General features: G+C 41.0%; 5 protein-coding genes across 6 annotated transcripts; 2 read left to right on the top strand and 3 right to left on the bottom strand.

Annotated features, from left to right (window-relative positions):
* Positions 1 to 7,138: 7,138 nt before the first annotated feature.
* Positions 7,139 to 11,693, bottom strand: LOC149397672 (ATPase 8, plasma membrane-type). Its single transcript, XM_089616109.1, has 13 exons — positions 11,496 to 11,693; positions 11,277 to 11,414; positions 10,866 to 11,180; positions 10,327 to 10,653; positions 10,127 to 10,246; positions 9,931 to 10,053; positions 9,750 to 9,854; positions 9,350 to 9,659; positions 8,406 to 8,920; positions 8,160 to 8,333; positions 7,883 to 8,065; positions 7,613 to 7,785; positions 7,139 to 7,435 (listed from the first exon to the last, which is right to left on the bottom strand). Exons 1-13 carry the CDS (start codon positions 11,562 to 11,564, stop codon positions 7,339 to 7,341), a joined length of 2,649 nt encoding a protein of 882 aa, XP_089472235.1. The 5' UTR covers positions 11,565 to 11,693; the 3' UTR covers positions 7,139 to 7,338.
* A 2,422-nt stretch (positions 11,694 to 14,115) lies between these two features.
* LOC149397671 (large ribosomal subunit protein eL39) lies at positions 14,116 to 14,810 on the bottom strand. The gene is made up of 3 exons (XM_089615389.1): positions 14,686 to 14,810; positions 14,499 to 14,602; positions 14,116 to 14,371 (listed from the first exon to the last, which is right to left on the bottom strand). Exons 1-3 carry the CDS (start codon positions 14,686 to 14,688, stop codon positions 14,323 to 14,325), a joined length of 156 nt encoding a protein of 51 aa, XP_089471515.1. The 5' UTR covers positions 14,689 to 14,810; the 3' UTR covers positions 14,116 to 14,322.
* An 11,100-nt stretch (positions 14,811 to 25,910) lies between these two features.
* LOC149397670 (chromosome-associated kinesin) lies at positions 25,911 to 29,424 on the top strand. 2 transcript variants are annotated; one of them, XM_089616042.1, is made up of 8 exons: positions 25,911 to 26,035; positions 26,734 to 26,958; positions 27,053 to 27,119; positions 28,089 to 28,166; positions 28,292 to 28,481; positions 28,570 to 28,634; positions 28,787 to 28,845; positions 28,939 to 29,424. In XM_089616042.1, the coding sequence occupies exons 2-8, from the start codon at positions 26,767 to 26,769 to the stop codon at positions 29,026 to 29,028; spliced, it is 741 nt and encodes a 246-aa protein (XP_089472168.1). In that variant the 5' UTR covers positions 25,911 to 26,035; positions 26,734 to 26,766; the 3' UTR covers positions 29,029 to 29,424. The 2 variants fall into 2 exon arrangements, with proteins under 2 accessions (XP_089472168.1, XP_089472167.1); XM_089616041.1 differs by having other exon boundaries at positions 25,914 to 26,074.
* Positions 29,425 to 39,437: 10,013 nt separating this feature from the next.
* Positions 39,438 to 41,215, top strand: LOC149397669 (nod factor hydrolase protein 1-like). Its single transcript, XM_089614822.1, has 2 exons — positions 39,438 to 40,709; positions 41,019 to 41,215. The coding sequence occupies exons 1-2, from the start codon at positions 39,599 to 39,601 to the stop codon at positions 41,045 to 41,047; spliced, it is 1,140 nt and encodes a 379-aa protein (XP_089470948.1). The 5' UTR covers positions 39,438 to 39,598; the 3' UTR covers positions 41,048 to 41,215.
* A 216-nt stretch (positions 41,216 to 41,431) lies between these two features.
* On the bottom strand, positions 41,432 to 44,134 carry HTR12 (Histone superfamily protein). The gene is made up of 6 exons (XM_089614823.1): positions 43,985 to 44,134; positions 43,320 to 43,353; positions 43,089 to 43,216; positions 42,378 to 42,452; positions 42,101 to 42,176; positions 41,432 to 41,873 (listed from the first exon to the last, which is right to left on the bottom strand). The coding sequence occupies exons 1-6, from the start codon at positions 44,078 to 44,080 to the stop codon at positions 41,818 to 41,820; spliced, it is 465 nt and encodes a 154-aa protein (XP_089470949.1). The 5' UTR covers positions 44,081 to 44,134; the 3' UTR covers positions 41,432 to 41,817.
* Between the last annotated feature and the right edge of the window lie 27,171 nt (positions 44,135 to 71,305).

Genomic DNA, 71,305 nt, shown 5'->3' with positions numbered 1-71,305 from the left:
GGATATCTATCTGTTGTAGAAGGTTCACGCCGCGGTGAAGAAGGATTCTCGCCGCGACAAGAAGAGTTCCAGAAAGCCTTTTTTGGAGAAGATATTCGTGCCGCGGCGAAGGCTATCTCTCGCCGCGGCGAGAAAATTCTGGGCTTGCTTTTCAGTAGCCTCGCCGCGGCGAGAAATAGTCTTCGCTGCAGCGAGAGTTCTACAACGCTTACTCTAAGCATTGTAGAAGCGTTTTAAAACGTAAACATTTAAAGTTTTTCAAAAGGCCCGCCCGAATTTCAGACTTAGTCAATATTTCTTCTTCATTCTTCATTATTCTTCTTCTTCTTCATTCTTCTCCTCCACCCTTTCTCTCTCTCTCCACCCTCACTCTTCTTCTCCGCCCTCACCCTCTCTCCGCCTTCACTTCTCTTTCTCTCTCCGCCCTCACTTCTCTCCCTCCACCCTCGCTCTCTTCTTCTCCTCCCTTACTCTCTCTCCGCCCTCACTATTCTTCTCTGTCCCCACAAACCCACAAAACCCAAACCTCAAGCCAACAAAAGCCACAACCACAAACCCATAAACTCCACCACCACGTCAAACTCACACAAGCCTAGGCATCTCCGGCGACAACTCCAACTCTCTCTTTCTTCCATGCCTCCATGCTCCTCATCTATACTCCGGGTTAGTTTTTGGTTGAGAATTATGTATAATTTAGGTTGAAAATAAGTGTTTGTTTGGAATTGAGAGTATGGATTATATAATTTAGGTTAAAACACCATATTTGTTTGATATTTTGTTGGAATTGATTTTGCATTTGATATTTAGTTGGAATTGTGGTTCTTAGATTTCATGTCGTCCACTACTACTAGTTCTACGGTAGCGGTAAAAGAAAAACTAGAAGACGATCTCAAAATATACATCGCCGCGATGAGAATTGGGGTAGAACCCAAATATTTCTCGCCGCGGCGGTGTATATTTTTCGCCGCGGCGAAATATTCTACAACTGATAAGATATCCGTTGTAGAATATCTCGCCGCGGCGAGAAATATACATCGTCGCGGCGAGAAATTTTGGAATTTTTGAAAATTGGACAATGGAACTCTATCGTTGTAGAAGCTTCTACAGCGGATGCGTAAGCGTTGTAGAAACCAAGCTTCTACAACGGATATATAAGCGTTGTAGAAGCTTCTACAACGCTGGATTCTACAACGCTTAATAAGCGTTGTAGAATCATTCTACAACTGTTTTTAAGCGTTGTAGGATCCCAGTTTTGTAGTAGTGTTATAACATCAAATGTACATAAGTAAAGACTACAACTCTTCTTGTGGGCACCATTGACAACATTAACGTCCTAACTCAAGGGTCAAGAAACGAGAGCGTTGCTTGTGCGTTACAAACACTCGAGTCCTAGAATTGTAATGCGCTCCCCCTCCCTGTTATAAAATGGGGGTTCTCGAATTTCTGAGCCGAGCTTGGAGAGGAGGAGAGAGCTCTTGGAATGTCACAAGAGAAGCGATTGAGAGTTGTGAAAATTCTCTCAAAAGAAGGGTAAAGGTCCCTCCCAAGTGAAGAGGGGGGTGGTATTTATAGAGATTTGAGGAGACTATGGGCCAGCCTCTATGGGGGCCCATAGGACGGCCGGGCGCTGGGTGCGGCATGCGCGCGGGCGGTACCTCAGCCAGGGCGCGGGCGCGCATGGGCAAGAGGCCCTGTCGGGCGCGGGACACACGATTGGGTAGGCACCCCGGCAGGGGTGCGCTGGCGCACGTTGAGGGAGGCCCAGCCAGTGCCGGGCGCGCGCGAGGCGCGAGCGGCCAGGAGGCCGGGGGAGCAGGGCGCGCGCGGGCAAGGGAGCAGGGCGCGCGCGACCGGGGGAGCTGGGCGCGCGCGGGCCGGTGGGACGAGGGCGAGAGCGGGCCGCTGGGCCGAGGGCGCAGGGCGCGTGCGGGCCGAAGGGCCGATCGGGGGAGCAAGTCGCGCGCGGCCTGGGAGCCCGGAAAAGCTATGCGCGCCCGGGCCGGCATGCGCATGGGCCGGGGGCCCGACAGGCGATCCGGCCGGCGAAGTCCGACCGGCGCCATATTTTATCGGCCCAACGAGGTCCGACGACGCGATCGACGTTTCGGGCGGCCGGAGGAGCTCACTCGGCCAATGGCCGGCCCAGTTCACTCGGCCGTTGGCCGACCCAAACTATTCACTCGGCCAATGGCCGAGTGAGCCCACAGCCGGCCCATCACACTCACTCGGCCAATGGCCGAGTGAACCCTCAGCCGGCCCACCAAGTTCACTCGGCCAATGGCCGAGTGAGTTCCCTGCCGGCCCAACAGCTCACTCGGCCAATGGCCGAGTGAGTCCTATCTCGGCCCAGGCCCTTCACTCGGCCAATGGCCGAGTGAACCTCATCCAACGTTCACTCGGCCAATGGCCGAGTGAATCTCACTCGGCGGCCCATATTCACTCGACCAATGGCCGAGTGAACCTCATCCAGCGTTCACTCGGCCAATGGCCGAGTGAATCTCACTCGGCGGCCCACATTCACTCGGCCAATGGCCGAGTGAACCTCATCCAGCGTTCACTCGGCCAATGGCCGAGTGAATCTCACTCGGTGGCCCAGCTTCACTCGGCCATCGACCGATCGAGTCTCACCCGGCCGATGGCCAACTCAGCCTCACTCGGCCAAGGGACTTTCAAAACGTCATTTGGTCGCCTATAAATACGAGGGTCCCTCTCTCGGTCCAGGTAATCCGAATTTGAGTACTGAAACGCTGCCGAGCTCGTACCTCACTCGTTTCTCTCAAGTCTCGGCCTCTAAACACTTGAACCCTCTATATCCACCTCAATCCTACTAATGTTGAGCGTTGGAGAGGTAAACAGAGGCAACCCCTCTGTTTCTCCTTTGTAGTTCACACCTCTCTGCTTGCTTTTCAGGTGCTTGGACGAGATAGACACTACCGACAGCTAAGGGACGACTTGGGATACCATGTCCGACACGCTCAAGCCCGAACGCGACCACTTGGTCCGGCCTTGGGTCGAACCGTTTGGGGCTTCTAAATAGTTGTCCGAAAAACTGCGACAACACCATATATTTTTGTTTTTCCGATTTTCCGAAAACGACGGATACGTACTCAAATGTAGTTACATGTCTATAGATTGATCCGAACAGTTAGTCTATGATAAGACTAATGAACTGAAAAAAATTTATGTCGATATCTTGGACATATATGGGTCGTTTGGTAGTTAACTCAAAAAGTTTTTGTTTTCTATTTTCTAATTTTTGTAGTTGTACTGAAAAATTATTTTGCAGTTGTTTTTAAAAAGCTGTTTGGTACAGTTTTCATTTTTGTTTTTGAGAAATTGAAAAAACTTAAAAAAAAGTGTTTGGTACAGTTTTCATTTTTGTTTTTGAAAAATGTAAAGAGAAGATGAGGAGAAGGAGGAGAGAAGAGAAGAATATTTTTTTCCAAAAACACTTTTTTATTTGTTTTCAGTTTTCTTTACTCTTTTACAAAACAACTTCAAAAATTTTAAAAAAAAATTTCCAAAAATTTTACCAAACACAATTTTCATTTTTTGTTTCCTATTTTTTTAACTCAAAAACACTTTTTTAGTTGATTACCAAACCAAAAACACTTTTTGAGTTGATTACCAAACATAGCCTAAGTCACCAAAACTTAAAAATTTGTTAAATAATTAATTTTTTATAAATTTCAAATAAATAACAATTATGAGGGTTTTGACGCATTCCATTTATTCCCTTTAGACAAATATTTATAATTACCAATGGTTTTTTAGTTTATTAATAAAATCTCATGACTATTTAATTAAAATTTATCAAAAATTGATTATACAGTAAAACTTGAATTTCATATGGTTCTATATCTAAATAACCCAAAAAAAAATTATATAAATCATTGACCTCACTTTCCTTAAAAAAAATTAAATAAAAAAATTCACCCTCCCTCATTATTTTATAACAAAAAGAAATACTTTCATGTAGGAAATCTAAACGGTTGTCCATTGTAATCCCATAATCTTATACCCGCCTTTCATATATAATCTTTCAATCTTTCAGCGAAGCTTTGACATGCTATTTTCATTATAAGTAATTGTGTGGTAAATATAGTTTTAGTGAAAACTCAATTAATTTGTTAGCATATAGCCGGTTTATAAATGGGAGTTTAAAATACTTGTCAGACTATTATTTTATTTAGAGGAATAGCCCACGTTAGTTAGAATTCCCAAAATATCTCTACTCCAAGGTCAACTCTGACGCACTATTTCTCGTCTCGCTCTCCGCAGAGCTATTCCTCGGATTCCTTGCCGAGAAATCCGCCGCCATAGCCGTCGCGAAGAAGCGCCGGACCGTGAAGCTCGAAAATATCATCTCCGCCGTGAAGAATCACACTCCGACCAGCGATTTCCTTTTGGACTCTCTCCCCGCCGTCGAGCCTCCGGCGATCAAAGATCCGACGGCGAGTCGACGGGATCGCCCACGCGCCGCCGCTTCGGAGAAGCCTGTACCCGCCGGAACGCGTCGGATCGATGATTTCTTCAAGAAACTAGCGGTAATTGAGGCCGACGAATCTTAGATCATAGATTTACATGTTTCAGTACGTTCAAGTAATTTTTTTCTATGTGCTCCGCCGTATAATGGAGATCTAATATATTGCTGTGATTAGGTTTTATACTTTTATTGGATGCGTCTCTTAATGGTCATTATCAATGCGATGATTAGGTGGTATTGCGATTGATTATCGATACATTATTGTCAAATTCCCTCCTATCATCACAGTATAGCAATCAAGATAATAGTAGTGTATTTGTATGTGACACTATTCAATTGATAATTGGAGCTCATAGATTTTATGCATTATTCAAGAAAGCTCACAGATCCATGTTTATTTGTTTGTTCTCTGATATGTGATGGTGTAAGAAATCAAGTTTAGCGTTAAGGCTAAACTATGAGATCTGTAAATCAGATCGTGTTTAGCTCATTTTATTAACACCCAAAACCGAAACTCTCACTACTAGCTTGTTTAATTAGTAAATCGTATTTACTGTTAGATTAACTAATCCTCATCTCTGATACTTTTACTGTTATATTTATTGTCCTCGATTGTTCACGGAAATAATTAGTAAATCGTATTTACAGTTAGATTAACTAATTCTCATCTTTGATACTTTCCTTGTTACGGTAAATAAGATTTACTTTTGTTCTTGTTGCGGTAAATAAGATTTACTTTTGTTCTTGTTACGGTAAATAAGATTTACTATTGTTCTTGTTACGGTAAATAAGATTTACTGTCGTTCTTGTTACGGCAAATAAGATTTACTGTAGTTTTTGTTATTGTTAATTAGATTTACTAATTTTTTTGTTATTGTTAATTAGATTTACTAATTTTTTTGTTATGGACGATATTATTTACTATGATAGTTAATAATATTAACCTAAGGGTAGTATTGGAATATTGGAATGTTGTCATGATAAATTGGCTATTTTCCTAAATATGTTAATAATTGGGCTATAATTTTAAAGTAGGGGTGTTGTTTTGGCTAGTTGTTTAGCCGGTCCTTAATATATTTGACCCGTCTAAATAAAAAAAATAGATTTCTTGGTGAAAAGGAGTCTCATTAAAGAAAATGATATAATATTTTTAAAATAAATAATAAAATCAGACATTTTTCAACTTATGAGAAAAGACATTACCAGTCTATTCAAAGAATATATTTTTTTAACTTAAAGTCTGTTGGAAAAGTTGAATTTAACAATTTAATCAATACTTTTGCATCACAAAAGACAAGAAAAGTACAATTTTAAATTTGTGGTTTTTGTTTATCTTTGAAAGTTTCTCATTCTTTTTCGTGATCTGAATAAAAAAAATATTGGTGAAAAAATTGAAGATGAAGGTCGTGGTTGGGTATAGTTTGTTGACTAACATAATTTTGGTAAGAATTTTTATTGTTTTATGACATTATTATTAGGGTTCAGTAGATATATAGCCATATTTACATGTATGGTTTGCTATTTAGCTAACCTTTAGTAAATATTTGGTAAATAGCCATAAAGACAATATTTACCAAATATTTACTAAAAGTTATTTACGAAATCAAAAAGGCAAATCTGGAAACCGTAAATCATCCACGTGTTGTCATGAAATCATTGTGGATACTTACCAAATATTTATTAAAGGTTGGCTATATAGCAATCTAAAAAGTGTAAACATGGCTAGTTTGCTAATTATTATTTGTTATTATTATGATTATCGCATATGAAATCTATTTTGTGTGTTTGAAAAAAAAAAGCACTATTTTGTACTTTCATTTTAAGCCTTCAATTTTGTTAAGGCCTTCAATTTCGTTAAGCCAGTCTCCACAATTTATTTTGCATGTTTGAAAAAAAAAGGCACTATTTTGTACTTTATTTTAAGCCTTCAATTTCGTTAAGACGACCCTGGAGACGTGTGACCTCCAATGCAATGAGCAAATTAAATTGTTGATCTAACAAGTCACCTAAGCAATAAGCACCTTGCATTTCAGTGGTTTGATTAAAAGCCACAAAAATTGTAAGAGCATCTTTAATGATTATTTGGAAGGACTTGCTAGCAATTTATGAAAAGTTGAAGAAACTAGCTTCACCATTGTTTCACATTTAAAACATTTGCTTTGTAGAGCAAATTGGCTCTATAGAGCTAATTAACTCTAGAAAAATTGTGGATTCAATAAAAATTTGTTAGGTTATTTTTGGTTGATGTTGATATGTAAGACCCACTTAAGCAACAAAGCGTATTAGCTTACCATTAGAAGAGGTCCTTGCTTAAGTAGATGTAGCTTGAGAATCATATTAGGTAAGTGAAGCGAAATTGATATTAATTTCACCATTAAAGACGCTCTGCTTGCGGTAAATTTTATTATACTTGAGAGTAAAGAAATATTATTTATTAATTGTAATGTCTTGTATAATTTAATTGAGGTATACTAATTCACGTACACATTATGAAATCAAATTATAATTATAAAATAAAGACATTACTGATAATGTGCGCTTATTAACATCGAGGGAATGAGAAATCTATATCGTTTTCTCAACATTACCACTAGATTTCCATGTCAGAAAAAAAAAATGCTGGTTTCAAATTGAAATCACAACTAGGAAAAAAAAATCTTATTACACTCGTCTACTCATGAAAAAAGAAAAAAGGAATCAAATATAATGAAACGTCAGAGAAGAAAAGAGAACAAAGAAAAACATTTTAGCTTCTCTTCCATTCTCTTTTATCTCTTACAAGTCAACATGAAATCTGTGAAATGGTTGAGGAGTATATAATTATTTTAAATATATAATTGTTAAAATTGTTCTCAAAGCGTGTAGTGTTGTTGGATGGTGTCAATGTCCAAACCCTTGAGCTTCACAACTGACTCAACATGTCCCTTCAAGGTGTGAAGCTCTCTTAGCCTGCACCGCAAATATTAATAAATCACTTATTCAAAAACTAACAACTCTCTGATTAAACATGTAAATGGGTTTCCAGTGCTAAAGAAGAAGAAAAAAATATCATTTTTTAAAGCTAATTTTAAAAAAGGTTTCAGGTGTTACTTGAGATCCAAGCAAAGAAACTAAAAGAAATGTTACCTGGCCACTTCAGCGCGCCTCTTGGCCTGCTCAGCGATATCAGAGAGCTCGTGGTGGTTGTTTTCATCGAAAAGGACGTCCGGTCGTTGAAGGCCATGGATAGTCCGCTGAGCCAACGCCCATTGCGCTTCCCTCTCACCTCTCCCGTAATCCTTCTTCGTCGTGAACGCCGTCTGAAAACACAATTACCGCCCCGAAATGTTTTAGGCTTAGAACGAATGAACCATGAAAAAATTTCAAAGCGAGCAAACAAAATAATTGCGAAAAGACCTTATTTTGGAGCAATGTGTCCCATGCCTTTCCGCTCAAGGCGTATCTGATAGCGAACTTGAGGACGTCAAGCGGGAAATAGGTGATGAGGGTGAAGATCCATATTACCCCGGCCCAACCCCAACCAATACCTTCAATCCGAGCAAAGCCCCATCTTGCGTACACCGCGATCGCCGTGGCAACCTGTTTTTCGACGGAGAAAGAAGGGTAAACCAAAAGGAGGATTTTTTTAATTTTTTTCGTTTTCTTTTTAATTTTGGTTAGAAAGAGTCCGAACCAATTGAGCTGCAATAAAGGCGGCCATGAGCAAGAATCCGGGGCGCTCAAGGAAGGACCAGCTTCTCGACCGCGTCACAAAGATTAGGGCTTGGCTGATGATGCTGACCTGGAGGTACAAAGCTGAGTTGAGCTCAGCCATGTTGTCACCGATTGGCTTCACCCCGAATTGTTTCTGCCAAAAACCGAAACGATGTTATCAGGTCACGAGATACTCATCTCATTGTCAATCAGTTAGTTCACTCACGGTGAAGAAGTCGGTATCGTGGGCGAGCCAGAAAAAGACGACGGTCATGAGGGCTAAGTAGGCTCCGAGGACAATCCCGGTGGCAAAGATCTCCTTGAGCTTCCACGAGTCGGGAAGCGGGGAGGGCTTGACTCGGTCCTTGGAGATGGTCATGATGGTCCCGTCATTGAGGACGGCGATGATGAGGACGAGGAAGGGCGAGAAGTCGAACTTCCAGATGAGGGAGACGAGCATGAACCCGAGGACGATACGGATCGTGATGGAGACCGCGTAGATTGTGTAGTTCTTCATCCTCTGGAAGATCGCCCGGCTGGTCAGGACCGCGCTGATGATGACGCTCAGGCCCGGCTCCGTCAGGACTATGTCCGAAGCGCCCCGAGCCGCGTCCGTCGCGTCCGCCACCGCGATCCCAATGTCCGCCTTCTTCAGCGCCGGCGCGTCGTTCACTCCGTCCCCGGTCATCCCACATATGTGATTCCTCTCTTGGAGCTTCTTCACAATCTCGTACTTGTGCTCTACGATAAATTGTCTCGTGTATTAAAAATACGATAATAGAATATTTTCGCATAATTGGGGAACCGGAAACACTATATTTGCTAGATGAGTACTTTCAGATAGGCTAGAAAAAGGATTTCTCGGAAATAAACCAAGGGGCTGAATACTAGACTAACAACTCTTGGGTATAAATTTGCAATTATTAGATAACTAACCAAATTTTACAGCTACGAAATGTACAACTAACACACTAAAATGACTAGTTCAGATATCTTACTTATTTTCCTACAATGTTTTGTCCAAAGCACCTCATTTGTTTTGAAACTGTTTATTGGAGTTTCATTCATTTCATCTCCTTTGCTCTTATTAGGAGATTGGTAGATACTACAAGTCAAAAAATGGCGTGACTTCCTTCAAGAAAGTGAGTGATAGTGTTCTTTCGTTCTTACCAGGGAAGACTCCGGCGAAGCCGTCGGCCTTTTCGATGAGCTCGTCGACGGCGAGGCCGGCGGTGGAAGGGTCTTTGTTGTTCCCGAGGAGCGAAGAAGAAGGATACATGTTTGTTCCCATACCAAGCCGACGCCCAGTTTCTTTCCCGATGGCGAGCTGGTCGCCGGTGATCATCTTGACGTTGACGCCGAGCTCGAGAGCCCGTCGGATCGTCTCCGCGCTGTCGTGCCTCGGCGGGTCGAACAGCGGTAAGAGACCCACGAACTGCCACGGCGTCCCAGCACTGTCCTTGCTCTTCTCGGGAATGGACTAGAAAAATAAAATAAAAAGTTTGAGCCACATAAACACTTGAATTTTATTTTATTTTTATGATAGTAACTTGTTGTTAAAGTTATTTACTTGCTGAGCAACAGCCAGGGAACGGAGACCACGTTCGGCGTAGTTGTCGATCACGGAGTGAGCCTTGGTCCTGATCTCTCCCTTGAGATCGCAGAGATCGATGATCTGATACGCAAAATAAATAAATAAATAAATAAAGGAGCGGAATTCGAGTATCGAGCCAAATAATAAGGGTTTGTACTTGCTCTGGCGCACCCTTGCTGCAGCGGTGCCAGTTTCCATTAGTGTCGATGTAGGTGATCGCAGTGCGCTTGTCAACGGGGTTGAAAGGCAAGAAGTGAACTTCGGTGATCCCTGCTCTTGCCTGCAACACAAGTAAGCTCGCTCGTTAAGTTGCTTCGTGGCTAAAAAAATAAAAATAAAATTCAACCCCTTACCTCTTTCGGGTCTCCCAACATCCCAACGATCGAAGTGTCAATGGCATCCTGATTCTCAGTCCTCGAAGCCCTCGCGGCAAGCAACACGACGGTGTCCTTATCCGTGTCCTTGGAGAACACCTAGAGGGTTCCGACAAAGAGGATCAGAAAACAATGCCAGTTTGAACGAAGAAAAAGATGAATTAAATTCGACTATGAACCTCGATGAGGGACTTGTCGACTGTGAGCTTGTTGAGGGTGAGAGTCCCAGTCTTGTCGCTGCAGAGCACATCCATCCCGGCCATCTCCTCGATGGCCGTCATCCTCTTTGTGATGGCGCCCTGCTGGGATAGGCGGTGGGACCCGATGGCCATCGTCACCGACAAGACAGTTGGCATCGCAATCGGGATTCCTCCGATAAGGAGCACCAACAGGTTGTCTATCCCTTCCCTGTACGGCCTGCGCTGGATCGGGAACATCACGATGATCTCGATCACCATTCCCACCGCGATCGAGCAGATGCAGAAGTTCCCAATCGCCGTCAAGACCTGCCCGAAACAAATCCGTTAGGAACTCTGGATATTGATGCTAGTGTAAGATCAGATCTTTTACGTTGTCATTGAAAGTCTGGCTGATATTTCACTATGGAATTCACCTTTTTTCTAACCCAAACCCTTTTATGTGGTATGAAAAAAGCTCGGACCTCTAGAATTTCTGATATCATCGGTCCTTGTAATTCTTACGTTTAAATAATCCTTACCTTTTGGAAGTGACCGACTTGGTTGGTGCTATCGACGAGGTGGGCGGCCTTGCCGAAGAAGGTGTGGACCCCGGTGGCAATGACGACGGCCTCGATCTCGCCTTGCTTGCAAGTGGAGCCCGAGAAGACCTCGCTCCCGGGGTTCTTGGTGACTGGGAGAGACTCGCCGGTGAGAGCGGACTGGTCGATCTTCAGAGGGTCGCCTTCCAAGAGGCGAGCGTCGGCTGGGACAATGTCGCCGAGCTTGATGCTTATCACGTCCCCGGGGACAAGGATCGCCGCCTCTTGCTCGCTCCACTTCCCGTCCCTCAACACCTTTTATACATAAATTTCACGAAGAAGAAAAAAAAAATCATCGGATCTCCGTATAAACAACGGCACAGAGCAAATGATGTGATGACGTGTAAATACCTTGGTCTTTGGGGCGAGGCCGGCCATCAGAGCGGCCGCGGCGTTGCCTGCGTTGTTTTCCTCGATGAAACTAATCGTCGAGTTGATAATGAGGAGAACGACGATACCCACAAAGTCCTGCCAATCCGGCGGCTTTCCCTGAATTGTTGATAAAAGCGCGTTAGGTCAACGAGAGAGTCGGATAAAAACATAGTTTGAGATTATTTTTCTTTTTGTTACCCCTCCATTGGCCAAGACAATGGCCATTATGGCGGCGCATTCCATGACCCAAGAGAGAGGGTTCCACATGAAGCCCAAAAACTTGAGCAACTTGCTCTCTTTCTTCTCCTCGAGCTTGTTTTGGCCGAAGATTTGGAGCCGCTTCTCTCCCTCGGACGCCGTCAATCCTTCTCTCGTGCATTTCAAATGCTCAAAAACTTCATCGATGGGAATTCGTTCCTGTCACACGGCATCACACGCGATCCAAAATCCACGTAACACGTTAGAATACTCTCATAGACGTTTAAGTGTCCATGAAAACAGCTCAGGTGTGAAGGATTTTTGAAACGCAAGACATGTATGTATCGAAAATGGAACAAAAGACACGAGGGAGATATTGAACCAAATAAAAAAAACAGTCTTTCTTACGAGATCAACGTTCTCATTCTTGACATCTTCCAAGGAAATATCTGCCATGATGACAAAAACAAATACACAGAACGTGTGTATATTTCTATATATATGCTTGTGAGAGAAGTTTCTCCTCCTCTAGGCCTCTCAGTCTCGAGCGACAGAGGAAGAGAGCAGAGGTTGGCTTTTCATATACTTGAGATATATAAGAAATCTTGGACGTATAGAAATATGGAGGGAAAGAAAAGAAATAAATTAAAAATGTAATGATAGCCCGTTGATTGCTGTCTTATACGGTTGACCTGTAAATAAGCTTTATATTTGCTGTACTTCTTGTTGGGGTTTGTTAATTTGGAAGAATTGGTTCTAGTGGCCAAAACTCCAGGCCTATTATTGGCCTTTCCTATATTTGGGTCCTTAGAAGTTCATTCATATTCACAATCACAATCACAATCACAATCTTCCGAGGGTCATTGTTTTCTTTCTTAGATTAGATAATAATTAAACTATAAAATAAAATAAATATAAAACTAGCCATTAAGAGCTTCAGTGTCATAAGAGCACTCGGAACTCGAATTAATGGCAATTATCAAGTATTTCATTTCCTCATTTCTGTGACTCATGATTTGAATCCTCGCGTTTTAGTTTTTTTTTTTTTAGCATTGATGTTGAAGAGTTTTGAGGTGATTTACCCAACAGTACTAAAAATTCATCATTATATAAATTGGAAAAATGGCAGTTATTCATAGTTCTGATTCAGAACGACCTGAAATTCTCTTCCCAGAATGATCCGAAAGTGCAGAAGCAATAAAGACCTGATATTCTCGGTGGTGTTGAGATCTAAAAATAATAAAAACATTTTTGCCGATCAGTCAGTTTTTCCTACTCTAATGTCAAGTGATGTCATACAACATAAACCCAAATTGAGCATAACTCTATTTAACATACATCATTGATTATAAAGTTAATAAGATCGTTTAAAGTTCGAACCTAATTAACTTGATTTTGAAAAACAAAAAAAACAATTAACTTGATTCGATTCAACCGGAGACAGCTGGAAAAGCACAATTACCACGATTGGGAAATTGCAAGTTACAACTGATAATCATTCTAGCAATGTGGACATTTGCTTCACATAAATCAAAGCACCAACAGACCTCAAATAAATAACTAAATAGCAAATACCCTCTAAAAAGTTACTTCCCCATGAACAAAACTCTTCAGAAACTCAAGGCTATACAAACAAAAAGAAAGTAAAAGCTGCTTTTAGCAGGCATTCTCTTCCTCCATATTTGTTTCAAAAAATTAATAATCTTTCAACATTTTATAGGAACTAATACAACACATAAAAAATGGGAATTTTGAGTTAGCTCTTGGCATCAAGGTAGATTTCAACTACCCAGATTATCAAAAAAACACATGCCAGATACTAAGAACCACAAGGAATCTAACCTGTCAAAATTCAATTAAAAAAAACACTGTTAACTTAGAAAGGTTGTTGCTTTAACACTGCTTTACAGATAAAACTCACCTAGGATTACACTAAACAAGAAAATTCGCAACTCTATAGCCCTATCATAATTCTATTAATTCCCTACAAACATTAATCAATACCATTCCAAACTTCATGCTTAATACTAAAAGAAAATATTTATTTTAGCAGCCTTTTCTTCCCAACTTGTAGGGTTCAACCGAACAATCTTTCAACATATTTTCATGACGAGGAACAGGTACTCAAATCACAGATTGAAAAGGGATTCTTTAGTTACTAATAATCGGGTAGACTTCAATAAACTAACCCAGATTATCAATAATCAACACACGACTAATATTAAAAATCACTGTTACGGGTGAGGTTTTTTTTAATGTAGCTTTACAATTAAACTAACTCTATAATCGAAAAGAGAACTCCAATAAACTTCGCAAGTTTATTCATGTTAACAGAGAGCTAACCAAGAAATCACCACTTCTACAATTTCTTTAGAACAACAATTAACTATTCTCTTTCTACAAACACCAGTTCTTTGGATACTCAGCTTAAAGGTGCTTTCTACAACAGATTATCCTACATATTTCTGAACCTTAATCCACTGTTCAACTACTAGTTCTTGGGAAACTACACAAAATAGACGAATCATTAAACATTTCGCTATCATTACCTCACACTACTAACAGGATATATCACAGGACAGACAATGATATATCATAGGAAATGCAGGGATATGAATAATTCAGAAAACAGATTTTTTTTCATTAAATAAAGAGGTCCGAGACCATTAATTCATAATATCAAACGCATTGTGAACACAACATAATCATCGTCATATAACTCTTTCCAAAACTGAAAATTTAAGACATTACGAGTGTGTTTCGATGAGAACTACTCAGACAAAGCTAAAAATCCATAAAAAGCTAAAATTCGAAGGTCCAATCCACCTCAGAATCCGAGCTTGGTGCGGCGCCAGTGCCTGCGCTTCGCATTGTACCTATAGACAACAACAAAAAATAGAAAATAAAAATTAGGAGGAAAAAAACACTTCTGAAACATTTCCATAGAGAATCAGAGAACAAATATCGAATCTAAAGAACTGTAAGATTAAAACAAAATCAAACCTAATGGTGTTGTCGGTCCTCATGCGAATCCAGTGGGGAATCGGCCTGTTTTGCCTCATCTTCTTCGCGAGCTTCTTCTTGATCCGGAACGTCTTGTGCGAAGGCTAATTATGAAACGAAAAATCGATTATCAAACTCAATATTCTTAATATATTATTTCAGCGAAGAGACTAGTCGAGTAAAGTACCATCTTGGCTCCTCCGAGGTCGACGAAGATGTGAAAATGGCGCTTCTCCGATTAAAACCCTAATTCCACAGTCGAAGAAGAGTATTTATAGCAGGGCTATTTTGTTCGGTTTTGGGCTAAAAAAGTCGGCCCATTTACTTGTCGAGTAAACTACTACCCGATTTTATTCACTAAAATAAGAGTATTATCTTAAGATAAATAGCTAATTTAAATTATTAGATTTGTAAAATAGTCAAAGTTTGCATAAAATTAGTGAAATTGTCAAAATGTGCAAATAATTATGTTTCATAAAAATATTTATTCTAAGATTAATTTTTTTAAAAGTAAAATTCAATTTGAAAATCAATTAGTTTCAAATGGCTATTTTGTATAATTTTTTCTTTAAAATATAGTTATTAGTGTTGAATTAAATTGTAAATAGCAAAAAAAAATAAATAAATAGTTAGTAGTTCTTTTAACGTATATTTATTCATAGAATGAATATATATATATATGCATGGGCATCTTTTTATTTTAAAAATTAATGATTATTTTTTAAACTTAAATTTGAAAATTTATAAGTAATTAAGCAACCTCAAATTTGTCAAATTGTTGAATAACTACCATTTCAACATTTTAAGGAAAATAGTCAATCAACTGACACCGCATTCATTGCGCTTCAATATTCTAGTCTTACTCTTTAGATATTTTAAACGGTTTTTCAATTCTTTATTAGTGTGAAATTCAAGATTTAAACGCAAATTTTTATTTGTTTTGATTAATAGTGTTTAGCTTATTATATTTCAATTTTGTAGGGAGGCATTTTATTTATCATTAATATCGGCTCATTTCTTTTTTATTTCATTTTAAAAAAAAATTTAATTTTCCTTACTCTTCATGTTTGAAACTTTACGAGTCTCCACGATTACAAGTTAGTTTCATCATTCTCTTTAGCCGAATTAAATATTAATCTTTTTTTTCTTCGTATCAAATAACTTTGATTTTTTCTACGTAGATATTTTTTTGTGTTTTTGCGTTTACAAATCAAATTAACCACTATTTACAAGTTATAATCGGCGTAATCTGAGAAATAAATAGACATGTTCAATATTGCGATTTACAAGCCCTACTAACAGTTATCAACAATTTTTTTTTTACAATTTACAAGCCATATTAACCACAATTAATCATTAATAATTTGGTTTTGTTGTCTGTTTTATTCTCTCAACTATGTTTTGAGTCTTTTGACTACTTGCGTTTGATATTAATCAATATTCAATTTTTTTTAATTTGGTTTTTTGTTTGTCTATCTTTGCAGTTAAGTTGTTTGTTGTGTAATTTTATCTCTCGGTTGTTTTTTTTTTTTTTTTTTGCGTTGTAGATTTGTAGCCAAAACTAAACTATAAAATTGGAATGTAGCCAACATTTGTAAACTTTTAGGAAAATAGCCAATGACAATTATATTTGACTTAAATATTTTTATATTAAACATGTTATAATTAACAAAAAATGTAAATAATTTAAAATTTTGACAATTAATTACAATTAATGTACCAATAGTGAACTCCGACGGAATTCTACAGTGGAAGACAAGCTTTTTCATCCAACACAATAGGTCTATTTTTGAAGCTCTTCTCGCTACGAATCCGTAGGATTTGAAATCACTCAATTTCGAGTTCATATGAGGAAGATATAGATTTTTGAAGTTTTGATGAAAAAAAAAATGCATGAGAGAGAAAGTGACGAATTTCTGTAGCAAAAACAAAAAACGGCTGGAATGACAAAATAGGAAATTTGGCTGGCTTATTCAACTGTCACCTCATCTGTTTGGCTATTTTTTTAAAAGTTTCCAAACGTTGACTATATCCCAAACGTGGTATTTGGAATGAGCTAATGAGTTACAAATTTCTTTTTTTTTCCTTGTAGTGATATTTATGATGCTCGAGTAAATATTGCGTCTTTAGAGGCCATTTCCTCAATTCTCACGATTTGAATTGAATAAATTGTTTTTATAAAAAAAAATTGTGTGAGCGTCGCTAGTTTTAAACTAGGCGAGAAACATTTTAGGGTAGAAAAGTCGTTTTTTTAACTATTTTTATGATGGATATATACAAGGCCGGCCCAATGATTGTCGAGGTCTTAAGCGAATCATTAAAATGAGGTCTTACAAAAATAAATAAATATAAAATTCAAAAGTAATAGTATAAATTTTTAACAACAATTTTTAACATTGTCTTCTTAAATTAAAAGAAAAAAAAAGGAGAAAATGCATATTGAGATCTTTGTGAGCACGCGTATTCAACTTGTCCATTTTTCTATTCAAATACCTAACAAATAGATAAACATACAAAAAAAGATTTAGTAAATAAATATTTATAAAAATTGAACTTTTCTAACCTTTTGTGATGCAAAAATATTAATTAGATCTTTGAATTCAAGCTCAGATAACATATTTTTTTCCAATTGACAACATAGCTAACCCGTTCAACCGCTCTTGCAACATAGTTGATCTCAAATAAGATTTTATTAATTCCAATTTTGAAAAAGTCATTTCGGCGAAAACCACCGTTACAGGAATAGTTAGTAGTATCCTATAAGCAATGCATGCATTTGGAAAACAATCCACATCTTTAATATAATCAAGTGTTCCAGGACTACTATTTTCTCTCACCAAAATTTATCTTATCACTTTTAATTCACAAAACAAATCTAACCCATCAATGTCAGAAACTCCATTGCATTTTAACACGTCTTCAAGATTCAATGAAAAAAATTTCAAAGTGCATTCATCCAATGATTTTAGCCTTTTGAAATTGAAAAGAAATCCAAAAATATTTTCATATGTTTCAAATTGCTCAAATCTATTGGTAAGTGAAGATATAACTTGATCAACGATGAAGAGAAAATATTCAATTCGAAATGACTCTTTGGGAGTTAGTTTTTCACCACAATCAACACTTTCCCCAAATTATTTTTTCCTATGAATCACACGTTTTTCTCGAAATTTGGGTTCGATTTCCATCTCATTTGCAATCTCTTTTGCCGAAATAATGGCATTTTAAACCCATTTTCTCTATAATTTTGAAAATATGTGATCATACCTCTCAATTGATCTATAGCAATCTCAATATGCATACTCTCACTTTGTAAGCTTTCACTTGTAACATTGATAGCAAACAATATATCATACCAAATAGTCATGCCTAGCAAAAATTCAAAATTTTCTAATTCATAGTCCGCTAGACTTTGGCTTCACTCTTTATTTTAGGATCGTCACAAGTTTCTCCTAACTCAAGCAATGCATCTCTAATTTTTGGAGCTTGGTATCTAATTGCCTTAACACTATCAATACGACTTTTCCAACGAGTTTGCGACAATGATTTAACGGTAAAATCGGATATGTTATCTTTTAACACTTGGTAGAAGAAGAAAACAATGAATATATGCGTTGAAGAATCCCAAAAAATGAAATAGCCCTAATACAAGAATTTGCAACATCGGAAAGTACTAAATTAAGACTATGATAACCACAAGATGTATAAAATGTTCTAGGATTTATATCTAGTCATCTTTTTTGAACATCTTGATGTTTTCCTTTCATATTAGATTCGTTATCATAACCTTGTACCCATATATCATGTATGTCAAATCCTAGATTTTCAATTTCTTTTACAAGTGTACCAAATAGACCTTCACCGGAAGTATCATCAACTTGTAAAAATCCCAAAAATATTCCTCTATGGCTATTCAATTTTTTTTTCATACATACGCGCCTTAAAACGATAGATATTTGTTCTATGTGATTTGAATACGGAGTACAATCGAGTATGACCGAGAAATATGTATGCGTCTTTTATAGTTTTCAAAATTTGGCTTTTAACTTCAAGTGCTAACATATGTATAAGCTCATTTTGAATCATATGTCCTAAATAATGATTATGAATATTACCACTTTGAATACTTCGAACATGTTCTTGCATTATAGGATCAAATCCCGCTATCATTTCAACAAGACTCAAAAAGTTCTCATTATTTTCTTAATAAATCTTTTCATTCATTCCACGAAATGCTAAATTATTCTTAGCTAAATTTTTCACGATTGCAATTATTCTTTAAACGTTCCTCCAATGTTCTTTCTCCTTATTTATTCTTTCTTGAGCATGTTTATCAGTTGACTTGTTTTTTTGCTAATCTTTGTTCTAACTCAAACCAAGAACTCATACTTTTTATGTGATCATTGCTTATCTCATGACTTTTCATTTTTTTATTAAGATTTCTCGAATCATTTGTCCCTTCATCATCAAATTGATTCTTGTTATTAATGTTAAACAATTTGCAACAAAAACAATATACTTGATAAGATCTTTTGAATAAATCAACCATCTTCTATCATGCTTTTCCCCATTTGGTAGTTTTCTACGATAGTAAGAGTGAGCAAAATGCCAATAATTTTCATCTTTCGGAAAACTAACATCACTTTCTCTAATTGAACATTTTTCCACAAGCATGTCTTTGAAATTATTATTTATATTATTTCATCTTCCCGGATCATAAATATTTATAGACTCGTCATTCGTATAATTGTTAACTTCTTCTTCAATTTCAATTGCATTACAATCATCGATGTTTTCTTCATTACCCATTGTATCTCTAGATTTTTCTACCACCGTTTCACCATTTTCATTTCCATGCACTTCTTCATTCATTACCTGATCATTTTTCTTTAGAAATTTTTCAACAGCTCCTTTTTGAGAGTTAACCAACTCTTCATCTCTTTTTTTTTTTTTTAAGTTTAAACCAGAAACATATTTTCGACAAGACATGATTTTTATATGTTCTAAATCACACAATTAAAAAAAAAACAACTATGCAAATGCACTAAACTAAATCATCAACACTTAAATAATCAAGTTAGAGAGATAAAACATTTGCTTGATGTCAATGGATGATTGTTTTTTCTCTTTTTTCTTTCCCCAGCTTGGATTCAATGTAGGTGTCTCTAAACTTCTCCAATGATCACTAATTTTGAGAGAAAAACAATTTGGTTATTATGAAAATAAAATATAAATAAATAAAACTCTATGAATCAAAATTTACCTTAAATTTTAAGTCTTTGATGAAGCTCATGTGAATGAGAAGGTGTCAGCAAGAAAAAAAGAAGCTAACTTTGATCGTCTGTGTGTGTGTAACGGCAAAAGAAGAGGAAAAGACTATGGTCAAGCGTCAAGCACATGGCTTTGGTTTGTTTCAGTGTTTAAGTTATTTACTTGGCTTTTATTTCATTATTTTAAAAATTCAATTTTGTGTGCTTGTTGAATATTCAATTATGTGGGCTTTATCATATCAAAATTATGCATATTAAATACAAAATTTGGGGGTCTTATTTTTCCTAATTTTCTTGGGCCTTAAGCCTAGGCTTATTTGGTTTATCACATGGGCCGGCCTGGATATATATGATAACTTATTAAGTATAAATAACTAAACATCGTCCATGTTCTAATTTCATAGTTTCATATTAGCCATTTAGTGTTACAGATTAATTTGCTGCCACAAATTAATTAGCAAAATTATTTTGCATTTCCATTAATTTTAAGTAATTTAGAATATTCTAAGAATTGCATATATAAAGGCAAATGTAATAAGAAAATAAGGGAATAAATATCAAAACAAACTTATTTTCTTTAGTTTTCTTTGTATTTTTTATACCATGCCTTTAGGCACGTATCAATTGGTATTAGAGCCAAAAATGGCTTATGACGACCAACTATCTCAATGCCTTGAACGACAGCTCACAAGCATCAAACAACGCCTCATTGCCAACCAAGAGAGGATGATGAACCTGATGGCTTATTTTCTCCTGAAGATGAGTCGTTCGAACATTACTGTGGAGCCGTCCGAGCTTGACAATGTGGATTCGGATTTTACTGAGGTCGGCATCGACCTCTTCGACGTCGGATTGGAACTCGGTGAAGTCAAATCAGAGCCGTCTAACACCAGATCGAAGTTCCTTGACGTCGGATTAGAGCTCAACGACGTCCAATCGGAGTTGTCTAACTCATACATATAATATTAGTTTTTGTATTTTCAATATATAACTTCCCTCATAATACTAGTTTAAAAACTAATATTTGATAAGTTTATCTTTCTTTTCCGTGGTATGTTTGATAAGTTTATCTTTCTTTTCTGTGGTATGATACTCTATATATTTGTTTATGTGATCACATATATCAGTAATAGAAATTCGAAATAAATTCCACATCGATCATCTAAGTTATTGAAAAATTTAAGTTACAAAACCTAAAATATAATTATGATAAATTAAATTGTACTTTTAGGAAGCATAAATTCTTTAAATTTTTTATTTCTTCAAAGTCATAAATTACGAAATATTACACGTTTACATAGGAGTGTATGACGCTTTGGGTGCTGGTGATTATTGCACCTCAAACAACCATTTAAATGCGAAAAAAAATTAATTACGCTATCATAAGCTGATTAAAACATGGTAATTAATTAAACAAGATCTAGATTTACGTTATTTAATTAGAGCAAATGCAATATGTCAAGCAACCGATAAATTTAATGACAAGTTTAGAAGACTTACAAATTTGGGCTCACAAACCGAACCTTCAAGCTTTCACAATCCGTCTTTTGTCTATAAAAGACTCCTCACGATCATGATTCCTTCTCGTCGTGTTGATGACACCGTAGTCTTTCGAAACGTAATCTTCGAGGAAGATAAGACTAATGAGTGGGCAACGATTCTTGATCTCACTTAGATTTGAAACGAGGTGTTTCAGATCTTTCTCTCTTATTTTTAAGAATGGAATTGAAGCAATTCCGAGGGGAAGAGGAAGGAAGAGGATCGGCCACAACAAGATGGGAGGGTTGTCCGGTTCTTTCTGTAGCAAAATTAGGTAAAAAAAACTCATTCTTTTTTTCTTCTCATGAACCCCCTATTTATAGCAGTTAAAATGAGATATTCTAGAATATATTATTTCCTTTATTGTGTTCACACTAGTGGATTTAATCCCAACCCTTGGATCTCATCTCATGAATCTTACTTTTTCTCTCATCCATCAGATCAGTATCCAAGATTTTATTTTATATGATAATATAAAATATTTTATTTGTTGAGAGAATATAGGAAAATATTTCTCCTAAATATTCTCCTAAATACTAAGAGAGAATATATGACAATAACTAATTTCCTATATTTTCTCTCTTTTATTTTAGGAACAAATAAAGAGAATAAACTGGTATAAAACCAGTATAAAAAATCGCCCACCTCCTGATAGGGAGGTGGCGAATTTTTTCTTCAGCGCAAGGCTCGGCCCAAAAATCCAAAATTATTTATTTATTTGATCCAACAATAAATAAATAACTTATTAAATGATTATTTACTTGATCCAACAATAAACAATTCTACTATAAATAGTTATTTAATTCCGCAAATACCCATTTTTCATATTTAATGTTGTCAATCACAATTACAGCAAGTGAAACTATAACAATGAAACCATTATTATATGAACGTTCTTATCCAACTTTCTCGAAGCCGAATCATGGACTATGGACCTAGTATTTGAAGCTTAACAAACTCGATCAAAAGACTAAACAATCATTTCTCTTTTACGTATCATTTCGTTTAATCTTGGTCAGTGCTCTACCGTGAAGCCAATACTGAACTCTCCCATAATACTAGAATTATATTTACTCATCGTGACGAGTGTCCATTGATTTAGTCAGTACGTGATCATGAGATTCAACCAGTATCGAGATATGTCAATTTGTTTCGTTATACGTTTTTCGTTACATATATACCCTAAGCACACTTGCTTCCCCAGCGAAAGATTCTTCCGAACGTAAGCCAACTTCGGAAGTGCTAGCAATCTATCGGTTATGGAATCAACCCTTAGGTGAGAGAACATTTACCTTGTTTCAGGAAGGTTGGATTCCAAATTTGTAAATCACTTTCTTCTATGATCATGTCCCGACTTCCCAAAACATCTATCTAGTCAGCGTTTCATTAGCCTTTAACATAGTGAATCAAAGAACCCGGTAACATGACCTAGAAGTCCATGATTACTTCAGAATTTAGATCAAGCGTCACTGTGATCATCGTAAGCGATCTCGGCTAGTGCGTCGTAACGGTCCTTAAACGACACATCTATTCAAACCAAAGTCTATCCGGATCGTACATTTACCAAAAGTGTAGAATGCTCCCACTGAGTGATCAACCTTCTCTCATTTTCTGGATATATGACTTTAGATAAGACTTTCCAGGCGCATATCAGTCATCGACCTTATTTTAGTTCACCGCCCGAACTCGGATGCCCAACATGCGACTCAGTTTGATACGGAGACTACGGATGATAGTTTTATTGATTCTGAATTTTATCAGACCTCAACCAACTAATCATATTATACTAATAAAGTAACTTCTTATTTTATTTAGTAATCATCTTCTAGTGGGCAATATTTCTAACATCGGGAATGGTTGTTGTTCGCAAAGACCCATGACTTACGGATATTGTCTTCTCGCGTTCAAGGCGACGACTTGCACAACCTCGCCAATAGCAATTCACTTGGTTATCCTAGACATTCAATGGTTGTTTGAGGAGCTCGGTGGTAGATCTTGTTGTTTTTTTTTTCATGATGAAAACAACGTATCCTATCCACTGGCTAGTGAACCTTTTAATTATCAAAATAATTGTTGGCTTTTCGAGTATCCATCTTTTATTGAGCTTGTTTTAGCAACTGATAAAATTACAATTTAGTTAATGGTATATTGCTCTTTATTAAAAAAAATATTTGAGTGATATTTTAGCTAAAAATTTAATTAGTTTGAAGAAAATTATATTCGAATCTTCATACAAATATTGTAGAAAAATATCTATAGCTTCTTTTTTTAACTTCAAATAGTCGCTAGCTTATATATATATATATATATATATATATATATATATATATATATATATATATATAAAATCCAAAACAAATTGGGAGAGTTAGCCCAATAATCTTGCTTACTTTAAACAATTAGCCTACATTTCATTTTATTACAAAAATAGTCAGCCAGAGATAACATAATATTACAAATCTTAAAATACCCTTCTTTATATACTTAAAGAATATCCCACCGATCAGCATTCAAATTATCTCCCAAATCATACCCTAACCTAACAATTTGTTATGATAAATTCAAGCCCGATTATGCTCCGACGAGACCTTGCCGATACCGATGATACCTCGTTTTGTCGTGTCATCTCTGCCATCCCGCTCATCGCCGTCTCCTCCATTAGGGATTCTTCTTATATACATAGTTTAATTGATCAAATACGTTTGCATACTCATTCTATAATTAATTCGAATTGTTCTGCCTAGGATTTTTGTTATGTTTCTTGTAGTTAACTCTTAAAATTTATGTTTTTTTTTCAATTAATTAATTTACCAAAAAAATAAATTCAATTTACTATTCGTATTTTTGCTGTTTGGAATCAGAGATGGTTGTTTGGAATGAGTGATGGTGATATATACGTAGTTTAATTGATAAAATTCGTTTGAAGGCTCATTAAATCCATTCGAATTGTTCCGCCTATTATTTTGTAATGATTCTCATAATCAACTCTTAAAATTTTTCTGATTTTTGTCAGTTAATAAATTTACCAGAAAAGTAAATTCAATTTACTGTTCGTATTTTGCTGTTTGGAATCGGCAATGACTGTTTGAAATCGAAGATTGTGATATTTAGATAGTTTAATTGATAACATTCGTTTGCAAGCTCATTATATAATCAATTCGAATTGTTCTGCTTAGGATATTTGTTAGGATTATCGCAGATAACTCTGAATTTTTTTTTGGTTTTTTAGTAAATAATTTATCGTTAGTATTTTTTTGGTTTGGAATAGACGGAGGCTGTTTGGAATTGGTGATGGTGAAGACTCGGACCTGCAGTAGATTAAATTCATTAGATACAAAATTAATACTAACTTTGTGGTAAATAAATTAATAGGAAGAGTAAAATTTAATTAATTACATATTAAATTAACTTAACTCTTCTCCGCATGGTATAATTGTACGGCGAAAATATGTGAGTTATTTACCTAATAAAATGAAACTAATGCTATATTCTTAAAGGATGTAGATGATTGATTAGTTATCACAAGTTATATTTTTTTAAGGGCGATGCGGCTATCTAGCAATTTTAAAGTTTGTGTTTATCAAAATAGCCCAACTTTTACATGTTGAGGCAAAATAGCCAAAATTTTATAAATCTCAAAAATACCGCTATTGTTAAACTCCCCAAATCTCTCTTCCTTCTCAGCTCTTTTCACTCTGTTCGTCTCTGATCCAAACCCTAGAAATCGCCATGGATGTACCTTCGAAGCTCCGAGTAATGTGCAACTATGGCGGGCACATCGTACCACGTCCGCGAATGAAGTCCCTCTGCCAAGCCGGCGGCGAGACCAAAATCGTTTCCCTGAACCCGACCTCCATTACGAACCTCTCGTCGCTAGTCTCTCACCTCAACTCAAGCCTTAAGATTGCTTCTTCGTTCGCGCTCAAATACCAGCTTCCGAATCATGATCTCGACTCTCTCATCTCCGTTTATCGATGAAGATCTCATGATCTTGCTGGAAGAGCTTCAGCGCCTCGATTCGAGCTCAGATCTCGTTCCGTCTCGTTGTCATCATCATTATTATCGATTTCTTCGTATCAGTTGCGAAACAGGCTGTTCGTGTTGGATCGCCGTCAGAGATCGTCGTCGAGTTTTTTTACATCTTATTCTTCTTCTTCCTTTTCTTCTTCTGATTTATCGCAGAGTAGATTAAATTTTTTTAAAGCAGAATTAAACTTTTTGACATCTTATTCTTCTTTTTGTTATTCAGGTTTATCGAAGAGTGGATTAAATTTTTTGACTTCTTCTTCTTCTTTTTCTACTTTTGATTTATCGAAGAATGGATTAAATTTTTTGAAAGCAAGAATAAATTTTTTGGCATTTTTTTTTTTTCTAGTTTATTGAACAGTGAATTAATGCAGAAAGTACAGTGGATTAAAATTTTGAAAACTTAGATTAATTATTTTGAAAATAATTAAAGATATATTAATACTTAACATTATGTAAGTGATTAAAATTCACTAACTTATAAAACCTTAATTATTTTACTAAATACTAAATTTGAAATTCCTGGTTTATAAAAAAAAATTCCTTTTTTTTAAAGCATCATATGGCTCAAAAATTTATTTTTTTAAGACCGGTATGACATTTTCCATATCAGAGTGCAATAAAGAAAAGAGTGAGAACAAGTTAGGGCTTCACGGCGAGGAGTCACGGCGAGGAGAGACCCTTCCGAGGAGATAACATTAGGTATTCGTCCTTGTCTCGGAATCAGGCCATTTTTGCACGGTATTTTCACTATTTTTTTTTTCCAATTATTATTACTCGCGACTCGGGTCGAATTTGTGATTTTTGATCGGTTTCTGACAACTTTGCGCGATTTTGAGGGTTTGCGCAAATAATTTGTTTTGTCTCGTGTTTCCGGATATGTAATTTATTTTAGGGTTTTGTAGCGATTACTAGTTTGAGTTCTCAAAACTCTCGAGTCTCGCTTGTAAGTGTGGTGATGTTTAGTTGATGCGACTTGATTGTGTTGATAGATCGTGAAGTTTTGTGCATACTCTAAAAACTCCTAAAACATTCTTGCGAATCTCATTGCTTAATCTTGACTTCTTATTAGGTTTATTGGGTCTAATTGTATGTTTTTGGTTATTTGGGCGATCAAATTTTAGCAGTGTTTAAAGAATGAGTGATAAGTTGGCCTCTTTAACCACCCATATTCATTTTATTTCTATGAGATTGAGTTGTTTGGATGTCAAAAAATAACTACGTTGAAGACTGATTTTAGGATCAATACACTTTTACAAGTATATATGTTCATGTATTGCGTCTTTACATTATTGATCTATTTATAATAAAATAAAATGGTTTGGTTTGTCTTTACTGGAAGTTGTCATTACCCAGTATACTCTTTGATACGTTTTTCTTGCTGCTAATTTGAACTTTAGGGCTACGAACCTTTGCGCTTTCAGACTCAACATATGGAATCCACGGACGAAGGCTCATCTCCGCCGCTGCCATCCGAGAAAAACGAATCGTCGTCGTTTTCACCATCATCGATAGCATCAATGGCATCAGATTTGCAGCGCTCTGTGCGCAGCTCCACTGACTCTGCCATTCTCTCGGCTCGCTCTCTCCAACACAACTCTTCTGCCCATCTCCACTCTCTCCAGGTTTCTTTCTTTCAAAATAGCTGTTCGAAGCTCGACCTTCTTATTTATGTCTTCCCATATTCTTGATCGATCACATGTTTCATACAATCGGCAGGAAGTGGCTAGCGACGCCAAATCCCAGTTTAAGATTTATGAAGATACTTTTTTCAATACGCTGAAAGGTATTTTAATATAAATTGGATATGTTATCGCATTTCTTTTTTAAATCTCCCTTTAACCTGAGCAAAAATGGACATTTGTTTCGAGCTTCTTCTGGATTTGGAGTACTCCCCTCAAATCTGATAGAGGAGTCAGGGGTGACAATGGTTTAGAAGAGGTTTGGCCAGGGAATTGAAATTTCTTTCAGAAAACTAAATTTGTTCACACTCATTCAAGCTGTTTACTTTAGTCATATGTGCCTGCTTACCTCTCGGTTCTAGAAAAAATACGGGTCACTAATGATGATGATCAGTGATAGGCAACCTTTTTTTTTCTTTTTCTTTTTTCAGATCAAACTTCAGAGTCCAAATTTTTTCCCTTTTCTTTTAGCTCGGAAAAACTTTCCCGTCACTTTTTTGTTTCTTCCTCTTCTAAACATGAATTTTGGTCGTTATTTGTGTCGATGATCATTTGTGGCCATTTCCCTGGTTGGTGTTGTTTGTGGTAAGAGTAATGTCAAGCCTAATCTGTTTAGTCACTGATCTTTTATCAGCAATCTTTCGATCAGTTAGTTATAAGAATTCAGAATATCTTGTGCCTCTTCTTGAAGCGATTAATATTTTGCTATTCCTCTATCTAGAAGAAGGAACAAGAGATGATGTTCATTTGTTGTACAGTCATAATTTTTTTGAGCTGTTTGGACAGACATAATAAACACGATAATATTTCAAGTTTGAAGGACACTCAGTTACAGCCAATGATACAAAGTTTTGGGTCTCATCTGGTTATCAAATACCCAATTGACGCATTTCAGATTTTTGGACTTACGTAGGACTGGGTTACTCTATATCTACGTTGTTTTTTGGTTTCTTCCACATCAATGAAAAAATTAAAAATAATAATAATTGGTTCTTAAACCTTTACTTTATTGTCTGTGTATACTTGGAACGTCTGTTACATAATACATTAATTTAAGTTTATTTTTCCTGCAGAGGAGTTGAAGAAATCAAGGGAAAACCCAGCTGCGACAATCGGGGTCGGTCTAGCTGCTGCCCTTTTTCTTCTCCCTGGTACCATCACCATCACTAATTTAGTACTTTTTTCATTAGTATTTTCATGGCTGATGTTAAGTTTCGGGAGCCAAGGAACATCATTCATTCATAGTCGAACATTACATTTTTATTTTTTTCCACAGGACCAAGGCGGTTCATGTTTCGTCACACACTGGGCAGATTTCGCAGTGAAGAGGCACGGTTTAATAGAGCTGAGAATAACATGAAAGAGCTAAGCCTCTCAGTTGATGTGATGAAGAACGAGAGCAAAAAGCTTCTTGAAAGGAGTGCTCTGGCGGAACGGGACATGAAATACGGCCATACAGAGCTCAAGTAAGGAAATGCCACTTAGATTACTGCTAAAACATATCTGATTCTGATGCACTCGTAGTTGTGTCTGATTGTACTAATTTACTCGCAGGAAAGCTGGAAATCAAATTCGACATCTTAACAAATCTGTTTACAAAGCTGAATCTCAAGCTGCTGGTATTGATATTGATATTATTTTTATTATTATTTGCACCGCTTTATTTTGCTTCAATTTACAGTGGGATATATAGTTACTTTGCACCCAAAAAATAAAAGAACTGTTAATAATTGCATTTATTTATGTACTCTCTGTCGAACTTTTTGCGTAGACCTAATGGATGGCTTGCGAGAAACTCCGGGCAGGGAGGCACTGAAACTTCGAGCCGAGGCAAGTCTTGAGCATTGCATCGTATTTTATGTCCAAACATACCTATGAATTACTGATTTTCTTACCTCCCTTTCTGTGTCTTCTTTATACCAGGTCGCCTCGATGTTATCTCAGATTAAAAAGAATAAGGCCGAGCTCGACAAACGGATAATGAAGATTTCCGAGTTAGGAGTTCCTGTGTGATAAAAGATTTTTGCCTTTGCTCGGGATTGTGCTTATTCAAATTCCATTTCTTTCAGACATTGTTTTAACACATATATTCGCAATAAAAGGAAAGCAAGTGTACAATAAAAGAATGAGCATGATGAATGTTCTTTCAGTCTGACGTGTATTTTTGTTGAATTTTGGATCGGAGGCCAGTGTCCTTTTAGTTGCACGTGCTGTCCTATGAGCGAGTGGAATGGCAAATTTCATGCTCGTAAAACTGGTTGTACAATTGAGAAGCTACAAATTATTACCCTACATGATTAGGCTGAACCAAATGACACTTTGTCCTGTGGCAATTGTATTTGTATCACTTTGTTCTTTAAAATCGTTGTCTTTGTCATTTAATTATTATTATTTTCGTTTGTTTGTAAATTTGGTTTTTCCATCAAGTTTTTTTATTTTTTTAATTTTTTTTATCATAAAATGTTAGTTAAATGTGCACGTGTAACTCACGTGATATACAAAAAAAGGGACATCCCTTTATTATAGCAAGAAACTGAATTAAGATACAAAATGATTTCAAAAGAGACAAAACTAGAATATGTCAAAATTAATTTAAAACCCTAGAATAAAATTAAAACATAAAAAATGAAGAAATCGTGATTTAATTCAAAATGAAAATAAAAACTTCAAAACATAAATAATTGGTCCTTAAAACCTAAAATTGAAATGACAGAATCGAAGGGAAAAGCCCTAACAAATAACAGTCTATCGGGACGCGGGAAGAAACCCCATACTCTTTCGAGGGCTGGTGGATCGCCAACACCTCGTCAAAAAATGAAACCTCATTCAAAGACAAAATCTTATGGGAATAAGAAATATACGACAAAGGAACATTTTACAAGTACGTCTATTGGACGAAATAAAACCCCGTGTCAAAGTAGTTGTTAGTACAAAGTAAAACTTTTTTTTATTTGTGTTTTTTTTTTCTCGAAGACAATTTAAGTGATATATGGGGATCATACATTAAAGTTTATGTTTTATTTATTTATTTTTGTTTGGTTCCTGGTATGGGTACCTTCCTTTTCATAGTATCCCTTCCTTTGCTTGTCATAAAAAGAAACCTCATTCGAAGACAAATCTTATGGGAATAAGAAATATCAGACAAAGAAACATTTTACAAGTACGTCTATAGGACGAAATAAAACCCTGCGTCAAAGTGATTGTTAATACAAATTAAAGCATTTTTATTCATGTTTTTTATTTGTCGAATATAATTTAAGTGATATCTGAGGACCACACATTAAAGTTTTTTTTTTTTTTAATTTCTGGTATGGGTCTCTTCTTTTTCATAGTGCCGCATGTTGAGAAACTGTGGGGGTCTTATTTCTTCGTGTTTAATATTGTATTTATTATATAAGTTCATTAGTCTTCACTCACCCAATATCACACCAACAAATAATGCTTTACATTACAAAAAAAAAAAAAAAATCCAATAACTTGTAAAAATGCAAAAGATATAGGTGGATTCGATTCCTAACTTTTTAGATTTTAAAAATAACAAGACGATGAAATAAATTCAATACTGGCTTATATGATGGTTCAGCGGTGAGGTGGGGTAATCAACGATAATGCCTGAGGTGTTGCAACAATGCTTTCATCGGCGATAAGGGGGAATGAGTGATGATTTACATGGATTATGTTTCCAATTAGCTCTTAATACTTCTACGATTAATTGAATAACTAAGCCACCAAAATTTGGAGATTTGCTATGTTGAGGTCTGGAGCCTAATTGATCAGGCTTGTCTGTTAGCCCTAGCGTTTTCTCTCTAAATATATTGTGCGCCGACTGTCTACAGAGTGCAAGAGAGTTGTGAACACTTTTTCTCCCGAATTTCGGTTTAGTGATAATCTGCAGTGGCAAAGTGGATGTAGCTTTTGCATTGAAAGTGAACAACTATAAATCTGTGTGTGCTATTGTTCTTCGTAATCGTGTATCTTGTTTTATGATTTTAGGTCAGATTTGGGAATAAATCCTAACAACTTGTGTAAGAGCTCTAAGTTGGTGCGATTCAGAAAACGATGGGAGGCGAAGAAGGTGGAGCACACGGAATCAAAAAATTTGATGGGACCGATTACGCGTTTGGGAGGATGCAGATCGAGGACTACCTGTATGAAAAAAACTTCACCAACCCCTGACCATGAAACCAGAGAAGATGAACGAAGTAGAATGGAACCTTCTCGACATACAGGTTTTGAGAGTCATTCAATATTGTTACTCGAAGCTGTTAGATAATTCTTCGAAATTGAAGACTTCGATGCTTGAATCACGCATAGGAACGCTTTCCTTATAGTATTTCGAGTACCCCAAAATTTTCTTAAGGTTTCTGTACAAGAATACCGCAGGATACGACAAGCCTAGTTCGGACTGCACCAAGACAGAGTGAAAATCCGAAAATAAGCAAGAACTGTGTTTCTGGATAAGTGTTTCTGGTAGAGAGAAAGTTGGTTCGAAAACCTGTATTGATTACTGAATCCGAAGTCGGATTATATAAGCAATCGTACCTGTTCGCAAAGAGGTTCGACGAACAGACGCACTGTTTCGGTCGAACTAACGGTTATAGTCGCAAACGACACGACAGTTGGCCAAACGATCGTTCATTTCGAAGCGACGTGACCGTTGGTTCGAACGGTAACCACAAATAACTGCTAAATGAAGAGGCGCGACCGTTGGCGAGAATCGCCGCGAGAAGCCCGCGGACTGTGCCGTTTCGCTTGGAGGTCGAGCTCACCAGGAGGTCGAGCTCACCAGGAGGTCGTCCAGTCGACCTCGCCCCCAGTCGAGCTGAAATGATTTCGTCATTTCATCCAGTCGACCTCGCCCTAGTCGAGCTGAAATGACTTCGTCATTTCGTTCAGTCGACCTCGCCCTAGTCGAGCTCGTCACTTCCTCATTCACCTTAGTATTTGTTCCATGTGGGACTCTTTCCCACACACAAACTCACTTTCTCAATCAACAACACACTATTTTGTCTTTTAGTGAACAAATTAAATTGAGCTAATTAAAGCACCTATTTAATGTTACTCAATTTCCAACAATCCCCCACTTGTTCAGAAAAGACAAAATAGAATCCAGAAAAGAAACAAAGAGCGTTAGTACAGATAAGTATCTTTCGATTTGAACTTATCCTTAGTATAAGCAACACAAGACTTTATTGGAAATTAGGTAGCCAGGCTTTGAACCTATTTTCCTTGTGATAAAATCGGTATTACTCAACACACACCCTTTAGTGTTCTTCGCCTATATCACACGCTTAGCACCGTTAATGGCCATGTGCTCATCCCGTCTCGTGAATTTTTCATGAGAGAAACTCCAACTCTCACTTTTGGGACGGCACCATCCCGAAATTCACATAGGTGAAGTTCTTACAGTATCTCTGTTACGTATAGATACTTGTCATCAAGACTGAACTTCATTAAGAGTTAAGAAACTCAACCTCCCGATTGTAACAGTCAACATTATTATATAATGTTATGAATATCCAATTCAATGACTTGTTCGTACCCATTGAACCTATTGTTAGTCATTTCCTAACCTTAGGTTGGGTTGCCATCATTGTCAGATCGCTACTCAAGGAGTTTAAGACCCATACCTCTCGAGGTCGATTTCACCAAATCTCTTGCAAGAGGTTTAGTGAACGGATCAGCAATATTAAAGCTTGATCTCACATATGTGAGCGAAATGATTCCATCTTTGATCAATTTCCTCACATAGTCATGTCTAAGCCTAATATGTCTAGACTTTCCATTATACACTTCACTGTATGCTCTAGCTAAAGTTGATTGACTATCACAATGTATCGACACGGTTGATATATTGTCTTTAGCCAATGGAACTTCTAAAAGAATATCCCTCAACCATTCAGCCTCTTGACCTGCGGAAGCAAGAGCCACGAACTCTGATTCCATGGTCGAATGAGTGATACAAGTTTGTTTCTTTGATTTCCAAGAAACTGCCCCGCCGGCAAGTGTAAACACCCATCCCGTCGTAGATTTGTTATCTCCGACACTCGATATCCAACTTGCGTCAGTATATCCTTCTAGTACGGCAGGAAACTGACCGTATTGAAGTCCAAGATTTTTGGTTTTCAAAAGAAATCCAAAAATTCTCCCAATGGCCTTCCAATGCTCGGTACTTGGATTGCTAGTAAATCTACTCATTTTACTAACGGCGAATGCTATGTCTGGTCGAGTACATTGCATCAAGTACATAAGACAAGCAACATCACTAGCATATTCCAATTGAGCCACAGCCCTTCCATCATTCTTTTCTAGTTTTACACTTGGATCAAATGGGGTGTTCACCTCTTTGAACTTTAAATGTTTGAACTTATCAAGCACTTTTTCAACATAGTGTGATTGACTAAGTTCATAACACCCACTGGTTCTACGAACCTTGATACCCAAAATAGTATCAACGTGTCCAAGATCTTTCATTTTGAAAGTGGAAGATAAAAACCTCTTCGTTTCTAATATTCCTTTCATCTCATTGCTAATGATCAACATATCATCAACATAGAGACATAGGAAGATCATAAGGTTACCACGCACCTTTGTGTACAAACACTTGTCACAAATGTTAGGAACAAATCCATTCGAAAGTATGACTAAGTCAAACTTTTGATGCCATTGTTTGGGTGCTTGTTTTAATCCATATAAGGATTTAACAAGTTTGCAAACCTTTTGTTCATTACCCGGAAGCACATAACCTTCTGGCTGCTCCATGTAAATCTCCTCATCGATATCTCCATTTAAGAATGCCGTCTTGACATCCATTTGATGAACATTGAGGTTATACAAAGAAGCCAAGGCAAACAACACTCTAATTGTTGTTGTCCTTGCTACCGGTGCATATGTGTCAAAGTAATCAATTCCTTCCCGTTGTCGAAATCCTTTGGCTACTAATCTAGCCTTGTAAGTGTTAAGAGTACCATCACTATAGTACTTCTTTCGGAACACCCACTTACACCCTATAGGTCTCGACCCTTTGGGTAGATCGACAATCTCCCAAGTGTGGTTTGACATAATAGAATCCATTTCATCTTGGATAGCATCCTTCCAAAAGGCGGAGTCTCGAGAAGCCACAGCTTCATTATAAGTCTTAGGATCATCTTCAATAAGAAGAATAATAGGAATTTTCCGAGCAAAACTCTCTCTATTTCCTTCTACTAGGTAAAAAGAAATGAGGCGAGAATCTAAATCCTTAGTCTTACGGACTCTTTTGCTTCTCCGAAGTTTGGGTTGTTCTACAACTTCCCTAGAAGACTTTCCTCTCGAGGCGTCGAGCCTGCCTGGAGGTCGAGCTCACCTGGGGTCGAGCTCGCCTAGAGGTCGAACCTGCCTGGAGGTCGAGCTCACCTGGGGTCGAGCTCACCAGGGGTCGAGCTCGCTTTGGGGTCGAGCCTGCCTGGAGGTCGAGCTCGCCTAGTCGAGGTTCTTCATTAGTGGAATTTTGAGATTCTTTTCCTTTCGAGTTAAGATTCTCAAAGAATTCCACATCTCGGGATTCTACTATGACATTAGACTCTAAGTTTAGAAGTCTATATGCCTTGCTATTCGTAGCATAGCCAATAAAAGCACTTCGTATCCCTCGAGGACCCAACTTGGTCCTTTTAGGATCCATGTTTTTGTAGTAGGCTAGACACCCCCACACTTTGAAATACCCAATATTCGGCTTTCGCCATTTTCATACCTCGTACGGAGATATTTGAGTTTTCTTTAAAGGAATACGGTTTAAAATATGACATGCGGAAAGTAAAGCTTCACCCCACAAACTAAAATGTAATTCAGAATGCATTAACATGGCATTTATCATTTCTTGAAGTGTCCTATTTTTACGTTCGGCTAAACCGTTTTGTTGTGGTGTTCTAGGTGCGGAACATTCATGAACAATACCATTTTCTTCACAAAATGCATTAAAATCACTAGGAAAATATTCACCGCCCCTATCACTTCTAATGACTTTAATATTAATTCCTAATTGATTTTCTACTTCAGCCTTATACACCTTAAAAGCATTGAAAGCATCATCTTTATGTTTCAAAAGATACACATATGTAAATCTAGAGCAATCATCAATAAAGGTAATAAAATACCTATTTCCCCCACGGGTTAACATGCCATTAAATTCACATATATCAGAGTGTATAAGATCTAACAACTTAGAATTTCTCTCTACACTATAAAACGGTTTCTTTATCATTTTAGATTTCACACATATTTCACATTTATCTAATTTATCAGATTTACATGAAATTAAACCACATTTAATTAATCTTTTCATAGTGCTAAAACCAATATGTGCTAATCTACTATGCCATAAAGAAACAGAATCAACCATATAAGCAGAAGGAGAAATTTCATTAATAACATTGTCAATAATACAAAGTTTGACCATCCCTTCACTGGAATAGCCTTTGCCAACAAATACACCATTACGGGTCAAGATAAGCTTGCCCGACTCATACACAGATTTGATCCCCGGTTTGCCTAGGAGATCGCCACTAACTAGGTTCCTACACATATCCGGAACATGGAGAACATTGGTCAAAGTGACCGTCTTCCCGGAGGTGAAGTTGAGATCCACGTTTCCGATGCCGACAACTTGAGAGCGATGCTCGTTTCCCATCTGAACTGCTTGTCCATCGTTGACTTCAGAATAGGTTTTGAAGGCAGCCCTATCATAGGCGACGTGAACGGTAGCACAAGTATCGTACCACCACCCTTGAACCTTGCCTTTGACCGCCATGAGTTCGCTCAACGTAGCGACTATGTTAGTGTCGGTCATAGTGGCGTCGACTTCTTTCTCTTCCGTCTTGCGGTGTCGACAATCTCGAGCATAGTGACCGGGTTTGCCACACACATAGCAGCCCCCTTTGGACCCCTTGGACCCGGGCTTGTCACCGGACTTGGATTTGCCGAAATGCTTGAATTTCTTCGAGTCCTTTTTGGAACCCGAAAAACCTTCCTTGTCATTCCACTTCCTTTTGCCCTTAGCGCTCACCGCATTGGCCTTGGAAGTACCGGCATCCGTCGTCTTCTCTCTCATCTTCGATTCCTCCTCGATTCGAAGATGTTTCTGGATTTGCTCCAAAGAGAAGTCCTCAGTGTTGTGAAGAAGTTTCTTCCGATAGCCTTTCCAAGAATTGGGCAACTTCGCAATAATCGCACCAACTTGGAAAGACTCCGGAATATCTATCTTCACTGTCCTCAATTTGTTGACGATAACTTGCAATTCATGAACTTGAGCAGGTATAGGCTTGTCATCAAACATCTTGAAATCAAAGTAACTCGAGACAAGGAACTTTTTGGTACCTTCTTCTTCGGCCTTGAACTTGTACTCGAGAGCCTTCCATATCTCGACCGCCGATGGATTGTCGGTGTAGAGATCGTAGAGTCGGTCTGACAATGTGTTCAGAATGTGACCCCGGCACAGCAGCTCGTCCTCTTGACGCTTCTTTCGGTCTGCCTTGAGTTCGTCATCATCATTGTCCGTCGGCTCCGGGATGGGCACCAACGTCGGATCGAGCACGTAGAAGATCTTCATGGTGGTGAGGAAGAAACGCATCTTGTCCTGCCAGCGAGTGAAGTTAGTGCCGACGAAGCGATCTAACTTGACGAAGTCATGGCTCATCACTTTCAGACTTGAAACAGACGCCTCGGTAGCCATAGCACAAGATACTATAAGATTGTTAGATAATTCTTCGAAATTGAAGATTTCGAGGCTTGAATCACGCATAGGAACGCTTTCCTTATAGTATTTCGAGTACCCCAAAATTTTCTCAAGGTTTCTGTACAAGAATACCGCATGATACGACAAGCCTAGTTCGGACTGCACCAAGACAGAGTGAAAATCCGAAAATAAGCAAGAACTGTGTTTCTGGATAAGTGTTTCTGGTAGAGAGAAAGTTGGTTCGAAAACCTGTATTGATTACTGAATCCGAAGTCGGATTATATAAGCAATCGTACCTGTTCGCGAAGAGGTTCGACGAACAGACGCACTGTTTCGGTCGAACTAACGGTTATAGTCGCAAACGACACGACAGTTGGCCAAACGATCGTTCATTTCGAAGCGACGTGACCGTTGGTTCGAACGGTAACCACAAATAACTGCTAAATGAAGAGGCGCGACCGTTGGCGAGAATCGCCGCGAGAAGCCCGCGGACTGTGCCGTTTCGCTTGGAGGTCGAGCTCACCAGGAGGTCGAGCTCACCAGGAGGTCGTCCAGTCGACCTCGCCCCCAGTCGAGCTGAAATGACTTCGTCATTTCATCCAGTCGACCTCGCCCTAGTCGAGCTGAAATGACTTCGTCATTTCGTTCAGTCGACCTCGCCCCAGTCGAGCTCGTCACTTCCTCATTCACCTTAGTATTTGTTCCATGTGGGACTCTTTCCCACGCACAAACTCACTTTCTCAATCAACAACACACTATTTTGTCTTTTAGTGAATAAATTAAATTGAGCTAATTAAAGCACCTATTTAATGTTACTCAATTTCCAACAGAAGCAACATACATGGGAGCTGCATACGTAGGAGCTGTATATCAGCTAACTTATCATTTGTATCAGCATCACCCTGAGGATAATCACCATGACCTCGGCCAAACCCCATAGCATCACCTTGGATTCCAAATCTGAGACCATTAGCTAGGCCCCCTGGATCACCACCTCCCCGAACATATCCACCCCCATAATCACTACAATATCCATATCCACCACCACTGCCACGTGAACTACAATCATAAGTACTACCCCCGTGAGTACTACTACCACAAGTACTACCACCATCGTGGCCAACACCGTCTCGCATAACTCGGTCGACGTCAACACCTAAATTTTGAACCTCGGTTGCAACTTCTGGATTAGAGTTACCGAAATCAACATCGAAGTGGATTGGTCGAATCAAATCAAGGATTTCATTCTCTAAGTTTTTTGACCCACCGTCGCCATCAATCTTTCGAGGATACCATATGGATTTTGCCCATTCACACCATCGGTTGCAGCTTCCATATCTCTGAGTTGCAACTTTTGATTGTAATTACAAAATACAAGCTGCTCTAAGCGTTTGTAAACCAATCAGTTCTTTTGTTTGGTCTGGATCAATGCAAATGTACTCCAATTCATCTCGCACGTGGAGGATGATGCACTTTGGAATAGGATGCGCAAGACCAACTTTCGCAATTTCTAATTTTCTATTTCAAGATTACAATTAAAAATTTCCAATTTCAAAATCACAATTTCAAATCCACAATCATAAATTCTAATTCACTATTTCAAAATCAGAGCCCAAATCACAATGTTCTATACTAACCTCACTAAAACAATAATACTGGGATTTTGAATACGCCGTAAAATGGAAGGTCCGCCGTGAAAAGTGGTGGGTCACCGGAAAATTGAAAACCTCGTCGGAACTTTACAAAAAGTTGGGGATTTGAAAACTAACCAAGTACTTATCTCAAATATATATATAAAAAAATATATCAACAAAATCAAATTAAATCATTGTAAAAAAAATTAAAAAATTAAAAAGCATTTAAACTTTAAATTTGGAGTTTATTGTACGTTGAAGCTTGAGATATTAATGGTTACGTTTTCGAATAAGTTCTCTTCCATGGCTGTCGATTTCACACCTTGAAGAAGCCGAGTTCATGCATAGCGCCGAAATCGTATAAGTTTTTGAACTGGTAAGATACATTCGGCATTGAAAAAAATTGGGCGATACATTGCATTTGATAACTTCTCAAAATATTGCGAGATTTTAAAATATCACGGATATATCATATGTTGTGAAAATGATATATCATAAAATGATATATACACGAATTTTTACGATATATGCACGAATTTTTACTGAGACTTTTCAGAATTTCATATATCATCCATATATATTACCGACCATATTTTTGAACCTTAATTCGAACCATAGACAGCTATGATTTATATAGAAATTTGTATTCATTCATGCCCAAAAGCAATAAAGAGTGGAAACTATTCGGAAAAATCGACAGTTGATGTCGTAAATAAAATAATTGTGGCCAAACGAGTAATTTGCATAAAACGTGTATGTTGACTAGCATAATCCTACTGAATATTAACTTTTAATACGTGACTGTACTCTACTTTTTCATTTAATTCTAGAAAAACACTACTTCAACAAACGCCTCACAATATGGGCGGCTTCCTAAAAAATTCTGAACTTTTCAACCACTCAAACATAATGCATATTTACATTGTCAAATAAAAACATTTTCTGATTCAGAAACTAACAAGACACAAAACAGCCACTAGATTCAAGACACCAATCAAACATCGACACACATAGGCTTCAATGAAGACACTACTCTTTTTATTTATTTATTTTTTATTTATTTTTTATTTTTTTATTGGAATAATAATGAATCCACTACTTGGTTTGCTCTTTTGATACTTTAACGGTTAATTACACATACAAATACAATAAGACAGCAAGAAACTCCAAAAGACCAAATACTTTTCCTAAATAATCTATCAACCATTTTAGCAATAGACCAAATATTTTTATCATCACCATGGTCAGCCTAAAACACCATAATATTCCCCTTTTCCTCATAATTTTGTCCCCTTTCTTGGCCACCTCCTCCGCGGTGGCCGGAGGTTATCCATCACCGGTAATCAAGGCCGCTTATTACCCCTCATGGACGAAAAATTTACCACCTTCTTCCATAAACACATCTCTATTCACTCACATCTTCTACGCTTTCCTAACTCCAAGCAAAGTAACACACAAATTCGAGGTATCGAACTCCACGGCGACTTCGCTCCGTAGCTTCACCACCGCGATGCGCCACGTGGACCCGCCGGCGAAGACGCTCTTCTCCGTCGGCGGCTCGGGAAGCGGAAAGGGCTTCTCTCTCATGGCATCGAAACCCTCCTCGCGCAGAGCTTTCATTGACTCGTGCCTGGAAGTGGCACGTGAGTTCGGGTTCGACGGAGTGGACTTAGACTGGGAGTTTCCTGAGAGCCCATTTGAAATGGGCCTATTGGGCCTTCTCGTGAGGGAATTCAGATCCAGAGTGAAAAACGAGGCCCGATTCACTTCCGGGCCTCGTTTGCTCATCACCGCCGCAGTCTACTACTCAGTCGGGCCGTTCCTCTCGGGGCGTAAACGGGTCTATCCGGCCCAATCCATGGCGAAGAGCTTGGACTGGGTCAACGTCATGTCTTACGATTACAACGGGGCTTGGAGCAACCTAACCGGGCCCAATTCGGCGTTGTTCGACCCGAGAAGCAAAGTCAACACGGTCAACGGGATCAAATCTTGGATCCGGGCCGGGATGCCGTCGGAGAAGATGGTTATGGGCCTACCGTTGTACGGGCGGACTTGGCGGCTCCAAGACCCGTCGGGGATTAATGGGTTCGGTTCGATCGCTGTTGGGCCGGGCCTTGGAGATGGCGCGTCAAGCTTTGCTGAGGTGGACAGACGGGTGGAGGAGAGTGGTGCCACGGTGGTGTATGACGTGGACACTATCTCTCTGTACGCTACTGTGGGCTCGTCGTGGATTAGCTTTGACAATGCGTTCACAATAACTACAAAGATTGGGTTTGCTCAAGCTCTTGGGCTGCGGGGATATTTCTTTTGGGCCTTAAGTTATGACAAAGGATGGGAAATCTCTACACAAGGTAAATTTTTTTTTTTTTTTTAATTTTTCTTTTTTGAGAAGAGAATTGAACATGATTAACACTAAGAAAAAAAAAAGGATGAAAATATGTCTAAAAATATATCTAAATTTTGTTTCCGAAATGTCTAGTGGACGTAGTCTCTTAACTATTGTAGGGGTGAAATTTCGATACGCTAAACTAATTTTGGGGTAAAAAAAAGTTCTAAAATTATTGATTTGCAACATTTTTATCATTTTTCTAAATCAAGTTTTTTAAAAGCCGCGCTTGTCACTAAATGCTTTTGGATCCAAACTTTATTCTCCTTTTCAGCTTCAAGGTCGTGGATTGTAGACACGTGAAGAGTATTGTGTTTCTCAGACTGTGGTCAACCAATATTATGTATGCAATCTCGTGTCAGACTAGATGTTGTTCTCTTGACTTTAACTTTGACACCTAAGTATATTATATGAAGATTAATGTATGTAAGCTGTAAGCATCATATAATAAATTTCAGTTTGTTTCGAGTTTCTTTATATAAATCTGACTCCCTTATTTATCTGTAAAGCTTTTAGTTACCAAAAAACCAAGAGCTTTCATTGGAGAAATTCTGCAGATACCCATTTTTTATGCTTGTTCCATAAATACCTCTTGTTCTAAATGAAACTGCTTGCAGTTACAAGAGTAAATACTAAATGAAGTTGTAAACAGTTCAAGAAAAAGGGAAAAACAGTGAACTTGGGAAATTTGAAGAAAATAACTTGTATAGCTTACTCAGTATGCCGAGTAGTTTATTCACTTTGCATATTCCCTAAGCCTCGTAAACCAGAAATGAAGTAACTAGCATGAAGAGAATAATAAGCAATTTTAAAACAGCTCTACAAAAGCAAACACCTAGGCATGAAAACGAAGCTAAACATCCTAGTCAATTACATGAGAAACTGAAAAGACCAATGTCAGGTGGTAGTTTTCAACTAGCAAAAGCTCAATTAATAATCCTTGGCCACGTTGCCTCACGACTATTGACAATAACAATGACTTAAATAGAAGGTACTAAACTACTGACGCGAGCCAAAGCCACATCAATCGGTCAGAATTGGTGTTAGTTACAGGGTTAGCTTGTACTGGGCTCTCACCAAAGCCTCGCTTTCGCTCCAATTCGCCGTGCCAACTCAAAATCCTTTTTCACTGAAAGCAACCGATAAATAAATTACTCAATTAATAAGTGAGAACCGCAAGAATCTAATTGAAAGTTCAGATCAAGGAATGCTGGCTATTTCAAGATTTTGAAGTGTGATTAGAAGAAAAATGATTTATGATCCCGTTTATGACTGGAAAAATTGCCATAAAGTAAACGTCGAACAAAACAAGGAATTTACAAAAAAAAAAATAAAAATAAAATAAAATCAACTTACTGAGAGTAACACGCTTGGCATGGATTGCACACAACATGGAGTCCTCAAAGATATGAACCAAAAAATCTTCGGCCGCCTACAAGAAATACAGAGCATCCAAAGAATTATTATTGAACAAAAAGAGAACAGCCCGTTAAATACACATTAAAGTTGTATATTGAAAGATAAATGGTAAATCGTATGATTTGAGAAGAACAAAAAAAAAAAAAAATTTAAAAACAAACAAACTCGTGATATGCAGAAGATATTTGGCACAAGAAAGGATTCGATTCATCACCTCCTGGAGAGCTATCAAAGCTTCAGCTTGCCATCTTCCTACACTTGGACTAATTTTGTAGCTGATCTCTCTAACCTTAAATTTAAATTTGAAAAAAAAGAAACTGTTAGCATCACAAATCGAGTCCTCTTCCTCACTCGAAGGTAACCCCTGGCATATATTCAACATAAATATATTGTAGCTAATATATTAATAGACAGTATGTTTTTCATTTTAGGACTAATTTAAGAATATACACATGACGTATATATTCAGCACTCAGACTAATTTTGTAGCTGATCTTTAAATCTTAGTTCACTTTTTCCTCTCCCATGTAAGATGTTTATGTTTCTAAGAAAAAATATAACATATATATAATCTTTTCATATAAATATATACACGCGCAGCAAAAATAAAATAAAAATACATATAAACATTGCCGTTAAATTGCTCTAAACTTATTCCCCGTAGCTAGTAAACAAGTACCAAAACCGATCTGTGCATAGTTCACTTTCCCATGTAAGATATTTTGTATCTTACAAAAATAAAATGTATATCGATAAAAGGGTAACAAAATATGCTAGTTTAACAGCATCGCCATGGAATTGCTCTTTTTCACTCATTCCCAATCACTAATAAAGAAGTACCAAAACCCATTTGTGCTTGGATATACATTTGAGGTTCGAATACGTGAAAATAGCTTCAAATGCAGTTTTGAGTCAAGAAACTTACTGTTCTGACGAACGGAGCCGCGGGAATAAGCAATTGCGTGCTTTTCTGGAATTTTCGAATCTCGCGAAGAGCCACAGTCCCAGGCTTGTGGCGATACTTCTTCTTTTGAGTCCCAGCCGCTCTTGAAGCTATAGACAAACAACCAAATAAAAGATTAAACTAATCATGGCTTTGAAGCACCTACACTAAAATATACAATAAATAAAAGAAAGCAATGGAAACAAAACTTACTTCCTGGAGTATCGTTCGTCCTTCCACCGCGTGTCTTTGCTCATGTTTGCAAAAGCGTAAATGGAACCGAATCAGAAGATTTAAACAACTGAGTGACGTGATAAAACTTCCATTCAAAGACTAATGAAACAACAAGCTTAACTTCACAACCATGCACATGTACGCATTCTATATATAGCAAAGTAAAAATTATAAATATTATAAATTAACAAAAAAAATAAAGCACTTGTCATAGAAGAACAACTACTGTGAAATTTTTACTAATCCAGGTTGATTTTGCCCTCACACAAACAAAATTCGCACATTTCTTACGACCCAGACGAGATACTCTAGCCCAAAATAATTATAATAACTCAATACTCTAAATTGGTTAGTGGTAGTGTTTCATAACCATATTAGTGACAAACAATAAAAGAGAACCGCTCGCACTGAAATAACTACTCAAAAACCCTAAAACCAAACACCTCATAAACTCAAATCGAAGGAAAAAGAAGGAAAAAAAAAAGCATGAAGGAATGCTTGTGACACGAAAAAATGCTCAACCCGGTCCGTATTAAAACCCTATTTCGCTGCATTTCCCTAGTTATCACGCCAAAAACTACCATTTCATACTGAAATGAAAACTGATTAGAGAGAGAGAGAGAGCAGAAGAGAGAGAAATATACCGGAGTCTGAGGACCAGAGCTCGACGCGTCAGCCTCGCGACCAGGAGATTTTGCTGCACTTTTCTTTCTGCGTGCAGGATGTTTCACTCTGGCCATGGTGCTTCGTTAAGAGACAGAGAGAGAGTGAGGAACGAAAGGGAATTTTTTATTTAAAATAAATATAGAAAATAAGTCCCACTTTAACTTTAATGGAGTTTTTTTTTTTATTATTATTTATTTTTATTTTTTATACCGTTACAAAATGACCACTTTTAACAAAATAATAACTTACAACAAAAATAAAAAAATAAAATTGTAGAGGTTCTACTTCTACCAAATTCTCGTTTCGTTTTGGTTATTGCTTTTACCCCCGTAAAATTAAACGAGAGATGTGAGAAATTGAATATTAACTTTGAAATTATCTAATTTTGTACGGTACCAACAAATATAATCTTTATTTAAAAAAAAAAGATTTTAAGTAAAGAAATTAAGTTCTTATTCTATGCCTTTACTATCAACTTCTCAAGTTTTTATAAAAACAACTTTAAAATTTAGTTCAACTTGGAGACTAAATTCCACACTAGGGATGATTTACCAATAATTTTTTTTTTTAAAATCATACTACTCATTTTTTTTTTTTTTTTTTTTTATAAATATAGGTAACCTCTAAAAAGTACAGAGGTATCCATGGACATTTTTTTTACCCATTTAATATTAAATATATTAATAAATATAAAAAAATACTTAAATTAATAAATACGTACACTAAAATTTTCTTAGAATTCATAAATATAGTAATAATTTCAAATAGATTGGGTATCAGTGATGTTGTCGGTCATTCTCGAAAAACCAAAAACATTAAATTCCACGCGACTTGCGTGAAATTCCAAACTCTAAAAGCCCAACGGGCCGGGTTACTGAAAAACCCACCAAGGCCCACAACAGCTGAGGCCCATTCGAAACGACCCAAAAATCTGAGCCCAAGCTCACACACGAAGCAGAGCTCACCATCGTGCGCTCATCAAAAAAGTGCGCGCGGGGCGCGCCAATGCTTAATATTAATTAAAATAAAACTAGATCTTATTAAATAACCTTAATTAATTAGCTAAGTAGCGTAATTAATTTTTTTCTGCATGGTATATGGGTGCATAGTCATCAACAAGTGGTATCAGAGCTAGTTAATTTATTTAATTAATCGATTCGTTCTTGTGATTAAATTTAATATGGTTTGAATGAAATTAAATGTGATTATGTTTTTCATGCAATTCGATATATGATTATGTAAATTGTGATTCGGGGTGATCGTAGAATATTTTATTCTCGCTTTTCTAGATTTTTTGTAAAGGGTTTAGGATTTTTGTATATATTATTTTTATTATTGTTGTAATCCGACGAGCGACGTTCTTGATCAAAACGATCGGCGAGAGACGGACCTACAATGAGGAGACTTGACGGACTGGAGGTCTACGGCCGAAGAACCACCTCGCCGTGGTGGCGGGGCCAATAACCAAAAGAAGCGGACTTGTTGTCCGCCTCTCCTCTTGCTGCCGTGCCTCATGGGTCGTGTTGCCCTTCTGGCACATGATCCATGGAATCATGTCGAGTCCCACGTGGCGAGTGGGCTCGAGGATTCGTCCGGCTTAATAAAAAAATATATTTTTTTTAAAATTAATTAATTAAATGGGCTGTGCCTTATTAATTATTTAAAACACATGGAAAAATAAATAATTTGATATTGATTTATTTTTCAATGGGACATAGTTATGGGCTCATATAGAATCCATTGGCCAATGGGATTTGGCTCATATTGATTTATTTATTAAGAATCAAATAGGACATGATCAAACCGAATAAAACCATAATTGCTTGTTATGCTTGTTTATTTAATTGCTTTTTCATGTTTGAATTCTATAACTTAGATATTGTATCATGGGTTAATGGTTATCATGGGCTTTCATTTATTTTAAATTATCTAATCGGATTAAGATAGTTTTAATGAATGAGTTGAACGGATCAGAGAGCTTTGTCACCAAGCCGATAAGAGGCTAAGCTGAGAGGTTGTTAAAAGGCCTAGTGCCTTTCCTACCCTACTTGGAGCTTTTCCGTGATGGAATACTATTAGGATAATCGACACTACATGTCACGAAATTCCTAATAACTAAGCTATATCGAAACCCATGTTATTAATGGTAGCTTAGAATCACTTGGATTTTTAATATGATTTAGTAAACCCGAGTGTATCACCTAGGTTAATGTTTAATGCTAGGAAAATTAAAATACTAAAAGTATATTGAGTCATAGGCCTCCAACATTGATGGCAACATTGTGAGGATGAAAGATCCACTTGTGACCGGCGGGTCTTCTTAATTGAACGCCATGGTGGTCTATTCCGAACGGAAGGGCTTTTTTTATTCCAATACCAAGGTTGTGTCTTTGGCGATAGGTGGGAGGAGTGGATCTCTGCGTGGCCTATAACTTTTCTAAGGCGTTATGGGCTAAGCTTTCTTCTGCTAAAATGTTGGGTCGACTCATGCATGAAACAATCGGTGGTTGTTCATGTGGCCAAAGATTCCTATAAAACTGGTAGTTAGTGATCATAGTTATGAATGTACATGTACTGTGATTGCTCACTAATCTGAGATGGTTCTCATTTTCACTAAGTGCACTCTGTTATGTCACTCGAGTGAGACAGACTACGACTATTAGTCGAATTAACGTGGAATATAAACAATGGGGTCTTTTTATATATTAGTATTTTTTTCTCGTGCTTGAAAAAGTATCAAGTTTTTATTTCCTAAAACTTTAATGATGATTTTTTTTCAATAGTAGTTTATGTACTTGTATTTTATTAATTTCAGCATGACTACGAACTATAATCTTCTGAAAAATATAATATATGCTAGAATGAAATCTGGAGGGTGTGCCGTTCTCTATATGAGAGACATGGCTGATTTGATGAATGCAGCCGCCTTTAATAACACAAAGATTGACGAGGTCACTCGGATTGAAATCATTCTGAATTCACTCACCAAGGAATGCGCCGACTTTGTCACTTATTTTCGAGGCTTCGACCCAGATTACAAGATGGCATTGTTGCAAAGCGAACTTTTCGCTTGGCGTGATGGTTTGATAGAATAAGCTTACCATCAGTTGCACCTGAGAGTGGAAACACCACCCTATCAACTCTCACCAGATGATTTACCATTGGAGAATGTTCTCACAGTGGGAGAGCCATCAGTGATTGTGATTCCTGATGACGATGACATAAATCCTGAGTCTTGTGGAGATAATGTACCGTTCACTAATTTACATGTATTAGAGGCATTTTATGCTGGAGATTTACTCTCGTCTTGGATAATTGATTCGGGGACTACTAATCATGTTTGTACAACCTTACATGTGTTTGACTCGTGGCTGAGGGGAGACGAGCTCATGCTTAGAATGGGGAACGGAGAGTCCGTCACGGCTAAAGAGATATGAGTAGTTCGTCTCCGATTTGAAAATAAATATTTGATATTAGATTCAGTTTATTTTATTCCTGAATTCTGTAGAAACCTTATTTCAGTTTTTGAGTTATTTAAATATAAATATTCTTTGTCTTTGAATGAGAATGCTATGAATGTTTTTTTTTATGGAAGAATTATATGTGATGCTCTCTTATGCAATGGTTTATATGTGTTAACCCACGAATATAAAAGTTCTTTTAATGTTGAAATGTTTAAGGTAGCTAAACCCACATCTAATAAAAAATAAAAGTATCTAGTGATGAATGAACCTATTTATGGCACTTAAGACTTGGTCATATAATGTTGTCAATGGTGCCCACAAGAAGAGTTGTAGTCTCTATTTATGTACATTTGATGTAATATAGTCTTACGAAGACTCTTGCTTGTAACTGCTTATTTATTAATAAAAGTTGAAACGTTCATTTATTCTTCCTTGCCTGTTTGAAGCTTTATGATAATCTATAGTCTATAGTCCTTAAACAAACCTAACAACACATGAAGAGACAAATGTAGATTTGCATGAACAAACTCTCCATGGTTTGCTTAAAACTGCATATTCACAATCTAAGGATCAAAGGACTATTGATCTCAGTACGATTGTTAGGAGAATCTATGTCTGGTTATGGGACATTGAGAGTTGGAGACTCTATAGTTCTTCTAGGTATCTTCTGAAGGTACTGAATTAACTAGTGCACTTCTAGAGACAAAATAAGAACAAACCATTTAACCTCTTATGTCTCGAAGTCACTACGTATGAATTGCATCATGCTTACCTCAATCCTGAAATGAGACATGTCATTTCATAGCTTACGTATTCTCATTTGAGAAAGTCAGAGTTTAGATTCACTATGTGATTCTGAACATGACCTATAGGTGAAGTACTAAGTTATGAAGATGTCATGAGTAACTTTGTGAAGATCTCATAGATATGGAATTCATGTACAAGATTGCTGAAATGCAATGTATATCACCTCATGCTTTGTTCATTGGAATGTGAATAAATGAAGTGGCCAGTGTCCAAATTGAGTCATGACTCTTTTGGATGAATCAATGTGACTTGTTAGCTCCTTGTCAATACATTGTTTCTAACTTATTCACAAGCGACAAAGGAGTTGAGGAAATAATAGCTAGAAGGGTAAAATGTTAATTTTGTAAATCCCAATAGCTGATGATATTCATGAAGGGTAAACATAGATAATATTTAGTGGATCCACTTATCACAATTAAGTTGAATTCTTGAGTAGAAAATAAATTCATTTGAACCGAGAGATTCTCAGTATCAACTCTTTAGTGAAGTCAGTTGACATTAAGCTAAACTTGGAAAAAGGTTTGTGAACTTTTGAGTCCAAGTATGTTAGCTCAAGCTTTGTTCATTTGGATCCATGAGGTCACTGTCACAAATCATATCGAGTAGGATTAGTTAAACTATAAGCTAAGTCAAAACAAAAACGAGACAAGTTTTACGAAAATTGTCTAAAGGGTAATTTTGTCTTTTTGGACATAGGATGAAATGAATGTCAATAAATTTTTTGACATTGTCATATGATGACATATAAACACTCGACCATGACAAGATTTTGGGCCTTGAGGATTAATTTCATTTCATGGAATTTTACTTGATAATTCTTAATGGGCCTTTCTTATGTTGTCATGAACAAATGAAGAAAAATCTAGAAACACCTTAGAGAAGGTGTCTTGGCCATCCAACCCAAAGAGAAAGAGAGACCAATTTTGTGCATTAATGTATGAAGATACTTGCCAAAAGAAAAAGAGGAAACAAATTTCCCCTATGAGGAAAGAGTCACACGGCCAACCAAGGAGGGAGAAGCAAAAGAGGAAACAAATTTGCTTCTAGAAGCAATAGGTTGCACGTCCAAGGCAAGAGAAAGAAAGAGGAAATATTTGCTCATGAATATGTGATATTCTATAGAAGAGGAAACTACCTTGTTGAAGGTAATCCCTCTCATATAAATAGAGCCATCATTCCTCTCATTTTATTCATTCCAAAGTTTTAGAGATTGAGAGCTTCTCTCTCTAGAACCTCTTGGCCGCCCCTCCCTCTCTCTCTATCTCTAAGTTCTTTTCGTTTTTGTTTTGGCACCTAGGTCCAAATTTGACCTAGTGTTTTAGCTCTTCGACTCTTAGACATGTTCTTGAGTCGTTATGTTTAAAAGTGCCCACACACTAATTCCTTTCTTTCTCAAGTGATACATGTGATAGAAACTTTCGTAGTTACTCGAGTTTCCCGAAGAACGAAGAAAGACGAGCTGCGTGGGGAGACGAACGTTTCAACCTTCCTAAGGCTTCTCAACGTTCAAGCTTCACAAAGGTTAGTAAATGAGTTTTGCGTTTAGATAGTTTTAAATATAAACATGTGCTTACACTTTGTCTAGGTTAGTAAAATCATTTTACTTGTTTAAAAGAAAATTTTTAAATTCCGCCGCTTGCTCGAAGCGTTAAATCTTTTCTTAACCCTAGATCAATTCCAACATATAAATATAAAGAGGTTTGAGAGGCTTTCAAGGCTTGGGCCGTTGAAACACCTTCAAGTGGAAACTCTGCTTGTTTGTGAATCATGTATTGAAGGAAAAATGACCAAGAGATCTTTTACTAGAAAAGGATTAAAAGCCACCGAACCACTGCACCTAGTTCACTTTGATTTCTGCAGACCTATGAGTGAAGGTGCGAGAAGAGATTATGAAGATTTCGTCACGTTCACTAACGATTATTCTATATATGGTTTCATTTACATAATGCAACGAAAATATGAAACTTTTGATAAGTTTAGGTATTCTTCTCTTTCTATAACATTCTGGGGTTATGCATTAAAGACTGCTGTGTATATTCTGAACAATGTTCCTTCAAAATCAGTATCCAAGACACCCAAGGAATTGTGGGACGGAGCTAGTGCTAGCTTGCGTCATTTCCATATTTGGGGTTGTCCCGCTCATATCTTGAAAAAGAAATCGAGTAAACTGGAACCAAGAACAATCGTATGTTTCTTCGTTGGTTATCCAGAATGGACAAAATGAGGTATATTTATGATCCTGTTGATAGGAAAACTTTCGTTTATACTCATGCTACTTTTCTTGAAGATGATTATGTTAAAGCTTTTAAACCTCGTAGTAAGATATTACTTGAGGAAACGATTAGACCAACCCCGACGACTATCGTCCGAAGGGATCCATCTCCACCTACAATAGTTGTAAGAGTGGGAGATGAAGGAGAAAACACAAACGTTGGTCCAAGTGTTTCATAGCCTCATTGTAGTAAGAGGGTCTCTAGAGAGCCTGACCGATATCTTATCTTTGAAGCAAACGTCGATGCATTGGATGCAAACGACGAGGACCCCGTGTGCCTAAAATTCGATTTTTAAAATATTGGTATTTACCAATATTTTCTCTTTAGTTGTTTAAATAAAAGAGAGAGAATAATATAAGATATTGTCCTATATTTTCTCCTTATTTAAAGGAAAGTATTTAGGAGAATATATGAGAATATATTTAAAGGGAAATAATATATTCCCCTTTATTCTCTCACTAAATAAAATATTCTCTATTTAAATAGAGAATAATATCCCATAGATATTGATCTGATGGATGAGAGAAAAAGTAAGATTCACTTGTTGAGATCCAATGGCCTAGATTTAATCCACCAGTGTGAACACAATAAAAGGAAATAAAATATTCTGGAAGATTCCATGAATATCTCATTTTACTACTATAAATAGGGGTTCGTGAGAAGGCAAAAATTAAGGATTTTGACCTAATAATTTCGTGGCTCTCCCTTGGCCGTGCGAAACTTTTGCCTCTCCCTCCCCTCGGAAATTCGTTTCCATTCTTATTAAAATAAGAGAGAGATCTCGAAACACATAGTTTCGTGATCTAGTGCGATAAAGACTGTGCCCACTCATCTTTCTTATTCGTCTCGGAGATTACGTTTCGGAAGACTAAGGTGTCATCCTAGAGTCCTTCATCAAGACGACGCAAGGAGTACGCGATTGGTTTAGGAGCGTTCTGTAGCTGAACCGAAAATCAATGTAAGTATTCGTTTTTCGTTCAAATCGGTTGCTTGATAAATATGCTCTCGTGAATTAAATTAATTAAACATAACTAGATCTTGTTAATTATAACCATAATATAATTAGCTTATGATCAGCGTAATTAATTATTTTTCCGCATTAATATGGTTATATGGTGGAATCATCTCAAACGAGTAGCATCAGAACGATTGTTCGTGTCTGATACGCGCTCGATTCACCAACACGACTTTGACAAAGTAAAATGGCTAGACGCAATGAATCAGGAGATAAAGTCTATGCACTCGAACTCAGTGTGGACCCTTGTAGAGGCACCTGAACAAATTAGACCGATTGGGTGCAAATGGATCTACAAGAGGAAGAAATGAGCTGATGGACAAGTCGAAACCTATAAGGCTAGACTTGTGGTTAAGAGTTTCACCCAGAGAGAAGGAATCGACTACGACAAAACTTTCTCTCTTGTAGCCATGTTTAAATCTGTTGTCGCTCGTTTTTGGACAACTATTTAGGAGCCCCAAACGGTTCGACCCAAGGCCGGACCAAGTGGTCGCATTCGGGCTCGAGCGTCCTGAACTCGGTATCCTGAGTTCTTCCTGGCTGTGAGTGGTGTTTGCCTCGTCCGTCGTTGGTCTTGCAAGAGAAGGAAACGATGAACTACAAAGGGAAAACAGAGGGGGTGCCTCTGTTTACCTCTCCGACGCTCAACATTAGGAGGATTGAGCTGGGATATAGAGGGTTTAGTGTTTAGAGGGTCGAAGCTTGAGAGAAACGAGTGAAGTACGAGTCCAGAAGCGATTCAGTACTCAATTTTGGATTACCTGACTCGAGGGGTCGAGCCTCGTATTTATAGGTGACCAAGGAGTGTTTTATGGCCGACCATTGGCTGAGTGACGGCCCTGGGTAGGCCATTGGCCGAGTGACGGCCCAGGGCCGGCCGAGTGACGACCCAGGGGCAGGTGAGTGATGATCCAGGGCCGGCCATTGGCCGAGTGACAGCACTGGGCCGGCCATTGGCCGAGTGACGGCCCAGGGCCGCCCGAGTGACGGCTCAGGGCCGCCCGAGTGACAACCCAGGGCCGGCCATTGGCCGAGTGACGACCCTGGGTTGGCCATTGGCCGAGTGACGGCCCTGGGCAGGCCATTGGCCGAGTGACGGCCCAGGGCCGGTCGAGTGACGACCCAGGGCCGGCCATTAGCCGATTAACGGCCCTGGCCAGGCGATTGGCCGAGTGACGACCCAATGCCGGCCATTGGCCGAGTGACGACCGAGTGCCGGCCATTGGCCGAGTGACGACCTAGTACCGGTCATTGGCCGAGTGACGACCCAGGGCCAGCCGAGTGACGACCCAGGGCCGGCCGAGTGACGACCCAGTGCCGGCCATTGGCCGAGTGACGGCCTAGGGCTGGCCGAGTGACGACCCAGGGCCGTCTAAGTGACGACCAAGGATTGGCCATTGGCTGAGTGACGACCCTGGGTTGGCCATTGCCCGAGTGACGGCCCTGGGCAGGCCATTGGCGGAGTGATGGCCAAGGGCCGGCCGAGTGACCACCCAGGGCCGGCCATTGGCCGAGTGACGGCCCTAGTTCGGTAATTGGTAGAGTGACGGCCCTGGGCCGGCCGAGTGACGGCCTAGGACCGGCCATTGGCCGAGTGATGGCCCTGGGCCGGCCATTGCCGAGCGACGACCCAAGGCCGGCCGTTGCTGCTCTCGCCGTCGCTTCACTGAGTCGGACGGGCACTGGCCGGACGGGAGACGGCCGGACGGGCACTTGCCGACCGGGAGACGACTGGGCGGGAATGGCCGGCCGGGAGACGGTCGGGCGGGAATGGCCGGCCAGGAGAAGGTCTGGCGGGTCTGGTCGGCCGGGAGAAAGCCGGACGGGCATTGGCCGGCCGGGAGGTACCGTGACGGTCCTGCCCTTGTTGGTCCTGATTGGCCAGCAATACCTTGCTTCCTCGCGGTACTTCGAATCGCGACGGGCCGACAACATTAGCCCCCCGAGTTTCTGGTCGAACGTAGGTCGAGTGGAAACTCAAGAATCACGTTGACGCATGGACTTTAGATGAACACTCTCGTGTTCGTGAGTGCGTCGTAGAGAGGCCTTTTGAACCGCTTCTAGAGACGTCTTTGATGTCACATCACTACTACAAAAATAGGATTCTACAACGCTTAAAAACAGTTGTAGAATGATTCTACAACGCTTCTTAAGCGTTGTAGAATCCTGCGTTGTAGAAGCTTCTACAACGCATAAAAATCCGTTGTAGAATCCAACAGCTTTCTACAACGCTTAATTATCCGTTGTAGAAACTAAGCTTCTACAACGGATTCTTAAGCGTTGTAGAAGCTTCTACAACGGTTTGAATCCATTGTGTAATTTTTAAATATTTTCAAACATTTCGCCGCGGCGAATATTCTACAACGGATCTTCAATCCGTTGTAGAAGCACGTCGCCGCGGCGAGAAATATACGTCGCCGCGGCGAGTTATTTGCCGCGGCGAGGTACGTTTCGAGCCGCGGCGAGAACATTCTACAACGGATTTTGAAGCGTTGTAGAATCAACTCGCCGCGGCGAATAATACACTTCGCCGCGGCGAGAAATTCGCCGCGGCGACGTCAAATCTTAGCCGCGGCGAGATGATTCTACAACGGATATTATGCGTTGTAGGAAGGCGATGAATTTTTTTTTAAAAAACTCACCGCGGCGAAGAAAAAATCTCGCCGCGGCGAGACTAAGATTTCTAATTTGCCTGCTCTCGGTATCTTGTCTCGCCGCGGCGAGAAGTATAGTTCGCCGCGGTGAGAATCATTTATTTTCAATCCAGAATCTGTTTTTTACACGATACTAGCACCTGAAAATAATCTTCAATTCAAAAAATATCTAATATATACATTCATCTCAAATATCCTCATCTTCAAAACATTCAAAATCTAATATATACATCTTCAAGAAAACTAGCTAATCATCACAGTTAATAAATGTTTGTACATAAGTTACCCATTCTTCCCTAACTCTCTCTAAATCCTCTTTTGTATAGGATTTCTTATTTTCTAATTTTCCTACACCTCCTACGACTATATCACGCATATAAGAAATGACAAAATACCCGCATTCCGTGTTTCCCGTTTGTCTCGGAGCGTCCCAAGCCTTGATGTACGTTGATTGCCCGTTACTATAGGCGTTTTGATGCTCGAGCTTGAAATCAACAAGAACCCTATATAACACGGAGATTATAAGAGAAAAAACATCTAGAACGATTTATAATAAAAATTATTTAAGAAATCAAAATATTACCTTTTTATCAATCGATTTAAATCGGTTGGGATTTTATTTCTCAACGGGTCAAAGAACATAGCGCTATTTCTCCAAAGGTCGAGGACAACGAGCATCCAATGCGCACCTTTGTTATACGGCATCAAAACTAATTCACCAAATTTGCAATTTCGTACCACGTTTCCAACGTCCTTGACTCGTTTTGACAAATAAGCCTCCTCCTCGTCATTTTCGATATACGAACTTAAGCTCGGATTTATAAAACAAAAATTTCGAGTCTTCTTCGCCTTTTCTAGCCTCGAGCGTAGATAGCTATGACAAACAAATATTTAGTTGATCAAAACACTAAATATTGAATATTGATATTAAAAAACGCATATAAAGAAAACTCTTACTCCATATAAACCGTTATGCTCCCCGCGCCAATTTCCAAGTATTGCAAAAAATCGGAAATGTCTTCAAATGACACCGGAATCGGGATATAAGAAGCATTTTGTATCCCGAGGAGGGGGGTGGGAAAAAAACAAAATTACCACCGGCAAAGTACACTCTAGATCGAAAGGAGAAAAATAAATTGTGTAACTGGTTTGCTTCTATTAAAGTCCCCGAAGGTCATTCGTCAAACTATAAGAGGTTCGTGTCTTTGAAAGATTTGAGACTTACTGGAATGAAGACGCACGACTGTCATGTGCTGCTACAACAAATGTTGCCTCTTGCTTTGCGAGGAATTGTGCCAAAAGATGTGAGGTTTGCAATATCAAAGATATGTGTATTCTTTAACTCGATTTGCTCGAAGGTCATCGATCCAACTCGATTGGATTTAATGCAGTCAGAATTGGTGAAAACTCTGTGCTTGCTCGAAAAGATCTTTCCACCTTCGTTTTTCGACATAATGATCCACTTAACCGTCCACTTGGTACGTGAAGTGAAATTAGGAGGGCCCGTGTTTTTACGGTGGATGTATCCAATCGAACGTTATATGAAAGTGTTGAAAAGCTACGTGAAGAACTACAATAGGCCGGAAGGAAGCATAGTTGAAAATTACATAGCAGAAGAGTCGGTTGAGTTTTGTTCTGAGTATTTAGCTAAAACAGACGAAATTGGGTTACCCAAGAATACCAATTTTGATTCAAAAGCTCTATCTAAAGGTATTTTTTTAACACTTTATTTGTTTATTTAAATTATATATGAACATTATTTTTAAGTATTTGTTTCATTATAGGTACTTATTCGATCGTCAACCGAAAAGAATGGGAGCAAGCAAGTCTCCATGTGCTACACAACGTTTCCGAGGTCAAGCCATTTGTGGATATTCATTTGAATGAGTTGAGAGTGAATAATCCAAAGAAGGGTAGAAATGAAAAATGGTTGCAAGAAGAGCACAACCGTTTGTTTCAAAACTGGCTTGGAAAACGCATATTTATAGAGGCAGGACATTCATCTACGTTGAGTAAACTATCTGGCGGGCCGTCCTCAATGGTTACAAGGTACACTGCTTGGTCTGTTAATGGTTTTACATTTTACACAAGGGAACGAGACAACAAGCATCCCGTACAAAATAGCGGTGTTACATTGTTTGCTGAAGCTTTACATGTTTCGTCGGCAAAAGATAAGAATCCAAAACATGCTTTTATGAAGTATTACGGATACATTGAAGATATTTGGGAACTTGATTATTGCGGGTTGCGAGTCGCATTATTCAAGTGCAAATGGGCAGACAATAATCACGTTAAAGTTGATAATGAAAGAGTTACAATTGTCGACTTTAGACGGATTGGCTACGAGAATGATTCATTTATTTTGGCTTCGCAAGCAAGTCAAGTGTTTTATGTTTCGGATCCAGCAAATCCTGAGTTATCGTTAGTGGTTCATATGAAAGCGAGAAACGGTAACGAAGAAGAAGACGAAGACATGTCTAGCATTCCTCTGTTCACATCAGGATTACCGCCAATTGATCAAGAGGTGGATGATTTTAATGATGACGATGTGTCACATCTACTTCGTAAGGATATAGATCCTATTTTTGTTTGATATTGAACATTTAGATAATGTATTTTCATTTTGGATTTTATGTTATTTTCCTGTGGACAACGTTATTTTTCATTCAAAATTTCTCTATACAATGTCATTTACATTTCTCCAACATCGCCGCGGCTGAGTACAACTCTCGCTGTGGCAGGATAATCTCGCCGCGGCGAAATACAAATCCTGCCGCGGCGAGGGACCTTCTACAACGCTTAAAAAAGCGTTGTAGAAACCTCGCCGCGGCAACGTATAGTCCATGCCGCGGCGAGGTCATTACGCCGCGGCGGGAATATCAACTCGCCGCGGCGAGATAAGTTCTTAAAAAACACAGACTCTCGGTATAAAAAAATCAAACTCTCGCCGCGGCGAAATACAAATCCTGCCGCGGCGAGGACTCTTCTACAATGCTTAAGTAAAGCGTTGTAGAAACCTCGCCGCGGCAACGTATATTCCATGCCGCGGTGAGGTCATTACGCCGCGGCGGGAATATCAACTCGCCGCGGCGAGACAAGTTCTTAAAAAACACAGACTCTCGGTATAAAAAAATCAAACTCTCGCCGCGGCGAAATACAAATCCTGCCGCGGCGAGGACTCTTCTACAACGCTTAAATAAAGCGTTGTAGAAACCTCGCCGCGGCAACGTATATTCCATGCCGCGGCGAGGTCATTACGCCGCGGCGGGAATATCAACTCGCCGCGGCGAGACAAGTTCTTAAAAAACACAGACTCTCGGTATAAAAAAATCAATTTCTCGCCGCGGCGAAATACAAATCCTGCCGCGGCGAGGACACTTCTACAACACTTAAAAAAGCATTGTAGAAACCTCGCCGCGGCAACGTATATTCCATGCCGCGGCGAGGTCATTACGCCGCGGCGGGAATATCAACTCGCCGCGGCGAGACAAGTTCTTAAAAAATACAAACTCTCGGTATAAAAAAAATCAAACTCTCGCCGCGGCGAGGTAATATTTTAGCCGCGGCGTAGATCACTCGCCACGGCGGAAAATATACTGTGCCGCGGTGAGAATAGTCACGCCGCGGCGAGAAAGGTACCTAGCCGCGGCGAATAAGCACTCTACCAGGTACTCATTCACTTTTTTGCAATATTTAACCAATTCTCCAACTAAAAATGATCATTCAATTAAAATTTCTACAATAAATAAAACAAACCAAACGAGTCTCAAACACACAAATAAAACACACCAAACGAGTCTCAAACAAAGACTGAAGTCTCAAACACACAAATAAAACACAGTAATCTAGTCATAAACATAAACAAACCAAGCGAGTCTTAAACTGAAACTTAAATTTAAAAAGAGTTTGAAATTTATATGGAAGAGTTGGTGTTATTGGTTCTTGAAATTTACTCGTCATTCGGTGGTGGTGGTGGTGGGTTCGCCGGATATTGAGGAGGTGCCATATGCGGTGGCCACTGTGGTGGTGCGTACGGATAGTCGAAGTACTGAGGATATGGAGGAAATAACACCTGATTCTCTTGGTTGATGTCCCACCGAGAGTAGAGATCGTTCAACTGATTGATGTGAGAGGCGCCATACTCCGCTTGTTGGTGCATGTACTGTTGCGTGTGTTGGAACCCGCCGACGAGATAGTTGGAGCAATGAGCAATGTAGTCGATGGTGGCGGGGTCGATTACCGGAGGCGCTGGTAAGCGCAATAGGGGCTCCGCTTCCCCCTCTTCATTCTCTTCCTCCGCTTCTTCCTCTTCCTCCGCTTGTGGATCCTCCCTAATCTTGTACCGCTCGATAATGGAATCCGTAATAGGCCCCATTGAACTGTGTATCGTATCCCTTTTCGAGCGTGGTACCCCCGCATTTGTACAAAGGCCGGTAATGATCGCCGGATATGGCAAACCGTGTCGTTCATTAGTATAGTCGAGTTTCTTCATCCAATTATAGATGAATCGACCGACGTTAATGGAAAGGCCTTTAACAATGCAGAACAACACCTGGATACGATCCTCGTCGAGAGTGGTGAAGTGCTTGATTGGATAGAGACGAGCGCAAACAAAGTAAATCCACGCTTTAGCGATCCTGGTGAGTTGGTCACGCTTGAGTACCCTTTTTCCTTTTTCAGTGACCCAATCCTCTCCCGCAATGCACAACACCCGTGACATCTCCTCATGGCTGCAACTTCTTAGCCATTCTCGATAGCCCTCGTTCTCGAAAGGCACATCTGGGGTCCCAAGAAGATCGTTGATAGCTTCGATACTCATATCGACCCGTTTCCCACGGACCGTCACAACATCACCTTGGGAGTCCGGCAAGTTTGCGTAGAATTCGTACACGAAGTTGACGTTCGAATCGAACTCGGGTACAGCACAATACCTCCCCCAATCATGACCAACTATGTTGTTGCGGATTTGCTTTCCTATATCCGACGTATTGCTTACATTGAATCCTCTCTCATGGATAATGTTACGCGGCAAGATTTTGTCGTAGCGTTCCTCTGCGACCTTGCTAGTAAAGATACTCGAGTTGTATTCCTTCGGGAGACTGTTGACGAGGTCGCTTGCTTTTTACTTTACTCTGACCTCTGGAAGAGCTCGGAGCTTTGGAGGCCGTGTTTTTAGTTCGAGGCATTTTCAAGCTCCTACAAAACATAATCATAAACAATTCTACAATTAACATATAACAAATTATATATCAATTCCAAGAATATATATTTAAGTACATGACAAATTAAAACAATTCCAACAATCACAAATAATTCATAAACAATTCGACCAATCACAAATTCATGAACAATTCGATCAATCACAAATTCATAAACAATTCAATTTCAACATTAATATACATAACCATTTTAACCACTAACCTATGTAACAATATGTCAAACACAATCCGGACATTTCAATTTAACTCAAATTCTCATTCAAATTCACTCATTCAAATTCCACTAACCTAAATTCACTCATTCAAATTCCACTAACCCAAACCCTAATTTCTTGTTCTAATAAGAGAAAATCAAACAAAACCCTAAATTTGTGAATTCAAAAAATCAAACTATATGCAATTCGGGTAAACAACAAGAAATCCATATCAACAACACCAAATTAAATCAATATATACCTTAAAAAACTTTTAAAATCATACCTTACAATGACGCGGCAAGAGAGAGCGAGAGAGAGGCGCGAGAGGAAGCACGGCGAGGACTCGGCGAGAGAAAAGTGACGGCGAGGACAAGGCGAGAGAGAATTGGCGGCGAGGACAAGGCGACGGCGAGGACGTGGCGAGGGATTTTGAAAGAAAAAAACTGGAGAGAAGCGGCCGAAAATGGTTGTCTCGTGTGTGAGTATTGGAAAAAATGAGAAAAAAACTGAAAACGGCCTTTTATAGTGAAAACCTAAAAAACCTCGCCGTGGCGAAAATATGTCTTCGCCGCGGCGAGACGTTCCTACAACGGTTATAATATCCGTTGTAGGAACGGGTCGCCGCGGCGAAATTCCTCACTCGCCGCGGCGAGACAGTTTCTTAAAAAACTGCTTGGCCACGGTATCCACCTCGCCGCGGCGGAGGATATTTCTAGCCACGGCGAAATTATCTCGCCGCGGCGAGAAATACTTATCGCCGCGGCGACATGAATCTACAACGCTTGTAACAAGCGTTGTAGAAAGAGTCGCCGCGGCGATGTTTAAATTGTGCCGCGGCGAGACCCATCCTTCTACAACGCTTTTACAAAGCGTTGTAGAAAGTTCTCGCCGAGGCATAAATCACGTGGTGCCGCGGCGAGGATTCTACAACGGATAGTGTAAACGTTGTGGAAAATCTGAAATTTATGTACTTCTACAACGCTTAGCTTTAAGCGTTGTAGAAACTATCATATCCTACAACGCTTATCCATAAGCGTTGTAGAAACACCGAGATTCTACAACGCTTAGCCATAAGCGTTGTAGAAACACTATGTTTCTACAACGCTTATGTTAAGCGTTGTAGAATCCCTAGTTTCTACAACGCTTATGTTAAGCGTTGTAGAAAGTGGGTTGTATAATCCAACATTTGTAGTAGTGCATGGTAGTCGGTATGACTGGCTATTCCAGCTGGGAATCGACTCACTATATTAGTCGGTGATTCCGACCGGCCACCCTGTGAGCGTGGCATCCTCAGGTGTGCATGCTATGTTATAGGTGGGGCCCAGAAGTTAACATGAGGACTAGTCAATCGACTCATGGATCGGGACTCGACTCGAGGAGCGAACTGAACTCGAGGAGTTATACGCAAAGTCAATAGGAAGACTAGTCGGTCGACTCGTAGATCGGGACTCGACTCGAGGAGCGAACTCAACTCGAGGAGTTATGTGCAAAGTCGACATGAGGACTAGTCAGTCGACTCATGGATCGAGACTCGACTCGAGGAGTGAACTCAACTCGAGGAGTTATGTGCAAAGTCGACACGAGGACTAGTCAGTCGACTCGTGGATCGGGATTCGTGTCGAGGAGCTAACTCAACTTGAGGAGCTATGCGCAAAGTTGACACGAGGACTAATCAGTTGATTCGTGGATCGAAACTCGACTCGAGGAGCGAACTCAACTCGAGGAGCTATGCGCAAAATCGACGTGAGGACTAGTAAGAGACTATCGTGTTTATCTCAGTCGTACTCATGTCGCCTATCGTTGCAGATGCTCACACATCATGAGCGGAGCGATTAGATTTTCTTGCTGCGTTGGATACGCAATGTGCAGACCGACATGGAGACGCCACGGTTGAGCACGCTGTTGCAGTTAAAGAGGGCTCGTCAGGAGGCGACTCGCTTGAGCGCGGAGTATGAGGCTGAGATCGCATTCCGGGTGGTTGAGCGAGCATCTTGGGAGAAGGTGACGCTCGTGGGTTGACCGAGGAGCTACAGATCACTCACGCTCGACTGTCGTCGAGCGAGGTTTCTTGCGCCTTAGTGGAGAGAGGGCGCGACTTGTTATCGGCGAAGATGTAGGTTGTCACCGGAAAGAACAACGTTGTGCGGGCAAAGGAGAACTCGGAGGGAGATCGGGACGTCGCCTTGGCGGAGGCTCCGAACACGGTTTTGGTCCGAGTTCATGATGCGATGACGAAGGAGAACGCGTCTCGCGGGTCGCCTTCAGTTTCTTTGCCGGCGTGTTTCCCTCATTCGATGACATTCCCCCGGTGGTCATCCCTTGCGTCAAAGCTACCTAATCGATGAACTGTTTGGACTCAACTCAAGGAGTTACGGGTAAAGTCGACACGAGGACTTGTCAGTCGAATCGCGAATCGAGGCTCGACTCGAGGAGTGAACTTAACTCGAGGAGTTATGCATAGAGTCGACATGAGGACTTGTCAGCCAATTCGTGGACTCGGGACTCGACTTGAAGAGTGGACTCAACTCGAGGAGTTATGCGTAGGGTCGACATGAGGACTTGTAAGCCAATTCGTGGACTCGGGAGTCGACTCGAGGAGTGATCTCAACTCGAGGAGTTACGCGTAAAGTCGACGTGAGGACTTGTCAGTCGACTCGTGAATCGAGGCTCGACTCAAGGAGTGAACTCAACTCGAGGAGTTATGCGTAGAGTCGACACGAGGACTTGTCAGTCAATTTGTGGACTCGGGACTCGACTCAAGGAGTGGACTCAACTCGTGGAGTTACGTGTAGAGTCGACACGAGGACTTGTCAGCCAACTCGTGTATGGAGATTGTTTCTCTTCGGGACCTCCGGCCTAACCATCGGCCCCTTGAGATTTCGTTACACTTTTGTTTTTGATTTTTAAGGTTTTCATTAAGTATTTTTCCCCATTAGCCCCCCGAGTTTCTTGTGTTTGTGAGACGAAGACCAGGAAATTCTCGTGTAGGAGATATACGATAGTATGTCACAATGGGTAGAACAACTTTTTATTTCAATGAGAAGGTTGTTACAGCTTGCCTTGGCACTTGGCCTTTTCACGAAAAAGAAAATAACATGTTTGAAATAAAACGGTCATAGAGTCGAGTCAGTGTTGTCGGTCGTTTTCGGAAAACCCGAGACGCCAAGAAGACACGCCGTTCAAAGGGCCGATGGTCAGTCCGGAGGTCCTGAAAAGCGGCAAGCCTTCTATCACGAGTTGACTGGCGAGTCCTCGTACCAAACTCTCACGCTCCTCGAGTCGAGCCTCGAGTCGCTCCTCGAGTCGAGCCTCGAGTCGTCCTCCTCGAGTCGAGCCTCGAGTCATCCTCCTCGAATCGAGCCTCGAGTCATCCTCCTCGAGTCGAGCCTCGAGTCGTCCTCCTCGAATCGAGTCACTCTCGTCAAGTAAAAACCTTCATATTTTGCATGACAAGCGTGGTATCCGAAGACCACTAAGGCCCGCAAGAGTCCGACGAGACGGGCCATGCACCGCGCGCGCAGCCGCGCCGGCCAGCAACGCACAACAAGCCGCGCCCCGCGCCAGACAGCCGCGCGCCGTGCCAGACAGCCGTGCGCCGCGCCAAGACAAGCCCGCGCCGCACGTCCCGCGCCGCGCCTGGTGACCCGCACGCCGCGTGTTGTGCGCCGTGCGCCTCCACTTGACGGCGCGCGCGCCCCTAGTCCCACATGGACGAAAAAGAAGCCTTCTAAGGCCCTCAAACACCTATAAATACCCCTCTCATTGAGGGGAAATCCATCCCATTCATTCTCAAGGAACTTGAGACTTCTCTCTGCTTCTCTAGATGCCATCCTTGGCCTGAAGCGGATTCTCCTCGATTTCTCGTTCTCAGAGGTTCCGAAGCACTCACGGAGACTTCCCGGACGTTGCTCCCTCTGACCGAACGCCCCCCGGTGCTCAAGCACACCCCTAGGGTTCTCGACTAGAGTCCCCCTGCGCGTCTAACACGCCAGACGCGCACGCGATCTCCGAAGTTCTGAGACGCCGCCGAGGACTCCTCCGCGCCTCGTCTCCTTCGTCGAGTACGCTTCTCTACCAAGGCTCCGCGCCTCACAATGCGTTACATACGCCTGAACTACGTTCTGACCTGATCCCACACACGGGTACGTAGGCAGCCGACACACAAGGCACATTCACTCCTCCTCCTCAGCCCCTACCTCTCCCGAGAGGCGGGTTGATCGGAGAAAACCTAGCTCAAGACTTTCAAGTTCACACTCTTGGCCTGGGTGCGATCACTTGGTCCGGCCTTGGATCGAACCGCCCGAAGTATTCAATAGTTGTTCATTTTCGTGCGACAACAGTCAGTTCAGGCATGAATTTAATGGCGAAAGCCATGTCGGTCGTGGCCACAAATGGTGGGAGCTTGTTCTTTAGTCCATGAACAACGCTCACCGTCTCATTGTTTTCATGCTTGAGGTTTCTGAGTCGTTGCCTTTCGTGGGGATTGCTGTAGCGATGATGACGTTTTCTTCCCTTTGACGAGTCGGGCGCACAGCCTGGGCTGTCACCTCGCTAGCGCGTGCGACGAACCCTTTGAGATTCCCTCCTCGAATCAAGGAATCAATTCGCCTCCTAAGCTGGTAGCATTCGGTCGTCACGTGTCCGTGGCCTTGGTGATATTCGCATTGTTTGCTCCTGTCCCGCATTGTGGGGTAACTCTTCATTGGGGGCGGAGATCCCAGCTTCTCTTTGTGTAAGCTCAGGATCCAGTCGGGTGTCGTGTTGAGAGGGACGAAGGATTGCTTCGGGGTCGAAGAAGGATGGTCATTAGGGACCTGACCATTTCTACGCCTTTTCCTTCGTGACTTGGGGCCGACGGCCGGGACCACGGGTGTGGCAATGCGCTTCTTGTTGGATGCTTGATTAACAACGTCGGGTGGTTGGTGTCCCAAGATGACTTCTCTTGTGATCTCGCGTCGGGAATTGAGTTTTTCTCTCAAGTCACTCCCGTGAGATTCCCTTCAGGAATTGAGGTGGTCTCTCAAGTGTCCGTTGGCCGTTCCTATCACCGTTGGCAGGGGTATGTCATTCGAGCAACGTCCTCGACGGACACCGCGACCATCGATGTCATCTTCTCTCCAGGGGTTTTGGACGCAGATGGTAAGCTTGGAGCACCCTTTTCGGGACCCTGCGATTGAGCGTCCTTGAGTATTACTCGACCTTTGATGCCTTGACATGGTCACCCGAGGGTGTCCCCTCGAGGATGCATGTGTGCGTTCGCTCGACGATTGACGTCTTGATGCGGTTGTCGGAGGGTGTCCCCTTGAAGGCGTGCGTGCGCGTTCACTTTCGTGAATAGCGTTGTCGAGGTTAGTCTCGTTGGTTTTTGATTTTGCCACGTAGTCGGGGCCTATCTCATCGTGGTTGACGTCGTCCTCGATGCCATGGCCGAGGAGGTCGGCGATGAGTGCGCCATTCACCCTGGGCTGGCCATTGGCCGAGTGATGGCCCTGGGCAGGCCATTGGCCGAGTGACGGCCCAGGGTCGCCCGAGTGACGACCCAGGGCCGGCCGAGTGATGACCCAGGGCCGGCCATTAGCCGAGTGATGGCCCTGGGCAGGCGATTGGCCGAGTGACGACCCAGTGCCGGCCATTGGCCGAGTGACGACCCAGGGCTAGTCGAGTGACGACCCAGGGCTGGCCGAGTGACGACCCAGTGCTGGCCATTGGCCAAGTGACGGCCCTGGGCCGGCCATTGGCCGAGTGACGGCCTTGGGCAAGCCATTGGCCTAGTAACGGCCCAGGGCCGGCCGAGTGATGACCCAGGGCCGTCCGAGTGACGACCCAGGACTGGCTATTGGCCGAGTGATGGCCCTGGGCTGGCCATTGGCCGAGTGACGGCCCTGGGCAGGCCATTGGCTGAGTGATGGCCAAGGGCCGGCCGAGTGACCACCCAGGGCTGGCCCTGGACCAACCATTGGCCGAGTGATGGCCCAGGGCCGGCCGTTTCCGCTCTCGCCGTCGCTTCACCGGGTCGGACGTCGGACGGCCACTGGCCGGCCGGGAGACGACCAGGCGGGAATGACCGGTCGGGAGACGGCTGGCCGGGAATGGCCGGCCAGGAGAAGGTATGGCGGGACTGGTTGGCCGGGAGAAAGTCGGGCGGTCATTGGCCGGCCGTGAGGCGCCGTGACGGTCCTACCCTTGTTTGTCCGGATTGGCCAGCGATACCTTGCTTCGTCACGATACTTCGAATCGTGATGTGTATCGACTCCTTTGCCCCTGTCGGTCGTCGACGGGCCGATAACAAAATCCATCAAAGTTCTTCTGGTCATTGCTGCTCATTATGATTATGAGATTTGCCAAATCGACGTAAAGACATCATTCCTGAATGGCTATCTGGTAGAAGAAATCTATATGGCTTAACCAGATGGATTCGTACAAAAGGGTCAAGAGCACAAGGTTTGCAAACTGTCGAAGTCCATTTATGGACTTAAGCAAGCGTCTCGATCTTGGAATCAAAGGTTGATGAGGTTATCAAGACCTATGGTTTCGAACAAAATCTTTCCAAGCCTTGTGTATACAAGTACTCAAAAAGTAAAGTTGTGGTTTCCTTGGTGCTTTATGTAGATGACATGACATCCTACTAATAGGAAGCAACATACCGTTGTGTTGTCGGCCCGTCTCGGACCGACGAGGACAAAGGCGTCACTTCGACCCACGCGATCGACGCGAGGCCTCGGGCGGCGAAGCCTTGCCTCAGCCATTGGCTGGCCCAACCCAGTGGCCGACCCAAGGTTCAGCCGGCCATATGCTCAGCCGGCCAATGGCCGGCCCAAGGGTCAGCCGGCTGATGGCCGACCATGTGCTCAGCCGACCATGCAGTTCGCTCGGCCAATTGCCGAGTGAACCTCTCAAGCAGTTCACTCGGCCATTGGCCGAGTGAACCCTCAGCCGGCCATGCAATTCACTCGGCCAATGGCCGAGTGAACCTCTCAAGCAGTTCACTCGGCCATTGGCCGAGTGAACCCTCAGCCGGCCATGCAGTTCACTCGGCCAATGGCCGAGTGAACCTCCCAAACAGTTCACTGGGCCATTGGCCGAGTGAACCCTCGGCCGGCCATGCAGTTCACTCGGCCAATGGCCGAGTGAACCTCCCAAACAGTTCACTCGGCCATTGGCCGAGTGAACCTTCAGCCGGCCAAGCACTTCACTCGGCCAATGGCCGACCCAAGAAGCTCACTCGGCCAAGGGGTTCTCCAAACACCCCTTGGTCGCCTATAAATGGAGAGGTCCGTCCTCTCCCAAAGGTAATCCAATTTTGAGTCCCGAAACGCTGTCGAACTCGTACTTCACTCGTTTCGCTCATCTTTGGCCTCTCACCACCTCTAAAACCTCTATACTCCACCTCAATCCTACTAATGTTGAGCGTCGGAGAGGTAAACAGAGGCACCCCCTCTGTTTTCCCTTCCTAGCTCACCTGTTCTTTACTCCTTTTCAGGTACTCTGACGAACTCAAGGGACATTCACAGCTAAGGGACGACTTGGGATATCAAGTCCGACACGCTCGAGTCGAAGTGAGACCACTTGGTCTGGCCTTGGGTCTAACCACTTTGGGCTCCTAAATGGTTGTCCAAAAAACAACAACATTTTGGCGCTAGAAGGAGGGGATCTCCCGAGCAACGCTCTCCCTTCCATTCCTCTTTCTTGCTACTTCTGCGACTCTCGAGAGATGAGTCATGCCCCTGCCCCCTCCGTGGGCGCCCGAGCGACTAGCTCGAGGTACGGCCTTCGAAGCCCTGCGCATCATCTAGGAAGGGAACCTCGTGATAACGAGAGCCAGCTTCGAGACCCGGCGAATGACCCCGAGGCCGCAGTCTGAGAGGACGCGGCTCGAGGGCTCGCCGAGCTCCTAGACCGCCCCAGCGTCACCGGCGCGCTCGTCTCCGACCTCCTCGACTCCGACAACGTCGACGACGTCAACCATGATGAGAAAGACCCCGATTACATGGCGAAGTCGAGAACCAACGAGACCAACCTCGACCACGCTATTCACGAAAGGGGACGCGCGCGCACGCTTCTAAGGGGACACCCTCGGGCGACCGCGTCGAGACGTCAACTTTCTCATGAGCACGCGCACGCGCCCTCGAGGGGACACCCTCGGGCGACCACGTCAAGGCATCAAGTGTCGAGTAATACTCGGGGACGCTCGACCTCTAGGTCCCAAAAGGGACGCTCGAAGCTCACCGTCCACATCCAAAACCCCCGGGGAGATGACGACGTCGTCAATGGCCATGGCGTCTGTCGAGGACGTCACTCGAATGACGTATCCTCGCCTAAAGTGATAGGGACGGCCACCGGAGACTTGAGAGATCGCCTCAATTCCCGAAGGGAATCTCACGGGAGCAACTTGAGAGAAAAACTCAACGCCCAACGCGGGATCGAGAGAGAAGTCGTCTTGGGATATCAACCACCCAACGTTGCTGACCGTGCATCCAACAAGAAGCGCGCCGCCACACTCATGGCACCGGCAACCGGTCTCGGCTCGCGAAGGAAGAGGCGTAGAAACGGTCGAGTCCCTAATGACCATCCTTCTCCAGCCCCGAAGCAATCCTTCGTCCCACTCAATACGACGCCTGACCGGATCCTGAGCTTACACAGGGAGAAGCTAGGATCTCCGCCCCCGTTGAAGACGGACCCCGCGACGAGGGACCGAAGCAAGCGATGCGAATATCACTGGGATCACGGACACGTGACAATCGAATGCTACCAGCTTAGGAAGCGAATTGATTCCCTGATCCGAGGTGGGAATCTCAAAGAGTTCATCACATTCACTAGTGAGGTGACCCCGACCGAGCAACCGACTTGTCAAAAGGGAGAATCCTCTAGCACAAAGACAATGAGATGATGAGCACTGTCTAACACGCGCCCAGCATTCACGGCCACGACCGACACAACTTTCGTCATTGAATTCGCGCTTGAACTTATTGTCATTTTATATAAGACATGTAATTTCCCTTTTCCTAAAGAGGCCATCTGCCAAGACAAGCTGTAACAACATTTTCATTCCAATAAAAGTTGTTCTACAAGTTGTGACATCCTATTGTATATCTCCCACTCTAGAGTTTCTTGGTCTCTGTCTCACAAACACAAGAAACTCGGGGGCCTAACTAATGGGGAACGATACTCGATGAAACCCTCAAAAACAAAAACAAAAGTATAACAAAGTCTCAAGGGGCCGATGGTCAGGCCGGAGGTCCCAAAGAGAAATAATCAACACTACACATTACTCCTCGAGTTGAGTTCACTCCTCGAGTTGAGTTTCGAGTCCACGAGTCGATCGACAAGTCCTCGTGCCGACTTTACACGTAACTCCTCGAGTTGAGTTCACTCCTCGAGTTGAGTTTCGAGTCCACGAGTCGATCGACAAGTCCTCATGCCGACTTTACACGTAACTCCTCGAGTTGAGTTTCGAGTCCACGAGTCGATCGACAAGTCCACGGGCCGACTTTACACGTAACTTCTCGAGTTGAGTTCACTCCTCGAGTTGAGTTTCGAGTCCACGAGTCGATCGACAAGTCCTCGTGCCGACTTTACACGTAACTCCTCGAGTTGAGATCACTCCTCAAGTTGAGTTTCGAGTCCACGAGTCGATCGACAAGTCCTCGTGCAGACCCTACACCTGACTCCTCGAGTCGAGTTCACTCCTCGAGTTGAGTTCACTCCTCGAGTCGAGTGACGAGTCCACGAGTCGACAAACTACTCCTCGTGTCGACTCTACATTTCTCCTCGAGTTGAGTTCACTCCTCGAGTTGAGTTCACTCCTCGAGTCGAGTGACGAGTCCACGAGTCGACAAACTACTCCTCGTGCCGACTCTACATTTCTCCTCGAGTTTAGTTCATTCCTCGAGTCGAGTACCGAGTCCACGAGTTGACAAGCTACCCCTCGTGCCGACTCTACATTTCTCCTCGAGTCACGTCACAAACCCACGAGTCGACTTACGAATCCTCGTGTCAAACATACGCGACTTCTTGAGTCACCAGTCAACGATAGACTCACAAGATTCAATGATAAATCTAAATGCTCTCACACAAGCAACGAAAATCACCCCTAAACGGTAAACCAAAATTCGCTCCACGACGCTCTCGTGAGAGAGAGAATGGGCCAATTGAGTCCCCAAGCGTGACGCGCACGCCATGGCGTCGCATTCACAAGGGCACAAGACTCGACCCAAGAGACTCAACCCGAAAACGCCACCAGTGCACTAAGGTGCCGCACTCGCCGGGGGATCAAGTCTACACCTAACCCCACCTATCACACGACACGCGCACCCAAGGGTGCCACGCTCGTGAGGTGGAATGGCCACGCAAATGTGGCACCGCACTCGCCGTCCAGCTTGTGAGCCGAAAGGCAGCGAGTCACAAATGAGTTTCAAAGGCTGGCGTCCGCCGGGCGTACCTGGTCTAGCCAGCGTCCACGGGAAACATGGCCACACAAAAGTGGCACCGCGCTCACCGCCCAGCTCGTGAGCCGAAAGGCAGCGAGTCACAAATGGGTTTCAAAGGCTTGCGTCCGCTGGGCGTACCTGGTCTAGCCAGCGTCCACAGGAAACATGGCCACACAAAAGTGGCACCGCGCTCGCCGCCTAGCTCGTGAGCCGAAAGGCAGCGAGTCACAAATGGGTTTCAAAGGCTTGCGTCCGCTGGACGTACCTGGTCCAGCCAGCGTCCACGGGAAACATGGCCACACAAAAGTGGCACCGCGCTCGCCGCCCAGCTCGTGAGCCGAAAGGCAGCGAGTCACAAATGGATTTCAAAGGCTTGCGTCCGCCGGACGTACCTGGTCTAGCCAGCGTCCACGGGAAACCTGGCCACACAAATGTGGCACCACGCTCGCCGCCCAGCTCGTGAGCCGAAAGGCAGCGAGTCACAAATGAGTTTCATAGGCTTGCGTCCGCCGGACGTACCTGGTCTAGCCAGCGTCCACGGGAAACCTGGTCACGCAAATGTGGCACCGCGCTTGCCGCCCAGCTCGTGCGCCAATAGGCAGCGAGTTACAAATGGGTTTCAAAGGCCTGCGCCCGCCGGACGTAACTGGTCTAGCCAGCGTCCACGGAAAAGCCGTTCGCACCACCAACAAAGCCGTGCAAATCGATTACGCCTTCGTTGGTAAATCGAGAAAATAAGCCACGCATTGCCAAGCCGCGCAAATCGATTACGCCCCCGTCGGCAAATCGAGAAAATAAGACGCTTAGCGACAAAACCATGCGAGTCGACTATGATAATATGTCGATAACATAAGACACGCAAAACGAAAGACATCGAAAGACGTCCCTCGCGACGCATAAAAGCCATCCCTCGCAACGCACAAAAGCCGTCCCTCACGACGTACAAAGGCCGTCCCTCGTGATGCACAAAAGCCGTCCCTCGCGACGCACAAAAGCCGTCCCTCGCGACGCATAAAAGTCGTCCCTCGCGACGCACCAAGAGCCCTTTCGTGGCAGGTTCACAAGCCCGAGGGCGTTTGTCCCAAGTCCGCACGTTAGCGGAAGTACTGAGTTTCCACTCGACCCACGCTCGAGCAGAAACTCGGGGGGCTAATGTTGTCGGCCTGTCTCGGACCGACGAGGACAAAGGCGTCACTTCGACCCACGCGACCGGCACAAGGCCTCAGGCGGCGAAGCCTTGCCT

The sequence above is a fragment of the Urtica dioica genome, chromosome 5, assembly GCF_054948205.1.
Source record: "Urtica dioica subsp. dioica isolate 48M chromosome 5, U.dioica_male_clone48M_v1_H2, whole genome shotgun sequence".
Lineage (NCBI taxonomy): Eukaryota > Viridiplantae > Streptophyta > Magnoliopsida > Rosales > Urticaceae > Urtica > Urtica dioica.
The sequence above is the reverse complement of the archived record's forward strand: the minus strand, read 5'-3'. Positions and strand labels throughout refer to the sequence as shown.

Coding starts and splice junctions, on each gene's coding strand:
- LOC149397672 (XM_089616109.1), bottom strand. CDS start 11,564: ATGTGGAACCCTCTCTCTTGGGTCATGGAATGCGCCGCCATAATGGCC. Junction 10,654..10,865: donor AAGTCGGTCACTTCCAAAAG/GTAAGGATTATT, acceptor TGTTTCGGGCAG/GTCTTGACGGCGATTGGGAA. Junction 9,660..9,749: donor CCCTGGCTGTTGCTCAGCAA/GTAAATAACTTT, acceptor TTATTTTTCTAG/TCCATTCCCGAGAAGAGCAA.
- LOC149397671 (XM_089615389.1), bottom strand. Junction 14,372..14,498: donor AGGACCGACAACACCATTAG/GTTTGATTTTGT, acceptor TGTTGTCTATAG/GTACAATGCGAAGCGCAGGC.
- LOC149397670 (XM_089616042.1), top strand. CDS start 26,767: ATGGAATCCACGGACGAAGGCTCATCTCCGCCGCTGCCATCCGAGAAA. Junction 28,167..28,291: donor TGCCCTTTTTCTTCTCCCTG/GTACCATCACCA, acceptor TTTTTTCCACAG/GACCAAGGCGGTTCATGTTT. Junction 28,482..28,569: donor TACGGCCATACAGAGCTCAA/GTAAGGAAATGC, acceptor ATTTACTCGCAG/GAAAGCTGGAAATCAAATTC.
- LOC149397669 (XM_089614822.1), top strand. CDS start 39,599: ATGGTCAGCCTAAAACACCATAATATTCCCCTTTTCCTCATAATTTTG. Junction 40,710..41,018: donor ATGGGAAATCTCTACACAAG/GTAAATTTTTTT, acceptor TCTCCTTTTCAG/CTTCAAGGTCGTGGATTGTA.
- HTR12 (XM_089614823.1), bottom strand. CDS start 44,080: ATGGCCAGAGTGAAACATCCTGCACGCAGAAAGAAAAGTGCAGCAAAA. Junction 43,354..43,984: donor GCTCTGGTCCTCAGACTCCG/GTATATTTCTCT, acceptor ACATGAGCAAAG/ACACGCGGTGGAAGGACGAA. Junction 42,453..43,088: donor CGGCTCCGTTCGTCAGAACA/GTAAGTTTCTTG, acceptor TTTAAATTTAAG/GTTAGAGAGATCAGCTACAA.